Source organism: Papio anubis, unplaced genomic scaffold (genome assembly GCF_008728515.1).
Source record: "Papio anubis isolate 15944 unplaced genomic scaffold, Panubis1.0 scaffold41, whole genome shotgun sequence".
NCBI lineage: Eukaryota > Metazoa > Chordata > Mammalia > Primates > Cercopithecidae > Papio > Papio anubis.
Genome location: NW_022164268.1, coordinates 348,598 through 420,686, shown reverse-complemented (window position 1 = coordinate 420,686; position 72,089 = coordinate 348,598). Strand labels below are relative to the sequence as shown.

At 36.6% G+C, this 72,089-nt stretch overlaps 2 long non-coding RNA genes and 1 pseudogene across 2 annotated transcripts in view; all 3 read right to left on the bottom strand.

Moving 5' to 3' along the window:
- Window positions 1-36,142: 36,142 nt before the first annotated feature.
- LOC108586021 lies at window positions 36,143-42,420 on the bottom strand (annotated as a pseudogene).
- A 2,315-nt stretch (window positions 42,421-44,735) lies between these two features.
- On the bottom strand, window positions 44,736-48,664 carry LOC116273164. The gene is made up of 2 exons (XR_004181627.1): window positions 45,451-48,664; window positions 44,736-44,869 (listed from the first exon to the last, which is right to left on the bottom strand). It is a non-coding gene; the product is annotated as an uncharacterized LOC116273164 (long non-coding RNA).
- A 12,132-nt stretch (window positions 48,665-60,796) lies between these two features.
- LOC116273162 overlaps window positions 60,797-72,089 on the bottom strand; it is a 269,780-nt gene continuing 258,487 nt past the window's right edge. Inside the window, exons 2-3 of the long non-coding RNA XR_004181625.1 lie at window positions 68,448-68,596; window positions 60,797-62,475 (exon numbers count right to left, since the gene is read on the bottom strand). This is a non-coding gene — a long non-coding RNA (uncharacterized LOC116273162). The remainder of the gene's footprint in view (window positions 62,476-68,447; window positions 68,597-72,089) is intronic.

Here is a 72,089-nt window from a genome sequence, read left to right as displayed (position 1 = left end):
GAAGTCACAAATTTTGAACGATCTAAAGCAGTAATTCCCAACCTATAGGAATCTGGGAGAATTATGTAGATATACTGAGTTTTTGCATAAAGTTGAATAATATCGAAATGCAAAGCAAAGTGTAGTATGACAGAGTCGTTTTCTTACATTTAAAGAATTCTTGCAAATCAGAAAGAAAAAAACGATAATCAAAGGAAAAAATAGTGGGCAAAAACTAAAAATGGGGATGAGGTTTCATAAAATACCTACAGGAAGGACATAAAAGTTTTAAATGTTTATTTTCTGTGGGAGAGGTCAAATGGCATAGGGTTGAGAGCACCAGGTCAGGAGGGGAAAAGACCTACAGCAAGGTACTTAAGGTATTCTAAATCTCAATGTCTTTTTTTATAAAAGGAAAACAATAACAGTTCTTACCTTACAGTGTTCTGTGAAAAGTACAAAATGAATGCATTGGTGGCTGGCATACGGCAATAATTCAAAAAATGCTAGCTAGTATAGAAATGAACATTAAAATAACAATGAGATAGCTTTATTTGTTTATTATTTAAAGATTTAAATAATATGATTTACTGTTTGCATGATTTTGAGAAATAAACATACCTCATGATATGTAGAAGTCCAACTTGAATCATATTGCCAAACTGGAAGGAAACTTGGTGTGTTAGGTTCTCCAGAGAAAAAGAAACAATATGATACATATAGAGATAGATATATATAGGGAGATTTATTATGAGAATTGATTTATGCAGTTATGGAAGCCAGGAAGTCCCACAATATGCCATCGGCCAGCTAGAGAAACAGGAAAGCCAATGGAGTAATTCACTACAAGTCTGGAGACCTGAGAACCAAGGAAGTCAATGGTGTAACTCCCAGTCCAAGTCCAAAGGCTTGAGAACCAAGAGCTCCGATGTCAGAAGGGAGGAGAAAACAGATTTTCCAGCTTTAGAAGAGAAAGTAAATTTCCCCTTTCTCCATCTCTTTGTTGTATTTGAGCCCTCAACAGATTGAATGATGCCTACCTATGTTATTAATGGTAATGCTCATTTTGTCTACTTATTTAAAACCTAACTTCTTCTGAAAACACTCTCACAGACCCATCCAGAAATCATGTTTTACCAGTTATCTGGGCATTCCTTAACCTAGTCAAGTTGGCACATAAAATCAATTCTCACACTTGGAAATATGAATCAACAATGAAAGTAATTACACATGTAGTCTCCATAATAAACACAGTTTAAAAAATGAAAAGTATATACACAAGGTTATTAGCTAATTTGTTTCTATTATTAGCTAAAAATTTTCTATTATTAGCAAAATATTAAAATTTTCTAATATTAGCAAAAAGTAATTCTAAGCATATAAAATTCAGTGCTCTAATTCATTGTACATGTATATAATGGACTATAACACACTCATTGCCAATAATATGGTAGATTGATTTAATTACATGAAAAGACTTCATACTAAGTTGTTAAATTTTTAAAAAGATTTAAAGTGATCTTTACACAATGACATCATTTTATAAGAAGTTTTAAAACATAGCATTATTTAAAGTATAGAAAAATATATGTAAAGAATTTTATCAATTGCTGTTTCTATATAGTGAAATTTTAGTTGTTTTATTATTTTATTACTTCCTTTAATTGTTCAATAATAAAGGCGTTTTATTTACTTTTTGAACACTATATAAGTACTTCAAATTGAAGGCAAGTATATATTTCTTAATTATGATAATAGCACACTTTACCATTTAAAGGGGTACGTGTTAATGCCTGTCAACCTGGATCATACACTCCCTTGACAATAACAGGTAAATTAACAGGTAAATTAACACCTAATTACCTATTTCTTTATCTTATATTTTATTATCCTTATTGTTGGTAAGGTGAGCTACTGTAAAGATGGAGAAAAATGTTTTGAAATCTGAGGTCCTGTCCTAGGTCTACCTTCTCCTTTGAGAAAAATTATTCTGAATATTCCTTTTTTTTAAAAAAAAGTTACAAAACACATCATGCAGCTCCAAAGAGTAACATTTATTTTGCTTATTTTGCTAAGGTTTCCCATCTCATATTTTACTGAAGAAGCACAGCAATCAATGCTAGGTCACTGTTTCATTTATTGATCCAAGAAACATTTATGTAATATCAACTGTGTGCTAAGCATACACCTGGAATTGAAGCCTAAATGTAAATACGGCTAAATATGTCAACTGCTATCTAAAACTAAGTGCTATTAATGATTGAAATAATCTGATAATGAAAGAAATGCTAATTGCATTACTTTTCTCCTCAATCACTACAGGATAATAACATGCAATAAACAACTGAAAAATAATAATAATAAAATTCTAATCAAAGGACTGTATAGCTCTGAACTCATGTAAGGAAATTTTTTTCTTTTATTTTCTCCTTTATTTTCAACTGATGAAATTTCAGCTACTAGATTTTATTTGAATATTATTTTAAAAGGTTACAATGATAGCATTCCCGTTACTCATCTATAGTAGAGAGAAATAGGGAAGGTAAGATGGAACTATCCTAATACAGACATGTGCCTCGTAAAGATGTTTTGGTCAATGACAAACCATATATATGAGGATGGGCCCATAAAATTATAGTGGACCTAAAAAATTCGTATCACATGGAGGCATCATAGCTGTCATAATATTGTAGCTCAGTTACTTATTTTTAAATAAACCTAGTGTGTCCTAAATGTACAGTGTTTATAAAGTCTACAATAGTGTACAGTAATGTCCTAGCCTTTCACTTTCACTAACCACTCACTCACTGACTCACCCTGAACAACTTTCAGTTCTGCAAGATCCATTCATGGTAAGTACCCAAGAAAAGTGTACCATTTTTGACCTTTTATACCATATTCTTACTGTGCCTTTTTTTATGTTTAAATATGTTTAGGAACACAAATACTTGCTGTAGGCAATTGTGATTGCAATTGCCTACAATATTCAGTACAGTAACATACTATCCAGGTTTGTAGCCTAGGAGCAATAGGCTATACCACATAGTTGAGGAGTATTGCAGGGTATGTCATCTAGGTTTGTGTTAGTACACTCACACAAACATGAAATCACCCAACAACACATTTCTCAGAACTCATTCCAGTCATTAAGCAATACATGACTGTACTTACTTGTTGTATCCTAGATAAAATATTTTACATATATCAGAATTTATATCAAAAGATGTTATGGGTAACTTTAATATAGGTTGAGTATCCCTAATCCAAAGATGTGAAATCTGAAAAGCCCCTAAATCCAAAATTTTATGAGTTCTTACAAGATGCTCAAAGAAAATGCTCATTGGAGCATTTCAGATTTGGGGTTTTCAGAACAGAGATGCTCGACTGGTAATGCAAATATTCCAAAATCTGAAAAAATCCAAAATCTGAAACACTGTGGTCCCAAGCATTTCAGATAAGGTACGCTCAACATGTAATACAAGAGAATACCACCTTATTTAATCATGACTGTCTGAGCTACAATGTGTGAATTCAGAAACACTGTGAATTTTCTTAGCTAATTTGTTGCATTCTTTATAAAATGCAGATTATGAAGAGAAATGAACAACCCACAAGAGGCTCACTTCAAGTTCATTGAATCAATTTGCTTAATTTCAACAAATGTTTATTGAACACCCATTGAGTGTCAAATCTTAGGCAATGGAGTAATTGATTCATGAAGGCCTGGATGGTTATCAATTAACAGTACTTGCAATGTTTTCATTGTTCTATGTGTGATTAGGTAGGGTTCTGAGATACTTGACGTATTAAACACTATTAATTCTTAGAGGAATGATACAGAAAGTTAAATAAATATTATTTCTCTGTACTCATGACTATCACTTCTTCTGTAATAACCTTTGTTAGAAAATTGTGCATTAAAAACAAATGAAAAATTCATAGCTGATAACAAATGTAAATAGAAATCAAGTTTGCAAATTATTTTGAGACTTTACAAAAATCCTGACAAATCCACATCTGTTCCCAGAAAGTTACTCAGACATGCTAAAAAATAAAGAAAAATGAATTTATAAAATCATAAGGCTAAATAGATTTCAGGATAAGTGTCTCCCCCCCCCCCCCCTTTTTTTTTTTTTTCGTCTTCTCAGGAAAAAGAGTACCAAATTCTTCATCAAAAAAAAATTTTTTTTTTTTCCCCAAATAGAGACAAGGTCTCACTATGTTGCCCAGGCTCGTCTTGAACTCCTCTGCTCAAGTGATCCTCCTGTCTCTGCCTCCCAAAGTGCAGGGATGAGCCACCATGCCTGACCAAAAATGGCTATTTTATTCATGTAATCTCCAAAAGAAATTTTTAAAATTGGGATAGGAGAGTAATATGTTCACAAAAGTAATATTTATTGAATTCCATGGAAATCCACTTAATATCACTTAATATGGACAAAACCTATTGAGCTTACCATTTAGCTGAAGATTTCCATTTTTTTAATACTGAATTTTCTTTTGACTTCTCAGATTTTTCTAAAATATTCCACACCCCCAGGCCTCTTTTTAGTATTCTCTTAAATCTACTGTAAAAATTATCACATAGTTATTTTAATAGTACAATATCTAAACATCTATAATTTAACCAGAGTATAATCTTAGTGGATAAACTTTTATGGTAGATAAAGCACAAAAATTCAAGATTTTTATTTTATATCCAGTTTTCCTTGCCACCAATGGTTTATCTGAACTCTAGTCATTGGTGAAGAAAACTACTTACACAGGATGCTCGATGGTTCAGACTTGGGACAAGAAATTGTACTTCTGTTAAGTGAGGTACCCATGGGTGGTAAAAAATTAGAAAAGGAGACTGGGCTCGGTGGCTCATGCCTATAATCCCAGCACTTTGGGAGGCCAAGGTGGGCAGATCACAAGGTCAAGAGATGGAGACCATCCTGGCAAACATGGTGAAACCCCATCCCTACTAAAAATACAAAAATTCGCTGGGTGTGGTGGCACGCACCTGTAGTCCCAGCTACTCGGAAGGCTGAGGCAGGAGAATTGCTTGAACCATAGAGTCGGAGGTTGCAGTGAGCCAAGATTGCGCCTCTGTACTCCAGCCTGGCGACAGAGTGAGACACCATAAAAAAAATAATAATAAAACAAAAAAATTTTTAAAAAGCTAGAAATGGAACCTCAAAAGGGAGTTTTCAGAGTCAGCCCTGAATGGTTCTGCTTGGTCATTTGCTTTCTGTATGGCAATGTGGCTTAGAAAACAGGTCTACTCTCAGGAACGGGCATGTGGCAGATGCAAATCCACACCACCAAAAGTTGTGTGTGTCTGTGTGTTTGGCCATGAGGAATTTCTGATGATACATTGCCCTCCAGTACTCTAGTACACAAACTCTGATAAGTCAAAGTCCCTCTTCCTTCCCACCAGACACTCACTTTCAAAGTCCCAGAGAAAGGAATTTGATTGCCAAGCTTGGCTGCACTTCCAGAAGTGACCACATGAAATGACATTTACTCCAGAGAAAAGGGTGTGTGCATTTTAGGGGCACAATTCACAATTAAATACTGGGCCTCTGTATTAATCCATTTTCGCATTGCTGATAAAGACATACCTGAGACTAGGAAGAAAAAAGGGTTTAATTGGACTTACAGTTCCACATGGCTGGGGATGCCTCAGAATCATGGCAGGAGGTGAAAGGCACTTCTTATGTGGTGGCAGCAAGAGAAAATGAGGAAGATGCAAAGCAGAAACCCCTGATAAAACCATCACATCTCGTGAGACTTATTCACTACCATGAGAACAGCATCGGGGAAACCACCCCCATGATTCAAATTATCTCCCACTGGGTGCCTCCCATAACACGTGGGAATTATGGGAGTATAATTCAAGATGAGATTTGGGTGGGGACACAGCCAAACCATATCATCCCACCCCGGCCCCTCTGAATCTCGTGTCCTCACATTTCAAAACCAATCATGCCTTCACAACAGTCCCCCAAAGCCTTAACTAATTTCAGCATTAACTCAAAAATCTACAGTCCAAAGTCTCATCTGACACAAAGTAAGTCCCTTCCACCTATAAGCCTGTAAAATCGAAAGCAAGTTAGTTACTTCCTAGATACGGTGGGTACGGGCATTGGGTAAATACAGCCATTCCAAATGGGGGAAGTTGGCCAAAACAAAGGGGCTACTGGGCCCATGCAAGTCTAAGATCCAGCAGGGCAGTCAAATCTTAAAGCTCCAAATATGTTCTTTTTTGATGTCAGGTATGACATCTGGGTTATGCCAATGCAAGAGGTAGGTTCCAACAGTCCTGGACAGCTCCACTCCTGTGGCTTTGCAGGGTACAGCCTCCCTCCTAGCTGCTTTCATAGGCTGGCATTGAGTGTCTGTGGCTTTTCCAGACACACAGTGCAAGCTGTTGGTGTATCTACCATTCTGGGGTCTGGAGGAGACAGGATGGTGGCCCTCTTCTCACTTGCTCCACTAGGTGGTTACCCAGTAGGGATTCTGTGTGGGGGCTCAATCCCACATTTCCCTTCCAAACTGCCCTAGCAGAGGTTCTCCATGAGAGCCCTGCCCCTGCAGTAAACTTCTGCCTGGGTATTCAGACATTTCCGCAGATCTTCTGAAATCTAGGTGGAGGTTCAAAAACCTCAATTCTTGACTCCTGCGTACTCGCAGGCTCAACACCACATGGAAGCTGCCAAGGCTTGGGGCTTGCACCCTCTGAAGACACAACATGAGCTCTGTGTTGTCCTCTTTCAGCCACAGCTGGAGCAGCTGGAACACAGGGCACCAAGTCCCTAGACTGCACACAGCACAGGGACCCTGGGCCCTGCCCATGAAACCATTTTCTCTTGGGCCTCTGGGCCTGTGATGGGAGGGGCTGTTGTGGAGCCCTCTGACATGCCCTGGAGACATTTTCCCCATTGTCTTGGGGATTAACATCCTGCTCCTTGTTACTTATGCAAATTTCTGCAGCTATTGTTACTTTTGCAAATTTCTGCAGCTGTCTTGAATTTCACCTCAGAAAATGGGCTTTTATTTTCTATCACACTGTCAGGCTGCAAATTTTCCAAGCTTTAATGCTCTGTTTCCCTTTTACAACTGAATGCTTTTACCAGCACCCAAGTTGCTTCTTGAATGCTTTGCTTCTTAGAAATTTATTCTGCCAGATACCCTAAATCATCTCTCTCAAGTTCAAAGTTCCACAAATCTCTAGGGTAGGGGCAAAATACCACCAGTCTCTTTGCTAAAGCATAACAAGAATCACCTTTGCTCCATTTCCCAACAAGCTTCTCATTTCCATCCGAAACCACCTCAGCCTAGACCTTATTGTTCATATCACTATCAGCATTTTTGTCAAAGCCATTCAACAAGTCTCTAGAAAGTTCCAAACCTTCTCACATTTTCATGTCTTCTTTTGAGCCCTCCAAATTGCTTCAACCTCTGTCTGTTACCCAGTTCCAAAGTTGCTTCCACATTTTCAGGTATCTTTTCAGCAACACCCTACTCTACTGGTACCAGTTTACTGTATTAGTCTGTTTTCACACTGCTGATAAACACATACCTGAGACTCAGCGGGGAAAAAGAGGTTTAATTGGACTTACAGTTCCATATGGCTGGGGAGGCCTCAGAACCATGGTGGGAGGCAAAAGGCACATCTTACATGGTGGCAGCAAGAGAAAATAAGGAAAAAGCAAAAGCAGAAACACCTGAGAAACCCATCAGACCTTGTGAGACTTACTCACTACCATGAGAACAGTATAGGAGAAAAAACCCCCATGATTCAAATTATCTCCTACCACTTCCCTCCATAACATGTGGGAATTAAGGGAGTATAATTCAAGATGAGATTTGGGTAGGAACACAGAGCCAACCCATATCAGCCTCTCTACATACATTTTCAAATAATGATTAGGGAAATATGTGATAGGGACTAGATTTATTATCACATAAATGTTTCTGCCTTCTTGGCTACCTTCCCCTCCTCCTTTTCCCCAAGGGAAAGATATAAGGTCTTGAATATACATGACAATATGTGTTATGAGTTATGATAGTAATATGTATTATGGGAATTTTTACTTGGTTATTAAAATGTGTACTGTCTTTTTCTATAGATTAGAGAGTAAAGAGAAAAGGGTATGTGTGTGTGTATACACACACACCCAAATATATCTATATAAAACTCCCAATTAAATATCAATATAATATATGTTACAATTAGGTTCCAAAGATATTTTAGCACTGTCAGCCTAAAAATAAGTAATAAAAAGCATGCTTATATTACCATTCCCTCCCACTCCCAAAATAATCAAACTAAGAGATGCAAAAAAAATCAAGCAACAGAAGACAGCACACCAAAGTCAAACAGGGAGTATAATCCATCTATGAACTTCTTGTCACTATACGATTACTCTTGAGGTAGTCCAATACAGTTCAGGGGATTAAATACCATCTTTAAGTTCATGTCTTCCAGCCTTCTATATCTAGTCTAGATCATTCCCTTGAATTCCAGACATAAACCAGCTCTTTATTCTCTTCACTCAGATATCTAGTAAACATCTCAAACCTTTCATGTCCAAAACTGGGCTCCGGAGACAGTTTCTCCTAGATCTGTTCCTCTCACAGTTCATTAGTTCTATTTTTCCGAGGGGCTCAGCCAAAATCCTGGGAGTCACCTTTTTTTTTTTTTTTCTTTTTGTTTCTTTCATATTCGTATCTCATCTGTTACTAAATCCTGTTGACTTCACTCTCAAAATATGTCCAGAATCTGACCTCTTGCCTCTCTCTCCATTGTTATCACCCACCTCTTACCTGAAACCTGGTCTCCCAGTTTCTGTCCTTACTCTCTCCTTATTCTCTTCCCCCAAAAGACACCTGAGTGATCTTGTTCAAACCTAAATCAAGTATCTCATCACCGTTCAAAACTCTGCACTGATTTCCCACCTCACTCAGATTAAAAGCCAAAGCCCTCGCAAGGCCCCCAAGGCTCTTTGTGATTTGCCCTCTCCCATCCCTCTAGGGCTTCAGCTCCTATTCACCTCATTCTACCTCACTCTGCTCTAATGCATCACTCTCATTGCCATTACTGAAGCAACATGCTCTAGCTTGAGAGCATTTATACTGTGCCTGGGGTTCTTTCTCCTCACGGCCACCTGGCACCCCCTATTCCTACTTTTGATCCCCCCTCAAATGTCCCTTTCTCATTGAGACCTCCCTGGCCACCCTAGCCAAAATTGCAACCCTCACTCCACACTGAAATTTCCTAATCCCCCTCTCTGCTTTAATTTCCTCCCTGGCACTTATTTAGTTATTTTAGTATCCAGCACCTCACTGCCACCCATATATGCTTCATGAGGGCAGGCATTTTTGTCTGTTTTGTTCTAATAGAGATGACCTGCACATAGTGTCTAGCTAATACAGGTGGGCAGCACATAGTTGATACACAACAAATATTTCTTAAATTAATGAATGCATTACCCATGGAATGATGGTAGTAATCTGGGAAGATATCTGAGTCAAAAAGGAAATAAAGAAAGGAAAAAAAAATACTTATTTAAGAACATCTGGGGAGGATAGCTACAATTTGCCCATCAAATGGATTAATGGATGGTGAAAATAAACCACTATCGGCCAATTTTTGTTGTTTCACTTTCTCTACCTACCAGTCTCACTGTAAAAATATCTTCAGAGACCTCGTTGTTTTGGTGAGTTTCTGGCAATCTTGTCACAACCAAACTGCTTTCACAGTCCCCTTCTCCCAGCTTATACATGAATTAGAAAGGGAATACTTTAACAGTATCTGGACACGCAGGCTACATTTGTCAATGTCCAGATGTATATAATAGAGATTTAAATTGCTGAAGAGAATAAATACAATCATTGGAGTCATTTACATTTGCATTGCTTTAACTGAACTGGGAAATACGTTTGGAAAAGCGATTGTATATTTAGTGTTGATGTGTCTACCTGTTTCAGTAATTGACTAAGGGCGGGGACAAATAATTAAAAAATGAGACAACATGTGTTACACTTCGTTTTTATTTCAACAAGATCACTGGATAGAAATTTTTGACCATGTTTTATAAAAATCATCTGTTCGATGCAGTAAGCTCAAGCAAACATAAATGTAACCTTCCATTTCTCTCTGAGGACCAAGTGACAATGATTCAGAAGTGCCATATTCAGAATATAATTCATAGATAATTATGTTCCATATTTGTAAGGAATCTAGTACATAAATCCTTAAATGGAGCAGTTTAACCAACTTTAAAAGAATGAACAGCTGAATTGAATTGTAATGATATAATGTAGAATCATAAAAATTGAAAGAGTATAGTCACCTTGTAAATTTTCTCCATTTCATATTTATGTTCTCTCCTCTATTTATTGTGTCATATATCAAATGATTCTGCTTCCTCAGAAACCCGTTTTTAAAAAACTAGCACTGTGTTACAGCTATGGTAAATGCGGAGTAGGAAGTTAAGGATACATGACCTCATATATGTTCAAGATGGCCTTGTATGATTTCTTCAATCTTTCTGAAATGCAAAGAAGCCCTATGGAGATCATTGAATGGTGACATTTAAATACTCACTAACCTAAGATTTTGTTGGGTGAAGAAGTATGGACAAATATGTACATTTGGAAAGCAATGGAGTCTTAGCTATTTCATAGGGCTGCTGGTAGGAGTCATAGCTAATCCGATGAGTTACCAAATAAAATAAATTATGTTGTACCTTGAACAAATCCCTCATTCTGAGTGTCAAATTAAAGCGGCTAATATATCCATGGGTCTTAGAAATATCCATGATTACTGTTGATAAAACTAGATTATTTAAATTGCCACTGAATTGCCCCCGACAATTACTTCGTCATGATCAGAGAAAAAGCTGGCTGTATTTCATAAGGTGATGTCTAAGCTATTACACAATGTGATAAATGAAGCATTTGCCAGTACCTTTCTAAGAAGAAATTTATTTCATAAGCTTCTGATTTATAATTTCTAAGATATCCCTCTGTTTGTTGCTAATAACTACTTTGTCTACTTGGAGTACCATGACAGAATATTCCTATTTATCTCTCTATCACATATATTTAGGTTTCCTGAATCTCATCCATGTATATTATTTTATTAAAAAAATAAAAATTGTCATTAGCATATTTCACAGAAACATTCAATGCTATCCTTCTTTGTTATCTATAAGAACACAGATATGTAATATATTTACAATTTATAAAGTAGTTATATTTACAAAGCAGTTATATGACAGAAAGTTCTTCAAGTCAAACCAAATCTTTTCAGGACATCAATTTTACTCAAAAGTGAATATAAAACAATTTTTTTTAAAATTATATTTTAACTTCCAGGGTATATGTGCAGAACGTGCAGGGTTGTTACATAGATATACAGGTGCCATGGTGGATTGCTGCACCCATCAACCCATCATCTACGTTAGGTATTTCTCCTAATGCTATCCCTTGTCTACTTCCCTCCCTCGAGAGGCCCTGGTGTGTGATGTTCCCCTCCCTGTGTTCATGTGTTTTCATTGTTCAACTCCCACTTATGAGTTAGAACATGCAGTCTTTGGTTTTCTGTTCTTGTGTTAGTTTGCTGAGAATGATGGTTTCCAGCTTCATCCATGTTCCCACAAAGGAAATGAACTCATCCTTTTTTATGGCTGCATAGTGTTCCATGGTGTATATGTGCCACATTTTCTTTATCCAGTTTATCATTGATGGGCATTTGGTTGATTCCAAGTCTTTGCTATTGTGAACAGTGCCGCAATAAAAATACATGTGCATGTATCTTTATAGTAGAATGATTTATAATCCTTTGGGTATATACCCAGTAATGGGATGGCTGGGTCAAATGGTATTTCTAGTTCTAGATCTTTGAGGAATCATCACACTGTCTTCCACAATGGTGAACTAATTTACACTCCCACCAACAGTGTAAAAGCATTCATATTTCTCCACATCCTTTCCAGAATCTGTTGTCTCCTTGACTTTTTAATGATCACCATTCTAACTGGTGTGAGTGATATCTCATTGTGGTTTCAATATGCATTTCTCTAAAGACCAGTGATGATGAGTTTTTTTTCATATGTTTGCTGGCTGCATGAATGTCTTCTGAGAAGTGTCTGTTCATATTCTTCACATACTTTTTGATGAGGGTTTTTTTTTAAATTTTCTTGTAAATTTAAGTTTTTGTAGATTCTAGATATTAGCCCTGTGTCAGATGGATAGATTGCAAAAATTTTCTCTCATTCTGTAGGATGCCTGGTCACTCTGATTGTGGGTGTTCAATCAGACTGATGGGAAAAATATTAAATATAGTTATAGTAATAGCCACAAACCTTCTTGGAAGGCCAAGAACTTTGCATAGCTGTAGTAAGGGTTATGGCTAAAGGCAACCTGATCCTTAACTTAAGTGAATAGCTTAAAGTGAGTACAAAGGAAGGCAGAATAGTTTACCTAACTAGCTTGTTTACTCATGTGGTCCAAAGACTAACCTTTGATCTAGTGTGGGTGCTTAATTGCTTTCTACTTAGGAGGTCCACAATGTCAATTACACTCTAGTGATGTTTGCTCACTACTTTTGTCAATTAATCTTTACTAAACAAATGCAAGTCTCACTGACTGATCAAGCCTATGGCTGCTACTAAGTGACCCAGATGCTCAGCTGGACTGGCAAAGCAGAATATCTATGTGTCAATATACATTATTCATCCATCATTGGACCAGGGTCTGCAGGATGAACCCCTGCATCTGAGGAAAGATTCTTTGGCTGTGCAGAAGCGCTTGAGTTTATTTTTCATTTGTCTATTTTGGCGTTTGTTGCCATTGCTTTTGGTGTTTTAGTCATGAAGTCTTGCCCATGCCTACATCCTGAATGGCATTGCCTAGACTGTCTTCTAGGTTTCTATGGTTTTCTATGTTTCTATGGTTTTACGTCTTACATTTAAGTCTTTAATCCATCTTGAGTTTATTTTTGTATAAGGTGTGAGGAAGGGATCCAGTTTCAGCTTTCTGCATATGGCTAGCCAGTGTTCCCAACACCATTTATTAAATAGGGAATCCTTTCCCCATTGCTTGTTTTTGTCAGGTTTGTCAAATATCAGATGGTTGTAGATGTGTGACATTATTTCTGAGGGCTCTGCTCTGTTCCATTGTTCTCTCTCTCTCTCTCTATATATATATACACACACACACACACACACACACACATATATACATATGTTTTGGTATCTGTACCATGCTGTTTTGGTTACTATAGCCTTGTAGTATTGTTTGAAGTCAGGTAGCGTGATGCCTCCAGCTTTGTTCTTTTTGTTTAGAATTGTCTTGGCTATAAGGGCTTTTTTTTGGGTTCCGTATGAACTTTAAAGTATTTTTTTCCAGTTCTGTGAAGAAAGTCAATGGTAGTTTGATGGAGATAGCATTGAATCTATAGATTACTTTGGGCAGTATGGCCATTTTCACAATATTGATTCTTCCTATCCATGAGCATGGAATGTTTTTTCCATTTGTTTGTGTCTGCTCTTATTTCCCTGAGCAGTGGTTTGTATTTCTCCTTGAAGAGGTCCTACACATCCCTTGTAAGTTTTATTGCTAGCTATTTTATTTTCTTAGTAGCAATTGTGAATGGGAGTTCACTAATGATTTGGCTGTTTGTTTTTGGTGTATAGGAATGATTGTGATTTTTGCACATTGATTTTGTATCCTGAAACTTTGCTGAAGTTTCTTATCAGCTTCAGGAGATTTTGGGTTGAGACGATAGGGTTTTCTAAATATATAATCATGTCATCTGTAAACAGAGACAATTGGACTTTCTTTCTATTTGAATACACTTTCTTTCTTTCTCTTGCCTGATTGCTCTGGCCAGAACTTTCAATACTATGTTGAATAGGAGTGGTGAGAGAGGGCATCCTTATCTTGTGCTGGTTTTCAAAGGGAATATTTCCAGCTTTTGCCCATTCAGTATGATATTGGCTGTTGGTTTGTCATAAATAGCTACTATAATTTTGAGATATGTTCCATCAATGCCTATTTACTGAAAGTTTTTAGCATGAAGGGCTGTTGAATTTTATCAAAGGCCTTTTCTACATTTATTGAGATAATCATGTGGCTTTTGTCTTGGTTCTGTTTATGTGATGGATTATGTTTATTGATTTGCATATGTTAAACCAGCCTTGCATCCGAGGGATGAAACCAACTTGATCATGGTGCATAAGCTTTTTGATGTGCTGCTGGATTGGGTTTGCCAATATTTTATTGAGAATTTTCACATCAATGCTCTTCAGGGATATTGGCCAGAAATTTTCTTTTTTTGTTGTGTCTCTGCCAGGTTTTGGTATCAGGATAAAACAAAATTTTATTAAAGATAGTGCAATGGATTAAGGAGTAGAATTTTTAAAGTTATATGCATTTTTCATAGAAAAATTAATAAACTAAGTAAATTTTGTGTTTGTGTGGCTGACTCAAATTTAGCCACAGATTCTCAATATTATATATTTATGCCCATAGGACCTCAAGACATACTTAGGTAGAAATTGAGACACATTGAGTTCCTTATGTTGTTTTATTATTCTAAACAATCTAACAACTGTGTATGGTAGTCAGGGCAGAAATTAACAATCTCATTTTTACAGGGGAGGAAGCTGAAGTTAAAAAGAATTAAATTATTACCATAAAATAATAAAATATTAAGTGCTAGACCTGATCCCACATCTTTTAAAAAGTCTAAATCTCCTTTCTGAATTTTATTTGTTTTAATAATAGTTGTGATGGACAAAGAATCAGAAAGGAAAAAGTAGTTAAGGCATAGACAAGAATGGATTTAAATAATCAAATCAGGAATCAATGTTCTTCCCCAATTCTAATATATACTTTTTCTGATTTATATACATTCATTTTGATAAATTTTATCACTAGGGAACTTTTGATACAGCTCAATTGCCAAAAGTATCTGCCATGAATCACTCACAGGTACTATCTATTATCTATGTATCTATGTATCTATGTATCTATGTATCTATGTATCTATCTATCTATCTATCTTTCATCTACCTACCTATCTACCTATCTAGCCATTTATATGGCTACCATGAGCGAAGTGCAAGAATCAAAAGCTAAAGGAAATATTCCATGATCACAAAAATGACTATGATAAAATTATTTTCTGCAAGACAGCAGTGGCCTGGTATGATCTGTATTGGATGCTGCAATATGAAAGTAATGTGGCATATTAGCCAAAGGATCTCAGCAGCATATGCAGCTGTTAATTGACAAAAATAAATTCAGCTGGTACATGAACTCATACCATGAACCATGTTTTATATTTCAACAATTTATGTGAAACTGAGTGCAGCCCATATGGCATAACAAAACACTCTCCATTGCCACTTTTTTTTGTATCCTAAGTACTTGGATAGTTTTATGCTTCTTGAAGACAAACTCATTACTTAAAGGAGGTCGATAAATAAACCCCTCAAAATTGTTGAGATATTCCGTTATTTTGTATATCTACTAAACAGTCAATCCAGTTCAACTCAAATTGAGAGAATTATTTTAAATTTGAGTTTAAATTTCGTATTTCTTAAAATAAAAATTTGTAAAATTCAAATGTTCAAAAACTAGTGTTAATGGAATAATAATGACTTAAAATGAAATATATAGTCAGAAAAATCTCTTCATAGAGCATATATTTCATCTGTTAAGCAGACTGGGTTATGCTACAGACACTGTTTAAAACAGATACTGTTTTTTCCCAGTATACACATTTTGACTCTTGCCTGAGAATCAGAAGGAATTTTTTTATAAAAACAACAAAAAAAGTATAAATAGCATTTTTTTCTCAATTTTTGTCTCACTTTACTAAATATGTTAACATGTATTCTATCATTTACTTCTCACAGAAAAACTAGTAAATAGACATTTTTGTCTGCATTTTTCCGTAAGAGTAAGTCCAGGTTTACAGGGGTTGAATAGCCCAAAATCACACATTAGAATTGGTGTTTGATCCCATAATGTTTACTGTATTTGTCTCTCAATGAGTATAGGAAACTTTTAAAAAGCAAAAAAGGTCTTTTTTTTTTTTTATTTTCTAAGCATAGACAATCATGAAATTTGACTAGCAGACAGACTCTAAGGCGACTCCGACCTCATAGTAAAATACCTGCCTGCTGATATTCACACTCCTGCATAATCCCTCCCCTTGAGTGTAGGTGGCACCTGTGTGACTTGTGCCTAATAGTATATGAAAAAGTGATAAGATGCCACTCCTATGATTACATTACATTATATAAATCTTGCTAGTCGACTGCTTTAGAGCTTCTCCTTGCTGGTTCAATGAAGTAAGCAACTATGTTGAGAAAGTCCACATGGCAAAGAACTCCTGGTGGCCTATAAGACCTGAGGGCAGCCTCCAGCTGAAAACTGATGGGCAGAAAAAAGTCAGGGCCTTCAGTCTCACAGCTACAATGAAATGAATTCTGCAACAACCTGATTGAGCTTGAAATCAGATGCTTTCTCAGCTAAGCCTCCAGATGAAAATGCAGCTCAGTTGAAACCCTGACTGCAGCCCTGCGAAAACGAGCAGAGAACCCAGCCAAGTTGTGACTGGAGATTCCTGACTTATGGACAATAAGAGGTAAGAAATTTGTGTTGTTTTATCCACTAAGTTTATGGAAACTTGCTATTGAGTAGAATAAAACTAATATTCTGGATGTGAAACCAGATTGGCAGCAATATTTCAGAAAGTAAAAAAGACTTCATTTCATTTCACTTGCATCTGAATCATATCTGTGTGAATTATCCTATCTTGAAATGTATACTCTAGACCTCTGAGATTACCTTAACTCTCTTGACCTTGAGACTTGGAGCAAATCCCAAAATGAATAGTGTTCACAGTGTCATCTTGTAAAGTGTACAGATAGAAGTTTTCCTTTTTTCAAGTTAAAGTATTTTTACTCTGCAAGTGAGAAATCATCTCTTGAGTCATTATTATTCAACATCAAATATGCAATATTTGAATTGAGACTTTGCTAACTTGCCAGGTAAAAACATAACACTATTCTTTTATTTTTCTTGTTGTCCCTTGATTTTCTTGAGTGCCCTTTATAAAAAGTCAAGATATACTCAGGGAAAAGGTACTGAATTTCGGAGACTTTGGGGTCATGTTGCTTAATTTCAGAAACTATTAAATGTCAGAGAGACACCTGAAAGGAAGGTGAATATGTTTGGTAATGGGGTATTCTTTTGGTTGCTATTACACTTTGAATAATGTTTGGGAGAAATTTAGCCAGATGCATTGACAAGCCTTGTGGTGTTTCCAGATATTATGTGTATAGTTTTTATCACTGCCATAACAAATATCACAAACTTAGTACCTGATAACAACACAAAATTATTCCCCAGTTCCATAGGTTAAAAATCAGTACATTTGGCTGGTTTCTTTGCTCTGGGTCCCACAAGGCCAAAATCAACGTGTCATCAGGGCTTTATTTGTTCTGGAGGTTTTTGGGGAGAATCCATTTCCCTGCTCACTTAGAATCCAGTGTTTTGACAGAATTCAGTTCCATGGAGTTGTGCTACCGAGGCTCCCTCCTGTTACTTTGCTGGATGTTGGATTAAGGTCATTCTGTTTCTAGAAGCTGACTATATTCCTTGGCTCATTGCCGCCTTCAGAGTCTGATGGTGGCTAGATGGGGCTGGAATCATCTGACAGGACTTCTCAATTACTAGCCTGACAATTGATGCTTGCTGTCAGTGGACTGTCGGCCATACCCCTACAGGTAGCCTCTCCATATGGATTGCCCTTCTCACATCTTGCTAGCTGTGCTCCAAGAGTAAGCATCCCAAGGAACAGGAAGTAGAATATGCCATTTTCTTAAAGTCTGGCCTGGAAACTGGCACAGCCTCAGTCAACCATACAATACTGGTCAAGCAGTCACTAGGCATAGATTCAAGGGATGGGGTCTAAGCCTTCTTCCTCAATGGGAGGAGTGCCAAAGAACTTGAGAGTTATGTTTTAAAACCACTGTAGCTGATCACTTCTCAGATCTCATTTCCCACTTCTTGCTCACTCATTTCCAGCCATACTTACCTCCTTGTTATTCTTTCAAAAGACCAGACACGCTTCTTCTTTCAGAACACTACTATTCCCTCTAGGCTCATACATGAAAATACTCCCTCTCTGAATATGCGCATTGTTTGCATTCAGTAGTGTTCCTGAAAGTTAAATCTAAAATTCTCCCCCTGAAAGTATGCTATTTACTATACTGGTTTATTGGTTTTATAAAGAAACTTGATCTTATTCTTTCCTTGTTTTGCTTAATGGATCAAGTCATCACTGAATATAAAGTGAGTTCACGAGTGATGACACATTGATATTTATAATGAATTAAGGGTATGAAAACATCTTTAACTCATGAAAGAAATTAAATTATGTTTGGTATGGTGTAGTTAGTGAGGTATGAGATGAAAAGTTTATTTCTAACACGATTTTCAATAACATATATCGATATAGGGCCGGGCGCGGTGGCTCAAGCCTGTAATCCCAGCACTTTGGGAGGCCGAGATGGGCGGATCACAAGGTGAGGAGATCGAGACCATCCTGGCTAACCTGGTGAAACCCCGTCTCTACTAAAAGATACAAAAAACTAGCCGGGCGAGGTGGCGGGCGCCTGTAGTCCCACCTACTCGGGAGGCTGAGGCAGGAGAATGGCATGAACCCGAAAGGCGGAGCTTGCAGTGAGCTGAGACCCGGCCACTGCACTCCAGTTTGGGTGACAAAGGGAGACTCCGTCTCAAAAAAAACAAAAAAACAAAAAAACAAAACAAAACAAAAAAAATATATATTGATATAAAGAGATAATCTTGGTTAATTTAGGGTTAACCAGAAAATAATTTGAAATACTTCTTTGATTTCTTTTAGTTCAAGTTTCCACTGAAATAAACATGTAAAGCTATTTTATGATAGATGGAAATTGCACCTTGTATTTATCTTATGTATACTCGAATATAATGTTCAAAGTTTTGTGCTGTAATGTGATATAATAGTTTGTTCAAAGATACATTTTTTTTTGCTATTGTAGGAACTGACAAAAAATTATAAATGGATGAACATTTTCAGGCTTTTAACAAGGTAATTGAGAAATGCCTGCTTTCATGAAAAAGTATAAAATACAGGCGGGTAATATATAATGTTACAAAAATGCCCTTTGATGAATGATGAAGGAGGAAGGGCTAAAACATAATTATCCTATGTCACTCCTCAAGTCCAATTAACCACTAAGTGCTATTTATTCATTCTCTTGAATCTGTCCTTTTCTCTCCACCTTAGCACCAGCACCTTGAATTATGCCGTCATCATTTCGCAGTCCACTATGGTAACAATTTCTTAAATGGTTTCCAAGACTCCTGTCTTGCCCCCTTAAGTTCACTTTTCACATTGTCACTGGAGTAATATTTCTTAAAATAAAAGTGAATCATACAGTGACACATTTCCTTTCTTAAACTCCGTCAGTATTTCTCCATTGGCTTGAGGGAAATGTAAGTGTGGTGCAGTGTCTGCTCATTAGTTAGTTTCTCAACATGCATTCGTTGGGAATAGTGGATACAGAAAATTATGAATAAGTCAGATAGTTCCAGAAAAAGTAGCTGCAAGTACCAGGAAGGACTGATCAGCTGAATGGTCACACAAACAGCCAGATCAAAAGGAAGGGCCAACAGTTTTACTGCACCACTGAGCCTTGCCTTTACTGTACTATTGGGCTAAGGGTGAAGACACACTTCCTTTCTCTCAAGTTGGGATAGATGAATGTACTTCCTGTTATGCTGTCTCTGCCTTATTGATAGTAAAGAAGGCCAAAGACACGTGGGGTCTCTGGGAAATTTCTCTGGTTGCACTGGATTTAGTGTTTGTGGTTTGGGACCTAATAGCAAGAAACAATGGCCAGTAGTCAAATCTGAGGATTAATATCCTGGACTCCTGGAAGACTTTCCTTACTTCCTCTTCTTTCCCAGACGAGGTGATGTGTTTTTCTTTGTGCCAGTGGGAGTCTGTGATTATTTCTGTAACAGCATGTGTCAACCTCTATTCTAAATTCTTGCTTATTTTGTTCCTTCTCCACGTGTCTGTATGCTACTTAAGAACAACTGTAAGGACTTCACCTAGCACAGTTCCTGACACATAGTGGACTCTGAATTAATAAAATGAATGAATTATTGAGATGTTGAATAACATCAAGGATTGAGACTATCACTACAGTATAGTGTTATCCTCAAATCCCAGGGCTGCAGGGGCAAGTAGAGGACAAGACACTGCTGGATAAGAATGTCTCAGCTTACTTAGTAAGAATCTTGGTCTTAATATATATGTAAAACAGCTGTAAGTTAAAACATAGTGATCAGAGTTGACACCCTTGCATTATTTCCGATCTGAAAGGAGAGTGATGAATGTTTCATCATGTATGATGTTGGCTGTAGGTTTTTCATAGATGTCCTAAATTAGACTGAGAAAGTTTCCTTCTATTTCTCATTTTCTGAAAGTTCTCATTAAAATGAGTGTTGAATATTACCAGATGCATGTTCTGGTTCTATTGAGGTTATTTTATATTTTCTTCTTAATATGGTGAATTAAATCAGTCAAAATTTTAGTGCTCAACAAAGAGCATTTCTGAGATAAACTCTGATCACTATGCATTATTCTTTTCCTTTGTCATGTGATTTGATTTGCTAATGTTTTGTTAAGAATTTTGTGAGTATGTTTATAGGTTTCAGATTTTATAAGTTCTCTTGACATCATTTCAGGTTCACTGACTCTTTCCTTGTCTGTGCCCAGATTGCATTAACTGATCAAATAAATTCTTCAGGTTTTTTATCATATATTTTTATTTCTAATAATCCCATTTGTTTCATTTCTATAGTTTTCATCTCTCTCCTGTTGGACCCTAATGTTGCTAACCTCTTCTCTAAAGCATTTAACATATTTCTCATAGTTCTTTTAAAGCTTTTGTCTGAAAATTCCAACATCTAAGCCATCTCTGCATCTGACTTTATGACTGTTTCCCTTCTGAAGATGTACTAATTTTTTTGATGTTTTATTTGTCTTAGAAGTTTGGATCACATGATAGTGATTGTGTGTTAAAAAATACAAAATAGTATAATGCTAAATAAATGTTATTTAGCACCCAGAAAAGTTTACATCTTGTGTTATTCTGTCCTCACACTGCTATAGAGAACTACCAGAGATTAGGTAAATTATGAAGAAAAGAAGTTTAATTGATTCACAGTTCCACAGGCTGTACAGGAAACATGTCTGGGAGGCCTCAGAAAACTCATAATCATGGTGGAAGGAAAAGAGGAGGCAAGCACCTTCTTCACGTGGTGGCAGGAAAGAGAGAGCAAAGGGGAAGAGCTATACACTTTCAAAAAACCAGATCTCATGAGAATCCTATCATGAGAAGAGGAAGGGGGAAGTCCGACCCCACGATTCAAGCACCTCCCATTAGGCGCCTCCTTCTACACATGGGGATTACAATTCAACCTGAGATTTGGGTGGGGACACAGCCAAACCATATCACATCTCTGTTCTGTCAGACTGCCAGTATGGGGGCCTAAGTTAATGTAATCTATATTTCATTTGTCTGAGCTTAGTTATACTTGTAATTAGATTTAGTTCACTACTGGCTTCAATTTCAGGGCAACATGACAGCCTTTCTCTCAGAAGAGGCTGGAAATGAATGACACTGTTTTTGAAAACAGCAATTTGATTTGGGGATGGTCTTTGGAAGATGCAATACACTTTTAATATCCTTACTGTAGAACATATTTTTACTCTTTAAATATACTTTTGGTGTTTTAAAAATAAGTAAAAACCTTTCAGTCAACTGTGTTAAATAGAATTAGTATGACTAAAGGATAAAATGTTATGATTACGGTAAGGTGGTGTGGCCGCAGTGGGAAGATATTGATTTCTTAGAGTGTTTTCTGCTTTGGCCCAAAGCAAAGTTCATAGCAGATTTCAAGCAATGGCAATCTCTTTGAACTAGGTTACTACCCAAGGCAATTACTTTGAAAAGGGCAACATGGCTGAATTAGTAATTTGTTCTCATCTAGTGCTTCTTGAAAGTTAATGTGCATACAAATCACCCGGGAATTTTATTAAACTATGGTTTCTAATTCAGTATGTCTGAGGTGAGGCCTGAAATTTAGCATTTCTACTAAGCTCCCAAGTGATGTCAACCCTTGGATTACACCTTGAGGTGCGATGGTTTAGTCTCCTGGCCCTAATATCATAATTCCTGACTCCCTACTACGGTAGTTAGCTTCCAAGATGGCCCCTTTGATTCATACCTGATGGCATTGTACACAGACCAATACTGTATCTGGATTTGTTCATGTGATCAATTAAATATGGCAGAAGTGATGGTATGTCAACTCCAAGATTAAGTTACCTAAGACATTTTGGCTTCTGTCTTGGTTGATCTCTCTTTTTCAGTCTATCACTCACTCTGGTGGCACTAACTGCCACATTGGGAACATTCCTATGGAAAGTCTTACATGACAAGGAACTAAGGCCCAAAGCCAACAGACGGTGAGAAACTAGATTAGATCAGAAGTGGATCTTCCAGCCCTTTTCAAACCATCAGCTGAATGTATCCCCACATGACAATTTGCTACAACCTCATGAAAGATTCAGAGCTAGAATTCTAGATTGTAAGCTACTAAAATTCTAGATTCCTGATCCTCAGAAACTCATAATAATAATAATAACCAATAATAAAGCTTTATTGTTTTAATTTGGTGTGATAGTTTCTTATGAAGAAATAGGTAACAACTAGTGCAAGTAGCTCAACTTTTCTATTTTAAACTCAATAATCTCAGTAGGTTTCAGAACACTTTAGATCACTACTTTTCACTTGGATGCTATAGAGGGTTGAATTGTGTTACTCCCCTCCCCCAACCCCCCAAATGGTGGGTCCTGAATTCAATAACTGTTGTCCTTATAAGGAGACACAGAGACACAGACACACAGGAAAGAAGCCCATGTGACAACAAAGGCTAAGAATAAAGTGTTGTAGCTGAAAGCCAAAGAATGCAAAGGATGGCCAGCAATCACCAGAAGGTAGAAAGAGGAAAAGAAAGAAAGAGCCTCGAGAGGAAGCATGGCTCTGTCAATGTCTTGATTTTGGACTTCTAATCTCCAAAACTGTGAGAGAATATATTTCTGTTATATTAACCCATTCAGTTTGTGGTAATTTGTCATGGTGGCGCTAGGAAATGAACATAGGTGCCCATCAGAATGACCTGTAAAACATATAAAAATATACATGCCAAGTTTATCTTGGAGACACTATGAATAACAGTCTCAGATGTGGGGCTCAGGTATGTGCATTTTTAACTCTAAAGCTTATGATACATAGTCAAGCTTGAGAACCTCTGAACTAGATGACTATGTAGTCCTAAATCTAAAAGTCAATGGCTTCAAGTCCTAGTGAAATTTTTTTAAGTGTGTTAATTTATAAGCCTACCTTGATTATTCATGCAAGTGCACGAAAGACATTTGTAATTATTTGCATGGATACATACATAAACCTAATGAAGTGCTTTGCACATTGACATTCTAGGTGTTGAGCTGTTGGCATTAAGTTGTTTGTTTGGAGTTAATATCAGTTTTAAAGACAACTACATTTAGATGTTTAAAGATTTATAATTATCCCAAACAAGAACAACATATGGTTTTGCTCCTATAAGTGCTTCACAAAGAATAACTGCTTGTATTCTGCTGCATTTTTGGATTGTGTAATAAAGTGGAAAATTATGAGGATCTGGCTCGCCAGTTTTGACTAAAATAATTACTGAAGAAATTGAACAGATGCTAGGTATAAATAAATTTTATAAACTTAGATATTTTGGGGTTTTCTGTGGATTCTGGGCACACTTGTGGTGATATATTTATGATGGCTCAGTGAAACAATTAGTTTGTACTTTTCCAGGTCACTGCAGTGAGGTGAATCTCTCACCTCGAAAACACCATAGCAACATAGAGTCTGCATGTCATCATTTTTATCTGGCTGTAGGAGGGAAAAACAAACTCTTATTCCTACAAAAGCAGAGGCTCCAGTCAGAAATTACTTCTAAAATAATACTGTGATTCTTTTCTGTTCTCTATTGGCAGTACCCAAAGCACAGGAAGCAAAATTTCCCTACTGAAAATAGAGATTCTAAAATTTGTTTCTATGAGTTTTGAGAGAAGAGTTGCTACCAATAGGATATGACCTCATAAATCTCAATACACACAGTTTGGTGAGAAAGGCTGCCACTTCCACATCATCACATTTATCAAAGTGGACTAAGCCACTCATTCCCTAGCCATTACTAGGAAATTAAATTTACAACTGCTATCAATGCCACACTCAGAGTTATTAAGGTAAAATAAGATGACGGCCACCAAAATGGAGAGAAGTATAAGATTATGTTTTTAAACATCAGATACTTACCAGAGGGCAATTCTGGATGGATGATGATAACTGCTTATTTAGGCAAAAGGAGTGGGCATGCAGCAGAAGCTGTGATTCACATGTGGGCTTTAGTGAAGGCCATCAAAGAGCATCAAGGGAACAAGATACAGGAGGAGGAAGATAATTAGAACTTATTCTTAACATTCCTTAATTGTCAAACCTTTATCAGTAGCAGATGGTAAGTGAGCAGGAATTTTGGGAAATAACTACCTTTTTGACATTATCTCCAATTAAGAAGTCTTTCTCAGCTATCAAGACAAACTTTGAAATTATTGTATGTTCCCAGGTCAAAATTAAGTTGGAAAGTTTAATGAAATCTGTTTTCCTTCTGTCTATCATTTACTCTTACTGTTTCCATCTGTTCTAAGGTGAAAAGATGAACTTTTCAATGATTCTATTCCAGGCTGCATACTCAGAGGCCCTCAGTGACTCATAAGTGTTACTTCTCATTGGATAACTTTTAGGGGAGAACTATCCTAATTGCATGATTAAAACAGACCTGCGAGAATGAAAATAGGTTCCACTATGTCAGATGGCCATTATGTCATAGCAAGGGAATTTGATATAAAACAACAATGGCACAAAACATTGCTACTTAGCATTCAGTGTGAGTGCAGTACTCTTTGGAGAAGGAAACCATCCGACGCAAATGCAAGAGCAGTGTAGAACAGTTGACGGTTTTGTATATCTCTTCACAACTCACATACTCAGCAGGATCTACGTAAGACAATTGCTCTGTCAAAAGCGATTAAATATGTCTGATATGTGCATCTGATAAATGTGTCCGGAAAAAAATGACTTCACAGAACTTCATCACTTTTGACAACTTCTGTTTATATAGAACATTTGTCACTTACTCTATGGCAGTGATTCTCAAAATGGGGTCCCCAAACAAGCAGCATCAGCATCACCTGGGAAGTTATTAGAAATTCAGATTCTCCAGCCCCACCACAGATCCAATGAATCAGAAATGTTGGGGGTGGGTCTCAGAAATCCATGTGTTAACAAGCCCTCCAGTCTTTCTTTTTGTTTTGTTTTGTTTTTGAGACCGAGTCTCTCTCTGTCACCTAGGCTGGAGTGCAGTGGCTCTATCTCGACTCACTGCAACCTCCGCCTCCTGGATTCAAGTGATTCTCCTGCCTCAGCCTCCTGAGTAGCTGGGATTATAGGCTCTTGCCATCACACCTGGCTAATTTTGTATTTTCAGTAGAAACGAGGTTTCACCGTGTTTGCCAGGATGGTGTCGAACTCTTGACCTCAAGTGATCTGCCCACGTTGGCCTCCCAAAGAGCTGGGATTTCAGGTGTGAGCCACCATACCTGTCCTAAGCTGTCCAGTATATCTGATGCAGACTGGTGATTTCAGCTATGATATTAGGAATAGACTCCAGTTACTGGATAATGCCAAGTACTATACTAAGTGCTTTATAAGCATTATGTCAGGTAAACATCATGATAACCATGCAAAATATATTCTTTCATTACCCCCATTGCAGAGGTAAAGAATCAGAGGCTTATCAATGAAATGTAACTTAGCTACAGTCTCAAAGCTAATACATGGAAACTAGGTTTCTAACTACATTCTGATTAGTCTAATGCTCATACTCTTAGCTTCAGAAGAATACCCAAGCAGAAAAGGACAAGAAAAGAACTTCCCTAATTTTGTGCAAAGATATACTGTAGGGCCTATAGAAAAGTCAACTGAAGGCCCAACACAAAGAAGGCTACATACAATTTTTCTAGGAGTCAGCAATTGACCCAATGCTTAGAAAAATGACCACTCTTAAAGAAATAAAAGTTTCTATACTATGAAAAAAAAATAGCTGTACCATTAAAAAATATACTGTAATAAGTGTTTTCCAAAATCTCAGTTAAGAAGCAACTAATCTAAAACACATTTTATCAGTTAACATCTTGGAAATTGTGGCCACTAGCTTGGGCATTCTGTCTTCATTCCATCTAATGACCATATGAAGGTTATATGTAGTCTAGCTTCCCTTAGGACCATCTTTAACACATTTTATTTCCATGCTAAACATTCAGTTAAAAATAAAAGAGTGAATGATGGCCATACCATGTAAAAACCACTTTGGCATTTGTTTTATGGATTTGAGTCAAGAAAATGTTGAAAAGATTATTCAATATTCCTCTAAGGACCCACATTAAACAAGACTTTAGTATTACTTTTCCATAATGGTGATCCGTGATGAGTCATTAGATCTGCAAGATTTTAGTGAATGTTCCAGAAAACATTGTTTTGCTGTCCAGTAGGTCTGCAAATACTACACTGCACCTAGTTACACTTATGTCTCCATTGAATATCCTCTCAGAGCCTTTAGCATGCTACTGTGTTTGTGAATTTCCAAGGGAGTCATAACATGGATAAAGTTTCCTAAATTTTTTGAACTATGGAATCTCTTTTTGGAGGATCATTGTGAAAGACCAGGGTTCACGGAATATGTGCTAGAACATATTTTTATGACTAAATATCAGGATTTCCCGAACTATCATTATGCTCCATTTTTGTCCTATACCCTAGAACTCAGAATCAAGTCAAACGTTCGGTTGTGCAAACAGCATAGTTTAGAGAAAAAATAATTACTTCCAAAACATGTGTATGTGGACTCAAATCCCAGTTCTGCCATTTGTTAATTGTGTGACTATAGCAAGACACTCAAACTCTCTGTGCCTCAGTTCTCTCATCTGGGAAATAAGATTTTTAAATAAGAGCAGATTTTTGGGATTGTGTGGATGATTAAAACCTGCAAAGTGTTTAAAAGAGTATTTGGCCCACAGTAAATTCTACATACATATTTGTTAACTAGCAATTAAACTAAACATCATGGCTAATATTGTTGCTCTCTCCTGCATGGCAGCATCTATTTCTGTTTTTTCAATTTAATGTGAGTCATTTATGGATGGCATACCTTTTTAGAATTATATAAATGATAGCATGAGGACTATATAAATGATAACATGAGGACATGATTTCAAAATGAAGCAGGTGGGATAACAAGCAGTGTTCAAAATAAACCTCATCAGTCAGTATTCCTGAAAACAGTTCAGGAAAATAAGTGATCTATCAGTTTAATGTGAACATAGTTGATGGAGTCCTTTCAGTGGATCTGGCTGGTCACTGGTAGGTGCCAGCTTTGTGACACCCCACCACACCTAGTATTATCTAACTTCATTTGCTCTGACCTTAACAAATGTATGGCATTAAACTGATTTCCCAAGAACACTTTCCTATAGAGATAATGACCTATTGTGAATATATGTTTTCTTCTTAACAGTTTATTGGTGTATGTACTTTTCTGATTGGGGTAGCATAAATTAATTTACCAGATTAATTGATAGAAGCATGCATGTTTTTATACAGGCAAAAGTGAAAGGATGCAGAAAAGGATGCAGAGGAAGCTGAAATAGCAACTACAGTGTCCACAACTGAGTGACGTGGTATTGATCATACTAGTGAGTCGGCTCTGCTTTCATTCCTAGGACTGGCACAGACTCTTAACGGCAGGGGGTTGTGCTTTACAAGTAGATCTGGTGATGAAGGCATTATTTGAAGAAATGGAGAAAACCTGATGAGAGTACAGTTGTGAGACAATAATTAAATCAAGATGGAGACCAGGTTCAGAACCTGCCAGTGTTAATGAAGATTTATTCACTAGTGACATTTGATCAGATCTACTGGGTGGATTCTTAGAATTCATTAGTTAAAGACATAAAGTGGTCTCTCTGATTAAAGAGGGGAAAAACAGTAGGGAGCACCCATAAATTACTATAGCTCAATTAGGTGCAGACAGTTTAGTGAGTGTTTATTACTAGTACAAAGGAAGATTTTCCAATTAGATTAAAAGGTTTTGAAAACAACAGTTATAGGCACAGTGATTTAGGCCAATTGCTAGAATAATGCATTGTGAGAAACTTTATTGATTAAAAAGTAAACCAGTAAGTTATTTGTACTGTTCTCATTGTTTGTCAGTAGAATCACTGCTGTGAGGTACAATTTTCTTCACAAGATCAATGGGAGAACTGGGCTAATTTCTCCTTGCCCTGAAAATTGATAAGCATATAAAGGGCAGCTATATCACTGCTGAAAAGACCAGCATGATTTATTCAGGTTAATCATCAAGAAAGTGACACTGCATAAATCACTGGGGATGTACCCTGCCAGGCTGGGCCCTTCAAGCTGGCTTCACTGTCATAAGTTGGGCCAAAGAGAAACAAAAAGAAGCCTAGGATTTAATCACACAAAGCCTTTAGCTTGCTAAGCTGCCATGAACTATTGCAAAACATGGAAATGGCAAGAAATCAAAGGGGAATTGCACAGATGCCTTCTCTGGTAGTGACCACTAGAAGTTACAATAATAGTTTGGTGGAATGCAGCCTAAGATGCTGTCTGGTAGCTCATGTGTCTCTTTGTTTTAAAGTGTCTGTATGAATTCTAGGAGCGATGAACATGCCGGAAATTGCCCTGCTTGGCCAGAGGTTTTGGAGTACACATTTCATTGGCCTCAATTTACTGCTTTCTGTGTTTAAATATGAAATAAAGAAAGAAAAGCAAAGAACTGATAGTTGAGTACCTGAATTCTTCAAATGCAGGAGCTCTTAATGTATGCTACGTTATATTGCAATACATACTACAAAATTCTGCATAAAGAATGGGATAAACACATTTTTTACCCTTAAAACTCTTGTCCTTTTCTTATTATTATACTGTAAATTCTGGGGTACATGTGCAGAACTTGCAGGTTTGTTACATAGGTATATACGCGCCATGGTGGTTTGCTACACCTATCAACCCATCATCTATATTAGGTATTTCTCCTAATGCTATCCCTCCCCTAGCCTCCCAACCCCTGAAAGACCCTGGTATGTGATGTTCTCCTCCCTGTGTCCATGTGTTCTCATTGTTCAACTCCCAGTTATGAGTGAGAACATGCAGTATCTGGTTTTCTGTTCTTGTGTTAGTTTGCTGAGAATAATGGCTTCCAGCTATATCCATGTCCCTGCAAAGGACAGGAACTCATCATTTTTTACAGCTGCATAGTGTTCCATGGTGTATATCTAGTCTATCATTGATGGGCATTTGGGTTGGTTCCAAGTCTTTGCTATTGTGAACAGTGCCGTGATAAACATACATGCGCATGTGCCCTTATTGTAAAATGATTTATAATCCTTCAGGTATATACCCAGTAACGGGATTGTTGGATCAAATGTTATTTCTAGTTCTAGATCTTCGAGGAATCACCACACTGTCTTCCACAATAGTTGAACTAATTTACATTCTCCAACAGTGTAAAAGTATTCCAATTTCTTCACATCCTCTCCAGCATCTGTTATTTCCTGACTTTTTAATGATCGCCATTCTAACTGGTGTGAGATGGTATCTGATTGTGGTTTTCATTTGCATTTCTCTAATGACCAGTGATGATGAACTTTTATTCATATATTTGTTGGATGCATAAATGTCTTCTTTTGAGAACTGTCTGTTCATACCCTTTGCTCACTTTTTGAGGGGGTTGTTTTTTTCTTATAAATTTGTTTAAGATTTTTGTAGATTCTGGATATTAGCCCTTTGTCAGATGGATAGATTGCAAACTTTTTCTCCCATTCTGTAGGTTGCCTGTTCACTCTATCAATTTTGGCTTTTGTTGCCAGTGCTTTTTGTGTTTTAGTCTTGAAGTCTTTGCCCATGCCTATGTCCCAAATGGTACTGCCTAGGTCTTCTCTTAGGGTTTTTAGGGTTTTTATGCTTTTAGGATTTATATTTACGTCTTTAATCCATCTTGGGTTAATTTTTCCATAAGGTGTAAGGAAAGGATCCAGTTTCAGCTTTCTGCATATGGCTAGCCAGTGTTCCCAACACCATTTATTAAATAGGGAATCCTTTCCGCATTATTTGTTTTTGTCAGGTTTGTCAAAATTCAGATGGTTGCAGATGTGTGGCATTATTTCTGGTCTATATATCTGTTTTGGTACGAGTACAGCTGTTTTTATTACCATAGCTTTGTAATATAGTTTGAAGTCAGGTAGCGTGATGCCTCCAGCTTTATTCCTTTTGCTTAGGATTGTCTTGGCTATGTGGGCTCTTTTTTAGTTCCACACGAAATTTAAAGTAGTTTTTTTTTTTTTTTTTTTTTCCCCAATTCTGCGAAGAACATCAAGGGTAGCTTGATGGGGATAGCATGGAATCTATATATTACTTTGGGCAGTATGGCCATTTTCATGATATTGATTCTTCCTATCTATGCTCATAGAATGTCTTCCATTTGTTTGTGGCCTCTCTTATTTCCTTGAGCAGTGGTTTGTAGTTCTCCTTGAAGAGGTCCTACACATCCCTTGTAAGTTGTATTGCTAACTCTTTTATTCTCTTTGTAGCAATTGTGAATGGGAGTTCACTCATGATTTGGCTCTCTGTTTTCTGTTATTGGTGTATAGGAATGCTGGTGATTTTCACACATTTTGTATCCTGAGGCTTTGTTGAAGTTGCTCATCAGCTTAAGGAGATTTTGGGCTCTGATGATGGGGTTTTCTAAGTATACAAACACATCATCTGCAAACGGAGACAATTTGACTTCCTCTTTTCCTAATTGAATATCCTTTCTTTCTTCCTCTTGCCTGATTGCCCTAGCCAGAACTTCCAACACTGTGTTGAATAGGAGTGGTGAGAGAGGGCATCCTTGTCTTGCGCTGGTTTTCAAAGGAAAAGCTTCCAGTTTTTGCCCATTCAGTATGATATTGGCTGTGGGTTTGTCATAAATAGTTCTTATTACTTTGAGATACATTCCATCATTACCTAGTTTATTGAGAGTTTTTAGCATGAAGTGCTGTTGAATTTTACTGAAGGCCTTTTCTGCATCTATTGAGATAATCATGTGGTTTTTGTCATTGGTTCTGTTTATGTGATGGATACGTTTACTGATTTGAGTATGTTGAACCAGCCTTATATCCCAGGGATGAAGTTGACTTGATCCTGGTGGACAAGCTTTTTGATGTGCTGCTGGATTTGGTTTGTCAGTATTTTATTCAGGATTTTCTCATGGATGTTTAGCAGGGATAGTGGCCTGAAATTTTCTTTTTTGGTTGTGTCTCTGCCAGGTTTTGGGATCAGGATGATGCTGGCCTCATAAAAGGAGTTAGGGATGATTCCGTGTTTGTCTATTTTTTGGAGTAGTTTCAGAAGAAATGGTACCAGTTTCTTTTTGTACCTCTAGTAGAATTCAGCTGCGAATCCATCTGGTCCTGGACTTTTTTTTATTGGGAGGCTATTAATTGCTGCCTCAATTTCAGAACTTGTTATTGGTTTATTCAGGGATTTGTTTTCTTCCTGGTTTAGTCTTGGGAGGGTGTATGTGTCCAGGAATTCATCCATTTATTCCAGATTTTCTAGTTTATTTGTGTAGAGGTGTTTATAGTATTCTCTAATGGTAGTTTGTATTTCTGTGGGATTGGTGATGATATCACCTTTATCATTTTTTATTGCATCTATTTGATTCTTCTCTCTTTTCTTCTTTATTAGTCTGGCTAGTGGTCTGTCTATTTTGTTGATCTTTCAAAAAACCAGTTCTGTGATTCATTGATTTTTTGAAGGGTTTTTTGTGCCTCTATCACCTTCAGTTTTGCTCTGATCTTAGTTATTTATTGTCTTCAGACAGCCTTTGAATTTGTTTGCTCTTGCTTCTCTAGTTCTTTTAATTGTGACGGTAGGGTGTCGATTTTAGATCTTTCCTGTTTATCTTGTGGGCATTTAGTGCTATAAATTTCCCTCTACACACTGCTTTAAATGTGTCCCAGGCCGGGCGTGGTGGCTCACGCCTGTAATCCCAGCTCTCAGGGAGGCAGAGGCGGGAGGATAGCTTGAGCCCAGGAGTTCGAGACCTGCCTGGGTAATATAGCGAGACCCCGTTCTCCACAAAAAGGAAAAAAAAAAAAAAAAGACAAAAAAAAAAAAAAAAAAAATGTGTCCCAGAGATTCTGGTATGCTGTATCTTTGTTTTCATTGGTTTCAAAGGACATATTTATTTCTGCCTTCTTTTCATTATTTACTCAGTAGTCATTCAGGAGCAAGTTGTTCAGTTTCCGTGTAGTTGTGTGGTTTTGAGTGAGTTTCTTAATCCTGAGTTCTAATTTGATTGCACTGTGGTCTGAGAGACTGTTATGATTTCCATTTTTTACACTTGCTAAGGAGTGTTTTACTTCCAATTATGTGGTCAATTTTAGAATAAGTGTGATGTGGTGCTGAGGAGAACATATATTCTGTTCATTTGTGGTGGAGAGTTCTGTAGATGTCTATTAGTACCACTTGGTCCAAAGCTGAGTTCAAGTCCTGGATGTCCTTGTTAATTTTCTGTCCCGTTGATCTAATATTGACAGTGGGGTGTTAAATTTTCCCACTATTATTGTGTGGGAGTCTAAGTCTCTTTGTAGGTCACTAAGAACTTGCATTATGAATCTGGTTGCTCCTGTATTGGATGCATATATATTTAGGATAGTTAGCTCTTCTTGTTGCATTGATCCCTTTACTATTATGTAATGTCCTTGTCTCTTTTGATCTTTGTTGGTTTAAAGTCTGTTTTATCAGAGACTAGGATTACAATCACAGCTTTTTTTTCTTTTTTTTTTGCTTTCCATTTGCTTGATAACTATTCCTCCATCCCTTTATTTTGAGCATATGTGTGTCTTTGCACATGAGATGGGTCTCCTGAATACAGTGTACTGATGGGTCTTGACTCTTTATCCAATTTGCCAGTCAGTGTCTTTTAATTGGGATATTTAGCTCATTTACATTTAAGGTTAATATTGTTATGTGTGAATGTGATCCTGCCATTATGATGTCAGCTGGTTATTTTGCTCGTTAGTTGATGCAGTTTCTTCCTAGCATTGATGGTCTTTACAATTTGGCGTTTTTGCAGTGGCTGGTACCAGTTGTTCCTTTCCATGTTTAGTGCTTCCTTCAGGAGCTCTTGTAAGGCAGGTCTGGTGGTGACAAAATCTCTCAGCATTTGCTTGTCTGTAAAGGATTTTATTTCTCCCTCATGTATGAAGCCTAGTTTGGCTGGATACGAAATTCTGGGTTGAAAATTCTTTTCTTTAAGAATGTTGAATATTGGTCCCCACTCTCTTCTGGCTTGTAGGGTTTCTGCTGAAAGATCTGCTGTTAGTCTCATGGGCTTCCCTTTGTGGGTAACCCGACCTTTCTCTGTGGCTGCCCTTAACATTTTTTTCCTTCATTTCAACCTTGGTGAATCTGAGGATTATGGGTCTTGGGGTTGCTCATCTCGAGGAGTATCTTGTGGTGTTCTCTGTATTTCCTGAATTTGAATGTTGGCCTGCCTTGCTAGGTTGGGGAAGTTCTCCTAGATAATATCCCAAAGAGAGTTTTCCAACTTGGTTCCATTCTTCCCGTCACTTTCAGGTACACCAATCAAACATTGATTTGGTCTTTTCACATAGTCCCATATTTCTTGGAGGCTTTGTTCATTTCTTTTCATTCTTTTTCTATAATCTTGTCTTCTCACTTTATTTCATTGAGTTGATCTTCAATCTCTGATATCCTTCTTCCGCAGATCAATTCAGCTATTGATACTTGTGTATGCTTCACGAAGTTCTTGTGCTGTGTTTTTCAGCTCCAGCAGGTCATTTACGTTCTTCTCTAAACTGGTTATTCTAGTTAGCAAGTCCTCTAACCTTTTTTCAAGGTTCTTAACTTTCTTGCATTGGGTTACAACATGCTTCTTTAGCTCAGAGTAGTTTGCTGTTACCCACCTTCTGAAGCCTACTTCTGTCAATTCGTCAAACTCATTCTCCATTTGGTTTTGTTCCCTTGCTGGTGAGGAGTTGTGATTCTTTGAAGGAGAAGAGACATTCTGGTTTTTGCAACTTTTAGCCTTTTTGTGCTGGTTTCTCCTCATCTTCATAGATTTATCTACCTTTGGTCTTTGAAGTCACTGAACTTCAGAGGGGGTCTCTGAATGGACGTCCTTTTTGTCGATGTTGATACTATTCCTTTCTGTTTGTTAGTTTTCTTTCTAACAGTCAGGCCCCTCTGCTGCAGGTCTGCTGGATTTTCCTGGAGGTCCACTCCAGACCCTGTTTGCCTGGGTATCACTGGCAGAGTCTGCAGAACAGCAAAGATTGCTGCCTGTTCCTTCCTCTGGAAGCTTTGTCCCAGAGGGTCACCCACCAGATGCCACCCAGAGCTCTCCTGTATGAGGTGTCTATCGGCCCCTACTGGGAGGTGTCTCTCATTCAGGATACAAGGGCGTCAGGGACCCACTTGAGGCGACAGTCTGTCCATTATCAGAGATTGAACACTGTGCTGGGAGATCTACTGCTGTCTTCAGGGCTGCCAGACAGGGATGTTTAAGTCTGCTGAGGCTGTGCCCATAACCGCCCCTTTCCCCAGGTGCTCTGTCCCAGGGAGGTGCAGGTTTTATCTCTAAGTCCCTGACTGGGGCTGCTGCCTGTTTTTCAGAGACACCCTGCCCAGACAGGAGATAATCTACCTGGAGAGTCAGTCTGGCCACAGTGGCCTTGCTGAGCTGTGGTGGGCTCTGCCCAGTTCGAACTTCCTGGCAGCTTTGTTTACACTGTGAGGGTAAAACCGCCTGTCCAAGCCTCAGCAATGGCAGACGCCCCTCCACCCACCAAGCTCGAGCATCCCAGGTTGAGCTCAGACTGCTGTACTGGCAGCGACAATTTCAAGCCAGTGGATCTTAGCTTGCTGGGCTCTGTGGGAGTAGGACGCACTGAACCAGACCACTTGGCTCCCAGGCTTTAGCCCCCTTTCCAGGGGAGTAAACGGTTCTGTCTCTCTGGCGTTCCTGGTGCCACTGAGGTATGAAAAAATAAATAAATAAACAAAAATAATAATAATAATAAAAACTCCTGCAGCTAGCTGGTGTCTGTCCAAATGGCTGCCCAGTTTTGTGCTGGAAACCCAGGGCCCCGGTGGCGTAGGCACCAGAGGGAATCTCCTGGTCTGTGGGTTGAGAAGACCGTGGGAAAAGTGTAGAATCTGGTCTGGAGTTCATGGTACAGTCCCTAATGGCTTCCCTTGGCTAATAGAGAGAATTCCCCAACCCCTTGCACTTCCCAGGTGAGGCAACGCCCCACCCTGCTTGGGCTCGCCCTCCTTGGGCTGCACCCACTGTCTACCCAGTCCCAGTGAGATGAACTGGGTACCTCAGTTGGAAACGCAGAAATCACCCACCTTCTGCATTGATCTCACTTGGAGCTGCAGACCAGAGCTGTTCGTATTTGGCCATCTTGCCAGAAATGACCAAAACCTCTTGTTCTTTAAAAAGTATTTTAGAAAGGCTGGGCGCAGTGGCTCACGCCTGTAATCCCAGCACTTTGGGAGGCCAAGGAGGGCAGATCACGTGAGGTCAGGAGTTCGAGACCAGCCAAGCCAACAATGCTGACACCCCATTTCTACTAAAAATACAAAAATTAGCTGGGCATGGTGGCACACATCTGTAATCCCAGCTTCTCAGGTGTCTGAGGTAGGAGAATTGAACTCGGGAAGTGGAGGTTGCAGTGAGCTGAGATTGCACCATTGCACTCCAGCCTGGCTAACAGAGTGAGACTCTGTCTCAAAAAAAAAAAAAAAAAAAAAAAAAGGTTTAGAGAAAAGCAATATTCCTTTTTCATTCCCTTATCGAAGAGTCTCCTAAATGTGTTCTGATAGACTTACCCTTTATTGGTTCTATTCTTTCGCTTTCACTTTTTGTAACTTTGACTTTCCTAACCAACATTTTGAAGCAGGAAACAGCAGTTTGAAACATCCAAAGGGCAGAATAAGACAACAAATTAGCACTCCATCTGTTGTGACATTTAATATTTGCTTTTCCTAGGAAACTGCTTATTGAATCAATTTAATATTAGCATTAAGAAATTAAGATCTTAGTTCACATTACACACACACACACACACACACACAAAATTTCCCCTGAAACTGGAATCAGGCTGCCTGATTTGAGTACCTGAACTGCTAGCTTCCTAGCTAGCAGTTCCTAGCTGCATGTGTGAAACACTGGACTAGTTTCTTAATCTCTGATCCTCAGTTGGCTTGTCTATAAAATGAAGATAATAGTCTCTTACATACATGATTGTTAAAAGGAATAACTGGGAGAATATATGCAAAGTGGTCCACATGATACCTGGTATATAGGAAGTGTTCAATATGTGTTAATTTTCTTATTTGTATTATATTTTATGTTTTTCTATAACTATATTAAATAATAACATTGACACAATATAAACATTTTCTTATCTTTCACATAACATCTAACATTTTCATCATTAACTAATTCTGACTGTATTTTTTCGATGTAGAAGAGGAAAACATGTATAGAAATGGGAAACTCACTTCTCATTGTTTCTAAAGTGAACGCTCTTAAGTGAGAAGATGTAATGCTCCTCTAACCCAGCCCACATACCTGGGGGTTCAGAAGTTAGAACCATCTCAAAAAATCGTCTTGAAGACATGCCTGAGGAATCAGCATTCTTCAGAGGATGAGTCAGGGTAACCAGATGCACTAAGTGTACTTAGCACTAACTAAACAATCCTTGAGGCAGACAGAAATCAGTGATCAGTAAAAGCCATTACTTAAGCTAACTAGCCTGCACTGTTTGTATGTGAATGAAAGAAAGGAAAAAAGAAAAAGCTCTAAATAGAAGTCAGCAGAAGATTGAGAGCCAAAGACTCTGACTAGGCATCAGAGAAAACGACCGTTATTCATGTACTAAGTACATGAACAAGGTGCTAAGTGAATGATTGTTTCAGAAGATTTTATGACATGGTTAAGTTGGATGTCCTACTGAGCATTTGGATTTAACACATTTTTTGGTCTTGCTAGTAGTCATGTTTCAGGGAAATAAATCCCTTGCAGAAAGTAGGTCTAAAGTACTTCTACTAATAACTTCTTCTACCTTAAAATGGAGATATTTTGAGTTTATACAATTTAAAAAGTGTATTAATTTCATTTCTTATTACAGGTAAGCACTATTTAAGTATTCAAACAAACCATCTAGGACCCATTTAGGTTACAAAAGACCCATCTAGGGCATATTTATTGAGATTTACTGTTTCAGAGAGAATGCCAAATTGATACGAACTCTTCAGATGTCTGTCCTAACAATTTTCAGTTCTGAGAACACAAAATGGCTATGGACAATCAATTGTGGCACTTGAAACTGATTTGGTTCCCTTTCCAGCATCCATCCTGAAATAAAACAAGTAGCCTCATACTGAAAATCATTAGCAATCTGAACAATCAGCTTTGCAACTACCAGTTAACATTCTGTCATGGAGTCCGGTCCATGATGCCCTTGAAATATCATGAGTATCTCTTCATTTGTTCATATGTACAACCTTCATTTTCATTCTGTGTCATTATTTCTTCTACTCTAAACTGCAGAAATTGTCTTCTAAATGGTTCCATTGCTTTTTTTTCTTTTTATTCAAAACTGTGATCCTAAAATCTTTTATAAGCTACCACTTCCTGAGCATCTACTATATGCTGCATATTCTGTGTCATCCCGAAAGCTTGATACAGAGAATTGAATCTAGTACTCACAGTAATTCTGGGAATTAGAAGATGATAATGTAGACTGGTTCCTTCAAAGTTTATTCTAATTTTTTCCCAACGTGCCTTCCTGGGCTGAGGTAGGCAAGCTAAATGCCACATTACCCAGACTATTCCAGTCCAGGTTGCGGATGTCACTTTGTGCATTGTTCACATGTGTTCATGCAAAACTTGAATTAGAACTGAATGAAGTCAAGAGACATACAGAACTCGAAGTCCCCATTTACCTGTTGTAGGGTATGGCAGAGATTTTGTGATGCTGGACCTGAGAGATGTAGTGGTGACTTGTCAATATGGCAGTAGCTTCCTAATCATGGCAGGAGCAAACGTTTCTTTCCATGGTGGTCTAGTTCTGCAATGTGGCTTTGGGCAGCATTTTAAAACATTTATTATAAAGACCGTTCTCTTCTTCCAGTGCTTCCAAAAGTCACTTAACATTCTGCGTAACTCTCTTCATGCTTAAACTATCCAGAATGGATTATGATAACTGCAACTGAGCAACAACCTGTATATGCAAATATATTCCCACTGTACATCTGACACAGAATGGTTACATTTCTGTTAAATTTAACAGGTAGTTAATAGTAATTTAGGGTTCAAATTGAGGCAGAACTATCTGAACCATGCTTTTCACCATGATGTTCTAATGTGTGTGTACTCTCACTAGTCCATTCTCCCACTATACATTCCTTACTGCTAAAAACATCATTTGAATTTTTCTTGTTATCAAAAGCCATTTTTAGTTTATCCCAAGCTCCTTTCTTGTGTTTTTTCTTATTTTTTTGGTCAGATAGTTAATTAGGTTCTTCTTAAGACGTTTAGAACACCCATTTGTGAGGCTAAGTTCCATTTGTCAGGGCAAACACAGATTGCAGGTAGCCCTGGAGTTGAGGAATAGCTTTGATTTTTTGTAAAATCTGTGTATCTCCAGCTTTCGGATTAATTTTGTGCTGTTGTGTAATCCCATATTTCTCTTTTTCCGTGTTGAAGACCTCACCTTCTTGGTGTCTGGGCTTCCACAGTTTCTTCTTCTGGAAGTAAGCATCAGTAAGGTGTTTAGGGGTTTTTACATTGCTGATATCAATTTTGGTTGAGGTGGCAATGACAAATTTCTGGTGTGTTCTTAGTAGAGCAACCTGATTGAGTACCAGAGGTCCAGTCACAAGTAACAAGCTACTAGCCAGCTGCTTCAGGAAAACCACCCTCTTGCACCTGTGGTGTCCAGTGAGGACGATCAGAATGGTCCCGGGGGTGTTGCTGGCTCACAGTTTTCTCACATGCTGACTGAAGGGTTTTTGCTGTGGATCAATAGCTTTCAAGGCACATCTTCAGTAGGACAATATCTAGGCGTTTTGTGAAGTTTAACCACCCAGGTACCACTGTTCTTGTCACCACCAAATGGTTTTGCAACAGTTGCAAGAATCTTCTCCTTCTTTTTCTTTTCACCCTTGGATTTAGCAGCTGAGTACTTCCTCTTGTACATGGCCTTTCTGGAATACATGGCAGATCGAGAATACCTGCCAATTCCTCTGACAAGGACAGGATTGCGGCTGCAATGGGGCTTCCCCTTCTTGGGCTTTTTAGCCTTGAGGATACCCTTTTTTACCTTGGCACCAGCATCAGCCTTCTTGGCTTTGGGTTTCTTCTCTTTAGTATCTGGCTTCTCAACTTTTTCACCAGCCATGCAGATGGGAAAGAGTTCATGTGTGTGTGTGTGTGTGTTTGTTTTGGTTTTGTTTTTTTTCTCCTGCAAAGCACTCTACATTCCAGTGATGCTGAACTTATTCCTAGCCTTGCCCATCTATGTTGTTTTCACCGTAATTCTTTCAACTGGAATCCTTTGCATTCACTTAACCCCCCCCCAAAAGTCTGTCTATAGCTTGATGAATTTATCCTCAGATTATATGTTCCTCTCAGAAAATTGTAGTGTGCAATTATCTTTTCTTCTTAATTTCATATCTCATAGTATATCATTTGTTTGATAATTATACATATTATGCCTTATTGTATTTCATTTACCATTATCTTATGCATTGAATTTTTAAGATCTGTGTCCATTTTATCTTTGTGGCTAGAAAGAAGGTTATTGGCACATGGACTTCTTATAGTTCACTAAATGCTACTTACCAACATAGATCATAGCAAATCCAGGTGATTGGCTTCTTTTATTCATATAGACAGTTTAAGATTATGGTTTTCAGTTGTAAGTCTCACAAGTGTTCCATGGAAAGCTCCTTAAAATATAGATTCCTGAGCACCACTCTAAAAGTCTTACTCAGTAGGACAGGATCTGAGAATCTGTATTTTTAAAGAGCTCCTGGGTAAAGTAAATGCTCCTAATCCTAGGACTACACTTTGGTCCAGTGGTAAGAATAGTGGTAATTTTTATAAAACTTTATATTATTTGTCACAAAAACTATTTCATTTGCTCACTACAATAGCTGTTAAATTTCTAGTATTATCCCCAATAAAAAAATTAAGACTTTATCTATGAAGTATAAATCATTCCCTCTGGTCACACTGCTAATAAGTACACGAACCAGATTTCTAACTCACGTTCATTAATTCTATGAGAGGAAAATAAAATCGTGGGACCACATACCCACTAAGCCAAAGGAAAAAGTCAATCTGGGAGCTGCATCATGCAAAACTGCCTCGCATTTTCTTCCTAAATAGATAGCTACAAAGATAAAAGGCTACATACCTGTCTCACAATTTGCTCACAATTCCTTGTGGGCCTCAAGGTCTTTTCCCTAAAACAGTTCTGTTGAATTTCACACTGACAATGTAAGTTAACAGCTTATTTTCACAAGTACTGGACAAAGGACAGGACTTACAAGTCAACCCTCCCCTGTGCACAACTCACCTGAGGCAAATGCACATATGATAGTTTCTTCTGCTCTGTGCTGACTTCTGGAAAAATTCACTGAGTACCAGAGAAATGCATAACTATTTTCCCACTTCCTCCTCGTACATGTAAAATGTGGATTCAGTAAATGATCAAAGACTAAAAGAAATGAAACTGTTTGTGCCTTTTTTCTACCTTATCTACCCTTCCTTTTTCTTTTCCTTCTTCTTTCCCCTACTGCTTGTCCTTTCCCTTTTAGTATATATATCCCAAAACCCTCTTTGGAAAAAGCACGAATCAGAGATGTTTCTTGTGGTTTTGTGTTCCTTTTTCCTGGGCATATCCTCAATCTTGATGAAATAAACCTCTAAAATGATGGAGACTCACCTCAGTCATTTTCTTTGATTTACAATTCCAAATTCTATTCTTTTCCTTGATTCCATACTGCCACTTCACTCTCTCAGAGCTTGAATATAATATATAGCAAATACTTTTTCGTTAAAATTAGTTTATTTCTTTCCATCATGAAGATCAGAAATAAAATTTTCTTAGGTACTTATTAAATAGATTTATTTAATAATTTTTGGTTATACTAAATTTATATAAAAGGAGTGAAGAATAAAAGACAGTTGTATACAACTTTGATCAAATAAAAAATCTTACAGAAGGAAAGGGAGGGTGGAACGAAACAGGAAGCATATATTCACATCTCCCTGATAATCTGGAAAAAAGCTAGAAAATTGAATACATGAGTCAAGACCATTTTGGTTGCATATGACAGAAATCTAATCAGTTTAAGCAAAAAATAGAAGTTAAGGAGGTTGAGCTTCATTTAAGGTTGTATCTAGGTACTTAAACAATCCTGTTAATCTTCTCATTTTCTCTTCCACTGTCAGTAATTCTTTTCTCTGATATGAAGTATTCTCATATAAGCTATATTCTCATGGTGGCCAGAGGGTCACCAGTAGCTCCAGGGATGAATCTTAGTAGTTAATAAACCCCCTGAGAGAGACAGTCTTTCCTCATAGTTCCTATAAAAGTTGTAAGGCTCACATCTGTTTGCTCTGATTAGCTCAATTTGAGTCATCTATCTGCCTAAGAACCAATTATTGTGACTCTTTAGAGTGCAGAATACCCAAATGAGACACAAAGACTGAAAATGCTGTTGATACTAAGAGTCTATCTTTGTAAAATATTTGAAGAGATTTATTCTGAGCCAAATATGAGTGACCAGGACCTGTGACACAGCCCTCAGGAGATCCTGAGTACATTTGTCCAGTCTAGAAGGCGGGACAATTTGAAGTGGGAGAATGGGGGTGAGGGAGGGTTCCAGGTCATACTTAGATGTAGATTCAAAATTTTCCTCATTGGCAATTGGTTGAAAGAGTTATTGTCAATAGAAAGGAATGGCAAGGAATGTCTGGGTTATGATAAAAGGCTGTGGAGACCAAAGTTTTATCGTGCAGATGAAGCCTCCAGGTAGCACACTTCAGAGAAAATAGATTGTAAATTTTTTTTTAAAATCAGATTTAAGGTCTGTGTTGATGTTAATGCTGGAGGGTAAATGAGGCATGTCTAACCCCCCATTTCCCATCATGGCCTGAACCAGCTTTCAGGTTAAATTTTAGAGTGCCCTGGCCCAGGAGAAAGTCCATTCAGATGGTTGGAGGATCCTAAGAATTTTATTTTTGGTTTACTTTTGTTAACAGGTAATTTTTTAAATGGGGCACTATTACCAAAAGTCAGGAAGTTTTCCAAAGTAGGCAAAAGCAAAAGATGTCTAACAGACCACTAATTATTCGGATATAAATTACAGGAAAGTCAATATGAATCTCTATATAAGGAAACATTATGTTGCTTTAGGAGTTTGAAGAAAGTAATCATGCATGTGGATGAAAGTATGCTGATTAGATGTTTTTTGAAGAGGCTTCCATGAGGTCAAAGAATTGTAGTCATTTCAACACTACAATTATTGTTTTTCTAAGAGATTACAAACAACAAAAAAAGCCTAAGTAGAAATAAAAGGGCACACCTATGAAGAGAAAATTACTAATATTGATGTTTTTCAGGTATCAGAATTGTGACTGGTTTTTATGGTAGGCTGTGTTATGTTCCAAATTATTTTCTGCCTCCTCCCTTGTTGGAAGATTACACATTTCTACATTTCATCATGTGAATTTCAGTGTCTTTCTATGGAAGGCATATACTTCCCTATCTCTTACACCATAATTGTTCAAATGATTTGCTCTAACCAAAGGAATGTGAATAGAAGAAATAGTATGTCAGTTGTGAGGAGAAGCTGCAAGGTACGCTGTTGGTTTTGGATTGGTCTCCTTTCCTCTGTCACAAAGATAGGACGTTTTCAATAAGGTATTTAGGCTCCATTTTCAGCCTGGATCCTGGAATAAGGAAAAAATGTGTGACAGGAGCAGAAATACAGCTAATTGTATTTGTTAATACAATTATTGTATTGTATTAATTGTATTATTAGCTGAAATACAGCTAATACAAAAGGAAAAGAAAAAAGGATAAAGCAAAAAAAAAAAAAGTCTTTGTTCTTTAAAGCTATTTGAAATTTTGAGAAGGGAGCATTTGGTATAGCAACCTAAAAAAGAAAAAAAAAACTGACACAATCTTATGTAAATTTTGTTAAATGACCTGGAAAAAGGGTTGCATAGTTTTCCATACAATTTGCAGATAACACTTGGCCATTTTGAATAATGAAATAAAAACAAGAAAATTACCTGAGCCAAGTCTCAGCATTACTCTACGAGTGTTTCCTACTTTATTTTCAGTATCTTATTTAATCCTCTCTAAAACTCCATTAAAACATTATTAATTTATTTACATATACAGAAACTCACTGGTCCAGAATTATATATCTACTGCCAGACAGATTAAAACCTTGGCTTCAAGTGCCTGGCTTTCAAGAATGTACAAATTTCGGAGTGAATAGATAATACATAACACATGTACTAAGTGCTAACCCCCAAAATGGTAATGGAAGTATGGACCCTAAAAATGCAGAAATTACTCTAAAAGGCATAGAGAAGAGCATCTTTCCTAAGACACCTGAGTGAAATCAATGAGAACACTATAGACATGAGGAGGGAAATCTGAAAGGAGATACGATTAAAATCTAAAAAGTCATGTGGACTGTCAAAAAATAAACACGGTCTCAAATATAAATTTAACTGTAATCAGTTATGGTCTTTTGTTACATCAATACATTTAATTTAGAGTTAATAAAATTATGCTATGATTATAATTATGTCTCCCCTCTCCAAATTCATACTTGAAGTCTTAATTTCTACTACCTCAGAATGTGACCTTATTTGGAAATAGGGTTGTTGCAGATGTAATTAGTTAATGTAAGATGAGGTCATACTGGAGTAAGGTGGGTCCCTAATCCATTATGTTGGGTGTTTTTACATATAGGAGAAATCTGGACACAGGCATGCACACAGGGAGAACACCATGTGAAGATGAAGACAGGGATCAGGGTGATGGAGAAGAAACTCGGGAACTTCAAAGATTGCAGACAAACCACTAGCAGCTAGGAAAGAGGCCTGGACGGACCCTCCTTCACAGGCCTCCGAAGGAACCAACTCTGTCAACAACTTGATCTGGGTTTTCTAGTCTCTAGATCATGAGACAACACTCTCTGTTGTGTAAGACACTTAGTTTGTGGTATTTTGTCACAGCAGCCTTAGCTAACAAAGATAAATGGATTATTAACTTAGAAAATATATTGTAAATGTAAAGAACACATATCACTTTGTAGTGATAATAATTTAATAGAATAAAAATAAGTTTGTATAAATTCATAAATCATAAAGCTATAATGAGCTGCAAAGGAAAACTGTAATATTATTGTTCATGCTTTCAGTCTTTGGTGATTTCAGGGAGGAAAACCTGAAAGAATGAAAAGATTTCATTTTGTTTTATTTTAAAGGAATAAACATTGGCGATTGCTTCGATAATTACATATTAAGCTATAATAATTTTCTAGACTTAATTTTTAGACTTTGCCAAGACTGTCTAATATCTTCTAGTAAATTTTTAGTTATACAATGTTAGCATAGTGGGAAGGGCAGAAGTATTTTGGCCTCATGTAGGAATAATATACATTTTTATACCCTCCAGCCTTCAGCTAAAAATGGTGCCCTGATGGCGGGAGAGAGTTAATTCACATCCCAGATGCTTAACTTACTCCCTGAGAGTAGATTACTCATTGGCAGGACACGGTAATTCTTCATTTTAACCATTACTATAGCATTTTGTATTGTCAAGTGCTATGTGGTTTTGCAATCCTTAAAATCCCTTGGTGAAGTAAAGGGGATGACAAACAAAATTATGTCTGATTTACAGACTGGGGACCTGGGACTCAGTCAAGAGACAAAGCCGTCATTGGTAAGGGCCATCCCAGAAGGCAGGAGCTCTGGCTCAGGTCTCTGTTTATCATTTGGAGTGCAGGAAAAAAAAAAAAAAAAAACCTGAGGGATATCAGCTATGCATGCAACTTCTTATATTTCTTGGAACTTTAGCTCCCCACCCAAGCTGATTCTTGGCAACAGCCATCTGTCAAAAAAAATTAAAGTGACAAAGAAAGTTAAGTACAAATTGTGTACAGTGTGCTAGAATTTTAGCTATTCAGGGTTAGAGATGTCTACAAAAGTAAAACAAAATACATTGTAACTTAACATTGACTCTCCTAAACTATATCATAAAGACTAAGGGCAAATATTCTTTACAATCTGCCACTACTTTCACAAGTTAATCCTGTTAAAAGCATCAGTGGAAGGGCATTAAGGGGCCAGGAGTTGCTTAGAAAAAATTCAAAGAACAAATTTTCTGTTACTTAGTATGATCTCATCTAAATCCATATGAATTTGAAAAAATTAATATCTCTACCTTGTCACTTAATGATGAGATCAAACTGCCACTTAGCATTTATTCCACCAAGCATATTTTACCTACTATCACAGCTATAAATTCAGCATTTGTCAAGTTGTTGCTTATAAAACAACGCTGGGCTTTTTGCTGTGAGTGTTTTGAGGGAATACGCTCATATTTCAGCCTGCAACCCAGGATTCCAGTTTTTGAAAACTGATAAAAATTTCAAAATGAAATATCTAAAAAAGAGTTCTTTAGAAGAAATCAACATTTGGCTCTCAATTGGAATCAGACATTAGACTATAAGGTCAGGGATGGCTGGCTAGTTCTCAAATTCCTGAAGTTGAATGTTGGCATTTCATGTCTGCTTTCAGTTGACTTTAAGATACAAGCAGCCAAAACAGATATGATTTTATGTAATTTAATGTTTACTTGCTTTGATTTTATAAAGTTTAAAATGTTCTAACCCATTTTCCGGCTGCCAAGCAGAGATCTAGTGTGACCTTGGTGTCCCATTGATTCTAAAATCAATGATTGTGCTACTAGTGCTTAGAGAGCATGATTGCACTTTCAAGGCAAGCTGCTGGGTTGATGTGGCCTTTTTGAGTTGGACCAGTTTTTACTACAATGAGGCAGAAGAGTTTAGAATCAGTGTAATAACCTATTTAAATTGATGTCATTCAAGTCTAGAATTCTACTGGCAAAAAGACTTACAGATGAAATTTATTGTTTGAGGAGTAACAATTTTGGATACAGCTACCACAAATCTATGACAGAGAATATGCCAATGTTATTTTAGTAAGTTTGCAATTTAATAAAATAAATACAATAATTAGACCTAATTGTATGATCCAAATCACTGCTTTTAAATCAATTATAGAATTTTTTTATTTGGTGGCACCTCTTAGTATCTACTGAGCTAAATAACTTTCTGAAAGAATAAGCAAATTGATTATCATCATACGCTATTATATGTAATAAAAGGGGAAGAGTCCTCAAACGTTCTTTTACTTGGATTTTTAAGATAAAATCACACCCATTGCAAATGTTTGGCAAGAAGCTTCTACTTTAAGGAGAAACTAAACTTTAAAAGAATGTAAATTATCAATTTTGAACAGCATTTTTTTTTTTTGAATTTTTTTTCTTTCTTTCTTTTTTCTTGGCCAGCCACCTTGACCTTACAGTCTAAGGCCCAAAATTTCAGTTGAGACTCAAAGGTTGACTAATAACATTGAATTCACCATTTTAACTTTTTTAAAGTGTACAACTCAGTGGCGTTTTTTATATTCACCATGTTAAACAATCATTTTCAGGGTTTGGGGGTAAGGAGAAAAGAGAAGTGACTACATGATGGCTACAGGATTTCTTTTGGGGTGACGAAAGTGTTCTGGAACTAGATAGTGAAAATGATTCCTTACTAGTGTCCCATCAGAAAAAAGAGGTAGAAGGAGCAAAAGGAACTATACCTAAAAGAATCTCAGTCTCTGTGTTCCAGGGGTGTACTCCACCTCAGCTTACAGATTAGGCTTGGGGCCAAGGTTGCCTTCACGTGTGAGCAGTAGGAGGCAACTGGAGGCCCCATGTGGCATCCAAAATCTATTGGAGTCCAAAAACAAGCAGAGAAGTTTACCTTTAGTGGACACAGGTGCATAATGAACATTAATTTGTGCTGTGGTAGATTTAGCTAGTGTCTTTTTTACCATCCCTTTATACACTGATTCACAGGACCAATTTGCTTCTCCTTGGAGTGGCCACCAATGGCCATTCCAAGTGTTGCCCCAGGGTTATCTACATACCCCACTATTTGTCATGGAATAATTGCTAGAGATTTAACTTGCAGCCCAATGCCACATTCTGTTAAACAGTTTCATTACCTTGCTGATATTATGCTAACCTCTAAACACTTGTCATTGCTAGAGCAACACCTTGATGCCTTGTGCACTCGTCTCTAATCCAGAGGAGGAGCCATTGAACCACAAAAGATATATGACCCAGGATCAGCTGTGAATTTCCTAGGGGTCACTTAGTCAGGTAAGATGTGCCTTATCTCAAGCATAGTAATTGAAAAAATACAACAATTTTTCACACCTAAAACAGTTAAACAGTAACAAAGTTTCCTAGGTCTTTTGGGATACTGGTGGGCTTTCATTCTATATTTAGCTCTATACCATCTAGTAGAACAGGGATCTAGTGGGTGCTGGAATAAAAAACATGAGGAAGCATTTGAGAAGGTTAATTTACTAATGACTCAGGGAAAAAGTCTTATGTTCCTCTCTTCCCAGAATATCAATGTCTACAAATGGGATCATTATCCCTGAGTGAACCAGTTGGTCCCTCTGACAAGTTCATCAAGGGAAAGCAGTTCCCCTAGGATTTTGATCACAACTATGGAAGGATGCTAAAATCCACCATTCCCCAACTAAGCAACAGATCCTAGGAGTATACAAGTCTTGCAGCAAGTTAAACCCGTAACTACTGCTTTACTGGTAACAGTAAAAACAGGCCTGCCTATCACGGGGTGGATAGAAGGGTTGTTTGCCAGGCCTGCCTCACCTATTGACCAGGCCTCCACTTTACAAAAGTGTCATGCATACCTGCAACAATGTAGTTCCCTCTCCACCAAACCCCTGGGAGATAAACCACATGCTATTTTAGGGCCAGTACACTATCAGACCAGTACTGGTCCTACTCTGGAGCCCCCATAGTACTTCACCCAATTTTTAATAGGATTGTTTGTCTTTCAGTTGTTGAGTTGTAAGGGTTCTTTATGTATTTTGGATATTAGACCCTATATAATATATGAGTTGCAAATATTTTTTCATATTATGTAAGTTGCCTTTTCACTTTCTTGATACTGTCCTTTAATGTACAAATGTTTCAATTTTTGAATAAGCTCAATTTACCTATTTTTTTTCTTTGGTTGCTTGTATTTGTGGTGTCATATCTAAGACTATCAAATCCAAGGTCATGAATGTTTATTTCTGTTTTCTCCTAAGAGTTTATAGGTTTAGCTCCTACACTTAGGTCTTTGTTCCATTTTTTGCTTAACTTTTGTATATTGTACGAGAAAATGCTTCAATTTCATTCTTTTGCTTGAGAGTATCCAATTGTCTCAGCACCAAATAGCCTATTTTTAAAGAGACTACTTTTTCCCATTGAATGATATTGGCACCCTGGTCAAAAATCAATTGACCATGTATTGGTTTGTTCAAAGATTCTCAATTCTATTCCATTGATCTATATGTCTATCCTTATGTCAATACCATACTCTTTTGATTACTGTAGCTTTGTAGTAAGTTTTGAAATTAACAAATGAAGTTCTGTAAGAGTATTCTTCCTTCTTAAGATTGTTTTGGCTATTTGAAGTCCCTTGCAATTCCATATGAATTTTAGAATAAGCTCTTCTATTTCTGCAAAAAAAAGGTCATTGCAAGTCTGATAGGGATTATGTAAATCTGAACGTTATTTTAGAAAATATTACTATTGGCCAGGCGTGGTGGCTCATGCCTGTAATCCCAGCACTATGGGAGGTCAAGGCAGGCAGATCACAAGGTCAGGAGATCAAGACCGTGGTGAAACCCTGTCTCTATTAAAAAAATACAAAAAATTAGCCGGGCGTGGTGGCGGGCGTCTGTAGTCCCAGTTACTCAGGAGGCTGAGGCAGGAGAATAGCGTGAATCTGGGAGGTGAAGCTTGCAGTGAGGTGAGATTGCACCACTGTACTCCAGCCTGGACAGCAGAGCGAGACTCGGTCTCAAAAAAAATAAAAAAATAAAAAAAATTACTATTTTAACTATATTAAGCCTGCAAATCAATGAACACAGTATATTTTTCTATTTATTTAGTCCTCTTTAATATCTTTAAGCAGTGTTTTCTGGTTGCCAATGCAAAAGTCTTATAACTTTGTGGTTAAATATATTCCTTCTATTTCACTCTTTTGGGCTAGTATAAATGGAATTGTTTTCTTAATTTCCTTTTTGGATAGTTAATTGCTAGTATATAGAATTACAACTGATTTTTTTGTATGGCGAACTAATGTTTTGCAACTTTGCTGAATTAATTTCATGAATCAATTTACATTATAGTAACTAATCAAGCACAGTAGAGAATGGCTTAATAATTTGGGTTCAGTAGGCTAGTAGAAAAAAAAACTACTGTATTTAAAAAGAAGAGAAATATTTTCTTATATTTTTATTTAAATTAATATTATATCTGTCATCATATATCTCTTTCACACAATAAAAGTGTATTTAAGAAAAACTCTCTGGCTGTGACCAACATAATCATAATGTACACTGGCTTTCAGAATGACTATTTTTTATGTCAACAAAACATTGTCTGTCTGGTGGATAAATAATAAACCCGCCAGACCAAACCTACGAATCATTGGATAAATTTTTTTTAAAAATCTAGGAGTTAAGAAAAACATATTTGAATTAACAGGAATAGTTTTAAAAATATTCAAAGGTCTATTTTAACACTCTAAAACTTGCAGATATTTCTTGTGCAAAAAAATTTCAGTGTGTGTGAGGCTGTATGCCTTCTCTGCTGATCTATTAGTCAAAACTTTATAGTATTTACACACAAGCTAAAACCAGAGCACCAGAAAATCTACCACCACAAAGAAAACAAATATATGAAATTTAGGTCCTAAAGTGTTAAGAAAATTTGATCAATAAGCAAAGATTATTTATAAAACATTTAAAATCTTAGAGATAAGAAAGAAATGACCAAATGCCATGGAAAGAATCTAGCTCAGAGCTAATTTTATGATTTAGAAAGGATAGAAATGAGAATTTAATTCTCTAGCAATAAAGAAAAAGAATGAAGGCAGAAATAGATTGCTTCAGGGATAAGACTGATCACAAAGAAAAACTTTAGGAGCTAGATGGTTAATGGCCAAATACAGTAGACAAAAACCTGGGTAGAATCAGATTTCAAATTAAGAGCTTCATAAACACAGTAAGTGATGTATAGGGAGCTTAAACCACATAATTGTGAACCTATAACGTATCTAATTATGATACTGGTAGTACCTGATGTCCCTACACAGTGGTGTGAAGTAACTATGTAAAACACTTTCATAGATAAATGAAAGTAAAAAAGATGAAGGTTTATGGCAAAAATGGCATGTTGTTTAAAATAACTTTTTGTTAAGGCTAAGTTCCCTTTAATAGTAGTAGTAAAGTGACCCGTTAGTTTTTTTTGATGTTGTTGTTTGTTTGTTTTTGGTGTTGCTATACGCTGTTTTATCATGCCGATCTGCTAGTGTTTGAAACTACCATAAAATGATGCTATAAACACCTTTATGCAAATAAACTAGAAAATCTAGAAGAAATGCATAAATTCCTGGATGCTTACACCCTCCCAAGACTAAACCAGGAAGAAGTCAAATCCCTGTATAGACCAATAGCAAGTTCTGAAATTGAGGCAATAATTAATAGCCTACCAACCAAAAAAAGCCCAAGAGCAGATGAATTCACAGCCGAAATCTACCAGAGGTACAAAGAGGAGCTGCTACCATTCCTTTTGAAACTATTCCAAACAATAGAAAAAGAGGGACTCCTCCCTAACTCATTTTATGAGGCCAACATCATCCTGATACCAAAACCTGGCAGAGACACAACAACAACAACAACAACAACAACAACAAAAACAAAATTTCAGGCCTATATCCCTGATGAACAGCGAAATCCTCAATAAAATACTGGCAAACTGAATCCAGCAGCACATCAAAAAGCTTATCCACCAGGATCAAGTCAACTTCATCCCTGGGAGGAAGCCTACTTCAACATATGCAAATCAATAAGAGTAATCCATCACACAAATAGAACCAATGACAAAAACCACATGATTATCTCAATAGATGCAGCAAAGGCCTTTGATAAAATTCAACAACCCTTCATGCTAAAAACTCCCAATAAACTAGTTATTGATGGAACCTATCTCAAAATAATAAGAGCTATTTATGACAGATCCACAGCCAATATCATACTGAAGGGGCAAAAGCTGGAAACATTCCCTTTGAAAACCGGCACAAGAAAAGGATGCCCTCCCTCACCATTCCTATTCAACATAGTATTGGAAGTTCTGGCCAGGGTAATCAGGAAAGAGAGAGAAATAAAGGGTATTCAAATCGGAGGAGAGGAAGTCAGATTGTCTCTGTTTGCGTATGACATGATTGTATATTTAGAAAACTCCATTGTCTCAGCCCCAAATCTCCTTAAGCTGATAACCAATTTCAGCAAAGTCTCAGGATACAAAATTAATGTGCAAAAATCACAAGCATTCCTATACACCAATAATAGATAAACAGAGAACCAAATCACGAGTGAACGTCCATTCACAATTGCTACAAAGAGAATAAAATACCTAGGAATACAACTTACAAGGGATGTGTAGGACCTCTTCAAGGAGAACTATAAACCACTGCTCAAGGAAATAAGACAGGATACAAACAAATGGAAAAACATTCCATGACCATGGATAGGAAGAATCAGTATCGTGAAAATGGCCATACTGCCCAAAGTAATTTACAGATTCAATGCTATCCCCATCAAGTTACCCTTGACATTCTTCACAGAATTGGAAAAAACTACTTTAAATTTCGTATGCAACTGAAAAAGAGCCTACATAGCCAAGACAATCCCAAGCAAAAAGAATAAAGCTGAAGGCATCATGCTACCTGACTTCAAACTATACTACAAAGCTACAGTAACCACAACAGCATGGTACTGGTACAAAACATATATACAGACCAATGGAACAGAACAGAGGCCTGAGAAATAATGCTACACATCTACAACCATCTGATCTTTGACAAACTTGACAAAAACAAGCAATGGAGAAAGGATTCCCTATTTAATAAATGGTGTTGGGAAAACTGGCTAGCCATTTGCAGAAAATTGAAACTGATCCCCTTTTTTACACCTTATACAAAAATTAACTCAAGATGATTAAAGACTTAAATGTATGACCTAAAACCATAAAAACCCTAGAAGAAAACCTAGGCTAAATACCATTCAGGACATAGTCATTGGCAAGGACTTCATGACTAAAACATCAAAAGCAATGGCAACAAAAGCCAGAATTGACAAATGGGATCTAATTAAACTAAAGAGCTTCTGTACAGCAAAAGAAACTGTCATCAAAGTGAACAGGCAACCTACAGAATGGGAAAAAAATGTTTGCAATCTATCCATCTGACAAAGGGCTACTATCCAGAATCTATAAGGAACTTGTTAAACAATTTTACAAGAAAATAACAAACAACCCCATCAAAAAGTGGAGGATGAAGGATATGAACAGTCACTTCTCAAAAGAAGACATTTATGCGGCCAACAAACATATGAAAAGATGCTCATCATCACTGGTCATGAGAGAAATGCAAATCAAAACTACAATGAGATACCATCTCACGCCAGTTAGAATGGTGATCATTAAAAAGTCAGGAAACAACAGATGCTGGAGAGGACGTGGAGAAATAGGAAAGCTTTTACCCTGTTGGTGGGAATGTAAATTAGTTCAACCATTGTGGAAGACAGTGTGATTATTCCTCAAGGATCTAGAACCAGAAATACCATTTGACCCAGGAATTCCATTACTGGGTATATACCCAAAGGATTATAAATCATTCTACAATAAAGACATATGCACATGTATGTTTACAGCAGCACTATTCACAATAGCAAAGACTTGGAACCAATCCAAATGCCCATCAATGATATAATGGATAAAGAATATGTCACCATAAAAAAAGATAACTTCATGTCCTTTGCAGGGACATGGTTGAAGCTGGAAACCACCATTCTCAGCAAAGTATTGTAGGAACAGAAAGCCAAACACTGCATGTTCTCACTCATAAGTGGGAGTTGAACAATGAGAACACATGGACACAGGGAGGGGAACATCACACACTAAGGCCTGTTGGGAGGTGGGGGCCTAGGGGAGGGATAGCATTAGGAGAAATACCTAATGTAGATGATGGGTTGATGGGTGCAGCAAACCACCATGCCACGTGTATACCTATGTAACAAACCTGCACGTTCTGCACATATATCCCAGAACTTAAAGTATATAAAAAAGGAAAGTTCAGGTCAACATCCACCAATGTAGAAAATCATTTAGCACTCAAAATTTCAGAGGGCATTTATACCTAAAGGTGAACTCTGCCTCCAGCAAAGTCAACATGGGAATAGATTGGGTATCTTAAAACTAAAAATGTAAATTAGTGGATGATTATTTCTTTCAGGAAATGGTTTTTCATTTACAAAATTTTTACATATGACATCCTTCTTCTAGTAATTGAAATGATCCCAATGTTAAAAAAATTTTCATAGATTATTAGAACACCTTTTATACTAAGGTGAGATAAACTCAGGAGGATATTCATTCTTCCATCCAGTGGACATTGTAATGCAATCCTGAGGTTCCTTTCAATGAAGTACTTACAGCCTCAGCTGGTGGAGAGTGATGTTGACTGACAGCTTTGAACAGTCAGTGCTTTCAAAAGATTGACTCAGCTGCAGAGAGCCACCTTGCACTATGTCACACTCATTCCTGGATGGCCTACATCCAGTGACTGATCTAGGCAAAGGTATAAAGGCCACCTATCTTAGCCCAATTTAGAACAACTCTGAAGGTCCAGTCTGTCTCCAGAGTGCCCCCTAGGATTGACTGAGCCTGCTGTTGAGTTTGTATTACTGCTCAACTTCTGCTCAATCCTTCTTCCTCCCTCTCCATTTTTAGTGTTGATCTCAAAGATTCTTAAAAACATTCATGTTAAACTATGTACCAGAGGCTATTTTCCAAAGAGCCCAACATAACATTATAGAAAATGCATCAGAGATAGTAGAATATTGAAGAAAAATGAAAAAAAAAATGAAGGACTTAGATATTAGGGAGTATAGAATTAAGATTCAAGCTAATTAAATACAGTAGTTTAAAAAATGTTTATGTATAATCTAAACGATATGACTTTCAATTTTTAAAATTATGTTACTGGAAGTAAATAAAGGTATTCCCTTTACCTCCTCCCATCTATAAGAAAATATAATTTATATGCACTTTATTATTGATGAATAAAATAAGAAATACTAATAAAACTGAAAAAAGTGGAAAAATGAAAGAGGGAAAGGGCAAAATTCTATGATCATTTTACTGTACCAGTTCATCTATAGTTCTTTTCCATTTTCACTTCTAATCCTGTTCTATACACAGACGCTTTTTTTCGTCTACTTTTACCAAATCAGACATTTCCTAGAGATTGTTGTTGACTCTGAATCACAAACATGTATTCTTGCCACAGAAAGCACATTGTAAAGTTTAAACATGGAATCCATTCTTATACAGCCTAAGTAGCTATATCCAAGTTTTAAGTTGTTTATGATTCATAGCATAGTAGTTTTCCAGGGCTGCCATAACAAAGTACCACAACTGGGTGGTGTCTTAAATGACAGAAATTTACTGTTTAGTAGTTCTGGTGATTAGGTGTTGATCAAGATATGGGAAAGGTCAGTTCCTTTTGAGGGCTGTTAAGGAGAATCTGTACCATTCTCTCTCCCAGCTTCTGGCATTTTCTGGCAATCTTCAGTGTTTCTTTTCTTCAGGAACACTAAGACACCCTGATCTCTGCCTTCGTCCTCACTTGGTGTTGCCCATGTGTGTATGTTTCTGTATCCAAATTTCCCCTTTAATAAGGATGCAGTCATACTGGATTAGGACCCACTCTAATGACCACATACTAACTTAATCATCTGCAAACACATATGAAAAGATTTTTTCATCTGTACAAGTTGCAAGGAGTTCTACTAACATGTACATTGAGAGTAGCCTAATACTTCCAATAACATTGCTATAATATTTGTGTATATATAGTATATATATATATTTTTTCTGATGGGCTTCATCCAAATTGCTATAATATTTAGCCTGAGCAATAAGAAAACATCTTATTTTGTTGTGCAGCATTTCTTATGTTGCCAACAACTTGTCATGAGCAAAATTTAACTCAACAAATCAACATATATTGACTGATTGACTGTAACATGCAAAATATTCTGCTATGTATTTTGGGTAATATGAAGACATATAAAAGGAAGACTTTCCTTTTGAAGACTTTATAATATTGTGTTTATATAAACACCAAGGATAAATAAAACAGACACATAGACCAATGGAACAGAATAGAAAGCCCAGATATAATGCCACATCTACAACTATCTGATCTTCAACAAAGTTGAAAAAACAAGTGATGGGGAAAGAACTCCCTATTTAGTAAATTGTGCTGGGACAACTGGCTAGCCATATGCAGAAGATTGAAACTGGATTCCTTTCTTACACCATATATAAAAATCAACTCAAGATGGATTAAAGACTTAAGTGTAAAACTCAAAACTACAAATTCTGGAAGATAACCTTGGCAATATTCTGGACATAGGAATGGGCAAACATTTAATGATGAAGACACCAAAAAGCAATCACAACAAAAGCAAAAATTGACAAATGGGATCTAATGAAACTTAGGAGCTTCTGCACAGCAAAAGAAACTATCAAAAAAGTAAACATATAACCCATAGAATGAAAGAAAATATTTGCAAACTATCATCTGACAAAAGTCTAATATGCAGCATCAATAAGGAACTTCAAATAATTTACAAGAAAAAAACAGGACTTCATTAAAAAATAGCCAAAGAACACAAACAGACACTTTTCAAAAGAAGACATACATACGACCAACAAGCATGTGAAGAAAAACTCAACATCACTGATCATTAGAGAAATGTAAACCAAACCACAATGAGATACCATCTCATACCAGTCAGAATGGCTATTATTAAAAGTCAAAAAATAACAAATGCTGGCAAGGCTGCAGAGAAAAAGGAATGCTTATATACTGTTGGTGGGACTGTCAATTAGTTTGACTCTTGTGGAAAGTGGTGTGGTGATTCCTCAAAGAGCAAAAACAGAACTACCATTCGACCCAACAATCCCATTACTGAGTGTATAACCAAAGGAATATAAATCATTCCACCATAAAGACATATGCAAGTGAATCTTCACTGCAGCATTATTCACAACAGCAAAGACATGGAATCAACCTAAATGCCCATCAATGACGGATTGAATAAAGAAAATGTAGTACATATACACCATGGGATACTATGCAGCCATTAAGGAAGAATTAAATCATGTCCTTCGCAGGAACATAGATGGAGCTGGAAGCCATTATCCTTAGCAAACCAATGCAGAAAAGGAAAACCAAATACCACATGTTCTCACTTATAAGTGGGAGCTAAATAATAAGAAGTCATGAACACAAAAAGGGGAACAACAGATACTAGGGCCTACTTGAGGGTGGAGGAGGGGAAGAGAGACAGGATCAGAAAACATAACTAGTGGGTACTCGGCTTAGTACCTGAGTGATGAAATAATCTGTACAACAGTCTTCCATAACACGAGGTTACCTACATAACAAACCCGCACATGTACCCTCGAACCTAAAGAAAAGTATTTTTTAAAAAACAAAACACACCAAAGATACAAAAGACATTTATGTTCACTGTCTGCAGTTTCAGAAAAACGTTACATAGTTCTTCAGTTTGGCCCACATCTCATCATTGCAAAATTTGTTTGTAGTCTGACAGCTTAAAGTTGTAAAAATTCCTTGAATCTTGAAATTCTATGAATTTATACAATTAATTACATTGAGAATGACTGTAATAGAACAAGTACTTATCAACTGTTAAATTTAAAAACTGGTTTATTGTGGTTTAAATAAAATAAAATAATAATCTATTTGCACCAAGTTTTAAATTAGTAAACTACTGTGTTGCTCTAAGATCAACAGTTACATTTATTTGACACTCAAGAAAAATTATCCCGAGGTATCAACTTCATGTTTTTAGTTGACAGTGAAGTTTTAGTCATAGAATCTGGGTAACTTCCTGCTAAATAAAAACTTTTTTATTGTGGTTTAAATAAAATAAAATAATAATCTATTTGCACAAAGTTTTAAATTGTTAAATTCATTGTTGCTCTAAGATCAGCAGTTACATTTATTTGACACGCAAGAAAAATTATTCCCAGTTATCAACTTCATGGCTTTAGTTGAGAGTGAAGTTTTAGGCATAGAATCTGGATGAGTAATTTTCTGCTAAAAATTTGCTCTGTGACCCCTTACCAAAAAACATGCAATACATCATTATTTTTACATAAAACACAGCATGATTAATGCTATGCTCAATTTGTTGCCTCACAGTTGCTTAAAAAACAATAATAATTTAGGCAAGTAAGAACTACTCTCTAAGAAGATAGGCTTGTGTCATGTTCCACATAATCCTATAGATTACACAGATCCTATTGACTTCTAAAGCAATCTACAAGATTAATTTTAAAATAAGATAACTTTTATTTTTGGAATAATGTCTTTTTTATAAATCACTTTGCTATCAGATTAAAGACATATTTAAACTCTGAGAAGATAAATTTCAGCATTGAACTTTTTTTTTAGGCTTACTAAGTGTCTCTGCTTATATTTATTTATTCACTTATTTATTATACTTTAAGTTCTAGGGTACATGTGGACAACGTGCAGGTTTGTTACATATGTATACATGTGCCATGTTGGTGTGCTGCACCCATTAACTCGTCATTTACATTAGATGTATCTCCTAATGCTATCCCTCCCACCTCCCCCATCCCATGACAGGCCCCAATGTGTGATGTTCCCCACCGTGTGTCCAAGTGTTCTCATTGTTCAATTCCCACCTATGAGTGAGAACATGCGGTGTTTGGTTTTCTGTCCTTGCAACAGTTTGCTCAGAATGATGGTTCCCTACAAAGGACAGGAACTCATCCTTTTTTATGGCTGCATAGTATTCCATGGTGTATATGTGTGACATTTTCTTAATTCAGTCCAAATTGATGGACATTTGGGTTGGTTCCAAGTCAGATGAGTAGATTGCAAAAATTTTCTCCCATTCTGTAGGTTGCTAGTTCACTCTGATGGTAGTTTCTTTTGCTGTGCAGAAGCTCTTTAGTTTAATTAGATCCCATTTGTCAATTTTGGCTTTTGTTGCCATTGCTTTTGGTGTTTTAGACATGAAGTCCTTGCCCATGCTTATGTCCTGAATGGTATTGCCCAGGTTTTCTTCTAGGGTTTTTATGGTTTTAGGTCTAACATTTAAGTCTTTAATCCATCTTGAATTAATTTTTGTATAAGGAAGGGATCCAGTTTCAGCATTCTACATATGGCTAGCCAGTTTTCTCAGCACCATTTATTAAATAGGGAATCCTTTCCCTATTGCTTATTTTTGTCAGGTTTGCCAAAGATCAGATGGTTGTAGATGTGTGGTATTATTTCTGAGGGCTCTGCTCTGTTCCATTGGTCTATCTCTCTGTTTTGGTACCAGTACCGTGCCATTTTGGTTACTGCAGCCTTTTAGTATTGTTTGAAGCCATGTAGTGTGATGTCTCCAGCTTTGATTTTTGGCTTAGGATTGTCTTGGCAATGGGGGCTCATTTTTGGTTCCATATGAACTTTAAAGGTGTTGGGTTATGAGGGTGGATGCCTTGTGGATAGCTTGATGCCTTCCCCTTAGTAAAGAGTTCACAGGAGATCTGGTTATTTAAAGAGTATGGCACCTCCTCCCTCTCTCTCTTGCCCCCTCTCTTGTTGGCTCCCCCTTTGCCTTCTGCCGTGATTGTAAGCTTCCTGAGGACTCACCAGAAGGTGGTGGTAGCACAACGCTTCTTAAACAGCCTGCAGAACCATGAGTCAAATAAACCTCTTTTCTTTATAAATCATCCAGTCCAGATAGTCTTTTATAACTATGCAAAACAGACTAACATCCTGGGAATAAAATATATTAATGGATCAGTATAATACTATTTTAGTTGTGTTGAATTTTGAGCTGAAGAAGGCAGCTGTTCAGTATTTTTACAAACATTTTTGTCAAAGTTATGGAAATTAGCCATCCCTTTCAACCTTTCTAATTTGAAGCAATCACTGTGTTCTGCAGAATACATTCTCAGAGAATGGGTAAATCATTAACTCCCTTGGGATCTCTGGTTCCAAGCCTTTGAAAAAGGGGAAATCTTCCAGTTTTACAAAAGTTAATTGCCAGTGACTAGTCTACACGGACATGATTAGGAATGCAAAATGGGGCATATCTGGGATCTCCTAACCATCCCAACTTAATCATTATTTTTATTACTTGTTTCCCTGTGAATTCTGTGTTATTAAAGCTGAACTGCTACATCATCGATTGTATTTTATAAATTGTTAAATTTCCCTCTTATCAATAATGTCACTTTTAGTTCAATTAGCTGAGTTTTCTTTGCCTCAACATGTTCCAACTTCAGAATTGTTTGCTCTTTTTTCACAGAGGAAATGTCTTTTGAAAGCTTTACTGACTCCAGGCAGATTTCTTTCAACAATTTCTTGCTTCTTGTGGTAAGTTTGTTCCAGAGAAAGATTAATAGTCTAAGACCCTCTATCTTATTCATATTTTTAATAATATATAATGTTTTCATAGTCTTTCATGTTGTTTGATTTTATTTATATTTTTACTCATCTTTCCAAAGAGATAAATATGTGTGTGTGTATATATATACATAAATATAATGCCTTTTCTATTTTACTATTGTATTTTTTCTGCTTATCTCTTCTGTAGTTCTCTTAAAATTATTAATTTAATATTACAGAAAGGCTATCATTTTAAAAACAAGATTATTTACTCTCAAAAATTTCAAAATAATTATGCTTCCCATGCAATGTTCACATATTGAATTCTCAACTTTGTTTTTAAGTGACAAGAAGTTTATATTATTTTGTTATAACAGTAGTATGAAAATTTATGTATTTTTACTAGTTCTGGTTTAGAAAATGTTAATGTGTAAGAAGATTATAGACATAAGAATTATTCTACTGAATAATTAAAACATTGTCTTAAAAGTTGACTGGCAATTCTCTCCCACGTTCTGAATTTTCATTTTTCTATTCTTTATTCATGAACAGGTTTTGCATATTATGTAATATATTATAGAGGAAAAGAATTAAAAATAAGAAAGTAAAAATCATCCCATAAGGTTTTTTTGTTTGTTCGTTTGTTTGTTTTTAAAGAATACATGCAAGGGTGTTGCAACACACGTAATGCACATCAAATACTCTTGGTTGTCTGAGTTTTCTGCAACAAGAACTACATTTTGCATGGTTTATATGACACATAAAAAGGTAATTTCCAAAATAAATACTATAGGGATGATAGAAACCTTGGGGATCATGTACCTAGAGGTTAACTACATCACATAAAAATCTATAGAAAAATACAGGCTTCAGGACCCATTTCAGAGTACAGGCAATACTAGGTGGAGAGTTGTTAGATGTTGGAAAACTGTGTTATTCTACCACCTCACTTGGTAATTGTGAAACATCCTCTATGTTTGACATCTACTGGTCTAATATACCAACTGCTTCATTTTGGAGCTATAGAACAAAGAACTAGGTGATTAACTAGTTAGTTTAGGGTTATGTAACTAGGAGATGAGCTCAAAGTCTCCTCTCCATCAACCACCAGTTCTGTGCTGTTTTCCCAATTCAATTCAATTCAATTCATCCAATTCAATGGAAAAGCAAGTATTTATTGGCCATTTGGGGGGTGTTTATTGTTCCAATCTTGAATGATTGATTTTAGGCACATTAATGGAGATATTTTAGATACAGTTTTCTTAAATCAGAATACATTGAAAATTTCAGGAGCACTTGAATCTTTTAGAATTATGTTAATTTTAGATTGCTTGCATAAATCCACTTTCATCAATGAGGTTTCCATAGCATTTGTTAAAATTTCAAAGAGGATATGCTCCTCTAGAAACATTAAATACTATTGATAAATCCTTATCTCCAACTAATTTGTTTTACTAGACCATGTTAGTAAATGACATGTTAGTAAATGGCATTTACTAACATTTACTAACATTGCTATTAATGTAATAGCATTAATGCCAAAAGTTTTGGGATGTGATATTTAAATTTACCCATCTTCCCCAAATATGTAGGCTATTGAAGATAATTCAGTATATTGCCACAGTTTAATCATTTTTTTCTTTGCTTTCCTATTTGCACATAAAAGTTATACAAAGTAAAACATACTGAATATTCCTTTTATGATTTTTATATTCTACTTTTAGCATTTCAGAGAAATGAAGAGTAAGAAAATAAGTCAAGGGAATACCACATATGCATAACAACATCGTTCACTTTGTTTCAGCATGCCTGGTATTTGGAAAGTAATTGCATTCTCTGGTTAGAGAATGAGACTCTAAAGTAAAAAAGAAAGGCTTTTCATCAGATGTCTTTATTCAGCATTATATTTTATATGGATGCATCAGTAGTATATGCTTAGAAAGAATGCAATGAATATATATACTGCTTTTGTAATAGGAAAATTTTTCTGAAAAAAAACAAATATCATGTAAGAACAGATTTTTCTATCTCTAGATGTTAGAAGAGCAATGATGTTCCTGTGAGCAGCTGATGGAGGACATCATCAACATGAAAGTACTCCTTTGTGAGAGAAGTATCAGCTTACCTTTATATTAATAGATATTACCTTTGGATATATCTGTGGGAAAAGAAAAGCTATTTCAGTAAGTGGTATCTCTATTGTACTTCTCCACCTAAGTCAAAATACTCTTTCAGATGGCTTCTCTAGTTAAGGTACTTCCAATAAAAAAGATATAAAATTTCACAAAATACTCTTTTTTTTAACCAAATTAATGTCAGAATTATGACATAATTCTGGCTTCTGTATTTATTGTCCTTTTGACTCTGCTGAAGATTTGAGTAGTTAAAGGCATATATAGAAGTATATATTCTTCAATTGTTTAGACATTACATCATGATAATAGTGAGTCTAATAAGATAAAATGTTACTGACAGAGTAAAAAAGAAATAGAAATCAAATAAGCTGTTAAAACTTTCACAATATAATTTAATACACTATTTTCTCCACTGACAAGTATTTTGAGAATAAAAATCTTTTACAACAAATTTAGTTATAAAATAAACTTGTAACACATTAGAGGCTCTACTAGATATTATCTTAGCAGAAATACCATTTTTTCACTAAGCTTCAGGTATGTGAGACTACCTATATGAAAATACTTTATGTTGATGTCCATTATGGCTAGGAACAGTTGAAGAAAATGAGGCTTAACCCAAGGGCAAACCTGTGAATTGCAGAGAATTTTTTCTGGCTGTATCACTTTTACTACATTTTTTTTTATTCATATGGTTACTCTTTCCCCATTTTCAATCATCCAACACTCTTCTGTTATCTAGCTTGTTCTTCCTTCATGCAAACATAATTAGAGCTGATAACAGCTATTTGAACATGTTAACTCACTCATTTTCTTTAGAGTTGGTGTAGTAGCTCAGCCAAGCATTAAACTTCTCTCTCATTGTAGAATAAAATTGTTTTTAATTAAAGTTAATTAAAGTAGGGAGACTCCAAATGACATCATATTTACTGAAATGCAGAATAATTCTGAATGCAACTCTGGTAGCTTTTTGAGGGTCTTCAGTGGTAATAATAGGAGAGTGTAGAAACAGAAAAGATAGAATTGGGACTTTGTGTCCATCTGTAATGGCAAAGTTAGACAGGGGGCTAGTCTGGCTTTGCCTGCCGAAGGCTTATTTAACAGAGGGCTTGGAATGTGAGTGAGCATGCCTGGAATACTAAAGCATTTCTAAGGGCTTATTTTTGTGTGACACCATGAAAAAATAGTTAAATAATGAAACATACAACCTTAACATATTCTTAGTTTCTAATGTGACAATGGTAATTCTCAAAAGATAAATCTGCAAGTACGTTTAATAAATAAATATATTTCCTTAAAAATGGTGTGTGCTTTTTATAGAATTATGAGCAAATAGTTACATGGCAGGATACCTCATATCTAGGATATATTCTTTTTTAATTGTAACTATTCATTGAAGATATAGGATTTCATAAATTGAGAGATGAAAGGAAAGGAGCTTGACAAACTGGTAAAGAAATTCAGACATGGCAAAGAATAACTTGTTGCAGGCCATGCAATACATAAAATCTATAGAATTTATTTCTGTTTAAACCTATTTAACTGAATGGAAAACTATACAGACAACCAGGTTTTGAGGGGCCAGAAATTTGGTGAGAATAGTGAGGCAGGCGTAATACTGAGGTGAGCCTTACATTTCCCTTGAGAAATCTTTTAGTTTCTAAATAGCACAAGGCCAAAAGACCAAGAAGACAGCCACAAGGCAGATAAAAACCTAAGCTAAGACTTTGGCCTTATTGGGATGTCTAAAGATAAAACTTGTAGTTTAAGAAAGCAGGATGTCAAGAAACTAAATTACAAAGAAAAAGGGAGAAGAATAAGGGAATTTTAGCATCGTGTCATGTTCCTCCTTAAGACGTTTGCTAAATTTTATCTGGTATAGGGCTAACAGGATATCAAATGGAGTCAAGAGTAGCAGCTAAAGGTATGGGCAGCAAAACAGGGTATTTGGCAGTTTCCCAGGATTGAAGAAGAAAAAATTGGAGAAGGGACTCTAGTTAATATCCCTGACTTCTTATTACAAATAGAATAAAAGAAAGTTATACTCCAAAAACATAGGTAACAAGAATTATATCAACTCTTAACAAAAATGTGAAACTCAGCTCCGGACAAGCACAACCCCATAATGGAAAAGCAGGTCTGCCCCATATTTAAGGTACCTGAGAAAAATCTAAAGGAAATCCTCCCTGAAGGAAGAAAATATGAGACAAAACATCAAATTATATCTATAATTTTTCATTAGCAATATTCTACATGTGATCAAACTTACTAGGCATGTCAGAAGTCAGAATCAAAAAACAGAAAACTAAAACATAATATAAGCAGATACAAAGGTGAATTAGAGTTGGAGATATCCATCACAGATTTTAAAATAACAAAGAATAAAATGCTGAACAAAATTGTTAGCAAGATCAAGAATCTCACTATGCAACTGGAATTTATAAATAATAACCCAATGGAAATTACAGAACTGAAAATGTTAACATTTAAATTAAGAATGCAATAGATGTGTTTAAACAGTTAAAGAGAGGATTTTTGAAATAAGGAGAGATCATTATAAAATATACAGACTGAAGTTCAAAAACTAAAGAGAATCTATAATATACAAAAGAGCATACAAGACACGAGACAATTTAATATCTGTAATTGTATTTGTATAACAAGAGAAGAGAGAAATGTTAAAGAAGCAATATTTGAAAAGATAATCGGTGAGAAACTTTCAGAGCCAATAGAAAGACATCAACACACACAATCCAGAGCATTAACAAACACCAAGGAGAACTGGGGCATGAGGTAGGAAAATCTAAAAGCATTAGAGTAAAACTGACCTTTTTTTAAATGCATAAAAATGTTGTAAAAGCAGTCAGATAAATAAAAGACATTATCTTCAAAGGAAAGACACTTCATTAGAAACTATGGAGGGCAGAAAACAATAGAATGACATTTTGTAAATGCTCAAAGAAAATATGCCAAACTATACTTGTTTATTCAGCAAAAATATCCTTCAAAAAAGGAAATTAAATAAAGATGTTTTCAGCCAAACAACTGAGAAAACTCATCAACAGCAAACCTGTGCAAACATACATATTTAAAGGAGTTCATTAGACAGAAGACTAATGATCTAAAGAGAAGCACAGAAATGAGAGAAGGAAAGAACAATGAAAGAGTTAAATATGTGGGTAAATCAAAATAAAAATAACCTAAGTAGACTGGGTGCAGTGGCTCACGCCTGTAATCACAGCACTTTGGGAGGCTGAGGCAGGCAGATCACAAGGTCAGGAGATTGAGACCATCCTGGCTAACACGGTGAAACCCCGTCTCTGTTAAGCATACCAACTTTTAATTCAAAACTGCTTCATAATGCAATTTGACCAAAAAAGTCTACATGCTAAAATAAGATATAATCCTACAACAACTGACTAAAGCATAATATTACAAAAATTTATTTGTATTAAAAAGATAGGTTAATTAAAAAGCAACTCACCTGATTAAGGTAACTATTTTATCTTGTTATTAAAGGCAAATGAAAAACAGACTTTATAAAAATGTAAAGATCATGTACTGGCTATTCCTGACCAGATTAGCACTTATCTCTAGAATAATGCAGATTGTCTTCTATTATAATCTGTTAATTACACCTTGGGGCCATAAACACAACCAATTTCTAGAACAGGGATACAAATATATTGCTTTGAGGACAGAAAAATATATCCTGACCAAGAGATTGTTTATGGCAGTTAATTTATGGATTGTAAAAATGTAGTAACCATATAACTCGGGGAGGACAGGTGTACTCACTGACATGGTTTGACTCTGTATTCCCACCCAAATCTCATCTCAAATTGAAATCCCATGTATCAATGGAGAGACCTGGTGGGAGTTGATTGGATGATGGGTGCGGTTTCTCCCATGCTGTTCTCATGATAGTGACTGAGTTCTCATGAGATCTGATGGTTTGATAAGTGTTGGCAGTTCCTCTTCCCTCTGTCTTTTCTGCCACATTGTGAAGAAGGTACTTGCTTCTCCTTTGCCTTTCACCATTATTGTAAGTTTCCTGAGGCCTCCCCAGCCATGCTGAACTGTGAATCAGTTAAAACTCTTTCCTTTATAAATTACCCAGTCTCGGGTACTTCTTTATAGCAGTATGAGACTGGACAGTAAATTGGTACAAGAAGTGGGGTACTGCTATAAAGATAACCTGAAAATGTGGAAGCAACTTTGGAACTGGGTAACAGGCAGAGGTTGGAACAGTTTGGAGGGTTCAGAAGAAGACAGTAAGATGAGAAAAAGTTTGGAACTTCCTAGAAACTTGTTAAATGGTTTTCACCAAAATGCTGATAGTGATGTGGACAATGAAGTTTAGGCTGAGGTGGTCTCAGAAGGAGATGAGGAACTTATTGGGAACTGGAGTAAAGATCACTCTTGCTGTGCTTTAGCAAAGTGACTGGCAGAATTTTCCTCGTGCCGTGGAAATCTGTGGAACATTGAACTTGAGAGAGATGATCTAAAATTGTAACTTATATTTAAAAGGGAAGTGGAGCATAAAAGTTTGAAAAATTTGCAGCCTTACCATGTGGTAGAAAAGAAAAATCTATTTTCTGGGGAGAAATTAAAGCCAGCTGCAGAGATATGCATAAGTAATAAGGAGCCAAATGTTAATTGCCAACAAAATTGGGAAAATGTCTCCAGGGCACATCAAGAGACCTTGGTGGCAGCCCCTGCCATCACAGGCCTGGAGGCCTAGGAGGGAAAAAATGGTTCTGTGGGCTGGGACCAGGGTTTCCACTGCTGTGTCCAGCCTCAGGATATGGTGTCCTGTGTCCCACTGCTTCAGCTCCAGCCGTGGCTAAAAGGGGCAAGGTATGGTCCAAACTGTTGCTTCAGAGGGTGCAAGCTCCAAGATTTGGTGGTTTACATGTAGTGTTTGGCCTGAGGGTGCACACAAGTCAAGAATTGCAGTTTGGGAACCTCTGCTTAGATTTCAGAGGATGTATGGAAATGCCTGGATGTCCAGGCAGAATTCTTTCACAGGGTCAGAGCCCTTTTAGAGAATCTCTGCTAGAGCAGTGTGGAAGGGAAATGTGGGATTGGAGGCCCCTCAAAGAGTCCCCACTGGTGCATTTCCTAGTGGAGCTGTGAGAAGAAAGCCACCTTCTCCGGACCCCAGAATAGTAGGTCTACTGACAGCTTGCACTCTGCAGCTAGAAAAGCTGCACGCACTCAACACCAGTCAGTAAAGGAGCTGCCCAAGGCTGTGGGAGTCCCCTCCCCATTGCATCAGCATGCCCTGGATGTGAGACATGGAGTCAAAGGAGATTATTTTGGAGCTTTAGGATTTAATCACTGCCCTGTTGGCTTTCAGACTTGCATGTGGCCTATAGCCCCTTGGTTTTGGCCAATTTCTCCCATTTGAAATGGGAGCATTTATCCAGTGCCTGTCCCCATACTGTATCTTAGTAACTAAGTTGCTTTTGATTTTACAAGCTCATAGGTGGTAGGGACTTGCCTTGTCTCAGATAGACATTGGACTATGGGCTTTTGAGCTAATGCTGAAGTAAGAGTTTGGGAAGGCAAGATTTGTTTTGCAATGTAAAAAGACATAAGATTTGGGAGGGTCCCGGGGCAGAATAATATGGTTTGGCTCTGTGTCCCCACCCAAACTCATCTCAAACTATAATCCCCACATGTCAAAGGAGGGATCTGATGGGAGGTAATTGGATCATGGGGGTGGTTTCCCCCATGCTGTTCTTATGATAGTGACTTAGTTCTCATGAGATCTGATGGTTTTATAAGTGTTTGGCAGTTCCTCTTCCTTCTCTTTTCTGCCACCTTGTGAAGAAGGTACTTGCTTCTCATTTGCCTTCCACCATGATTGTAAGTTTCCTGAGACCTCCCTAGTCATGTGAAAATGAGTCAATTAAACCTCTTTCCTTTATAAATTATCCAGTCTTGTGCATTTCTTTATATCAGTGAGAGAACGAACTGATACACTCACCATTTAGAAGATTCTATTTTGCCTCCTTGGTGTTTTTGTTTGGCTTTTTGTTCTAGAGTGGAAGTCTTTTCTCTATCAATGAAGAAAGAATTTGGCAGAGTTACATTAAATGTTCTCTTCAGAACAGTATGCCTTAAAAACGGACTGAGCTGTGGACATTAAAAAAAAGAATAGCATATTTTAATTGTATCATTCATAAACTTTGAAATATTATTTTACATTATTCAATAATGAACTCATTAACATAAAATAACTTACCAAAACCATTTATTGATATCTTACATGTTTGGATTCCTAGGGCTAACATACATAAGTATATTAAAATATATAAAAGTAAAAAATAAAATAAAATATATAAAAGTTATAAGTCATGAACTTAATACATGTTTAATATTCTTCTAAAAGTCATATATATTTGGTAGAGGCAAAAACCTTTGATGAAATCTAAAATTTCTTTTAAAAAAAGCAATATGTACATTTTTGCATGTATTAATATCAAATAATTTTTATTCCCAAAATAAATCTTGCTTCCAATGAAAGCAGATATTGACTTTCCAGATGTGTCTTCTCTCAGCATTTATTCTTTCAACAAATGTTTGTTAAATGCATATTATCTGCCTATTTTCCAACTATTAACATGCAGTAACAAGATAAAGTCAATTTACATTCACCATTCAACATACCAATGAAAACATCAAGAAAGACAAAATTTCAAAGGAACTTTTAAAACTAAAACAAACTCTTATTTCTATTGCTCTGAGGACTGTCCACCAAATTTCTTGCAAAAAGGAGCTGATTGAAGAATGGAATTAATGGAATAGTCATTCAATCAATATTTATTTGAGTGCCTCTTATGTGATATGTATTAGTCCTAACATAGCTATTATCAATGATCCTCTTTTTTAAATCTTCTCCTCCACAAGAACGTCATATAATAGGATATATTAAAAAGTTAGAAATTGAGATACATATTTAGTAGGCACAAGTTGAGAATATTGCATTCTTAGATTTACAGTTTTTCATTGCCTGTCTTCATGTAATAGAATGAGAGTTACAGGTTTAAAGTCAGCTTCATGTGGAAAGATAATTCATATATCTCGGTAGAAATTTTGACTCAGACATTTTCAATGTCTGTGGACTTCAAAATGTTACCTCCCCTTTCTGAACTTAGGTTTCATCACTTTTCAAATGGAGTCAAAGCGATCTATTTTATGTAGGTTTAGGGGTTATAATAATTGAGTTAAAGTATGGAAAGTAGTCCTTTATCTTAAAAAGGCAATATAGCTTAGTGGTCAAAAGCATGAGCCTTTCATTGGTTGAAACCCTACTCCTGCTATCTGCTTTCTATGTGTTCTTAAGCAACTTACTATCTCTGTGCTTTGGTTTTGTAGCTGTTGTCGTTTTTCTTGAGACAGGGTCTCACTCTGTTGCCCAAGCTGGAGTGCAGTGGCTCAATCTCAGCTCACTGCAGCCTCAGTCTCACAGGCTCAAGCCCGGGATTCTCCCACCTCTGCCACTCAAGCAGCTGGGACTACAGGTATGCAACACCGTACCCTGCTAGGTGCTTTGGTCTTTACACTTGGAAAGAGAAGATGCTAAAATAATAAGATATTTTTATGAGGATTACATGAGTTAATAATGTATAAAGCATATCAAGCATGGCCTATCAAAACCATATGTGTCTATTACTATTATCCTCCTCCTCATCATCATCTTGTGTAATGTCTCCCAGTGAGTAAATATTTACATCAAATTAATTAAAAATAAACTTTTATTCTTATAATTAGGGCAGTGGTAAATAGGGCAGTTAGAATTTGCCCTCAGTCCAGCAGTCTGTAAACACAGTAAAAGTTCATTGAGGTAGATTATTTTAGCATATCATTAGGATAAAATTAAAAGGAATAGTATTTCCATGATCAGGGTGAGAGCACAGAGCCAGGGCAATCCACGTGTCCTACTGTTGGGAAGTTTTGGTTTTGCACAGACGCCTTCTTTTAAAAGCATAAACAAACAGAAACACAATTCCAATGCAAACAACATATCCTAAAGGAAAGTAGCATTAATTTGAAGCTATATTGTAAAAAGTCACCAATACTTATTTATAATATGAACAAAATTAAGTTTCAGAAAAAATATAAAATTGGAACTGAAGAAAGTTTGTGAGGTAGTCCCTCAATCATTAAAAAATCTAAAAAGAGCCTATCGAATAACTATGGAACTAAAGAGAAATATACATATAAGTCAAATCGCTTAGAAAAATATTACAAAAGAAAAAATGAACATTCATAAAATTACCCCCAAGCTTTAGTCATAATCCAAAATATTTCATGATTTATAGAAGGAAAATTGGGAAACTTCCACTTATTCCCTCCTCCTTTTATTTATTCCATGAGTGAACATCAAGTGCCTATTATATATCAGACACTGTACAGAAATCTAATAATAAAATTGTCAGCCAAAAATACATAATCCCAGGTTTCATAAAATCTATTACCAATAATGAGATAATCATAAAATGCATATAAAATCAAACATTGATAAGAACTCCCAAGAAGAGGTACATAGAGACAAAATAAGAAGAATGGACCAAGTAAAGGAGATCAGAGGGTTCAATAAGGACATGACAATTGAATTGAAATCTGAAGTAAAGACAGGACTTAATCAGGCAACGGTGGGGAATAGGGTTGGGGAGGCACTCCAGACTCAGAGATCAACACAGGCAAAGATCCTGTAGCATGTTGTAGTAACTGAAAGAACGCTAATAAGCCTAGAGTGGCACGGAGCAAGGTAGGCCTCATGAGGGATGATGCCATAGACCCGTGTAGGGCATGTTAAGGATTCTGGTGATGACAAAAGTAATGAGAGGCCATTAAAGTTTATTACAAAGTTGGTAAGAGATTATTGCTTTTGTAAAATCACTTATTATTGTATTTTACATTAATGTTTTTATTATATAAATATTAAATATCCTACATGCACTTATTTACTAAAATAATTGTGTACTACTAATTTCAAAAGGAATTATTAATATTTATTTATATACATATTTTTAAGTAAGAGTTACTCATCAAGATGTTTTTCAGGTTAGAATTACCTTCTGGAGGCAGGAAAGACACTATAGACCAATGTTCAGAGGGGGAAGTATGGGTAAAAAATGAAAATGTGTGGGTTATCTACAAATAGACTACTGAGAGATTATAGAATGAGAAAAAGATTCAGGTTCAAGACTTTATGAACTCTCAAATTCATAGCCAGATATGGGGTAGGAGCCTATAAAAGAGATCAGAACATCAGAGAGTGGTATGTTAGGAGAGCCAAGAGAAGTGAATGTATATGTCTGGTTTTAAGATTTCAGTACTACTGAAAAGTGAAGTGGACAGAAATATGCCCATTATATTAAGAGAAATGGATATTAATTAGTTTAGTTGAGGTAAATTAAAATGCATATAATCCATACTGGAGAATATTGAGAAGTGAAGGGAAAAGGAGAGGAGAGGAGAGGAGAGGAGAGGAGAGGAGAAGGGAGGGGAGGGGAGAGGAGGGAAGAGGAGGGGAGGAGGGGGAAGAGGAGGGGAGGGGAGGGAAGGCGAGGTGAGGGGAGGGGAAGGGAGGAGGTAGAATAGCAACAAACTTCATTTTAAG